This window comes from Osmerus mordax, chromosome 3 (genome assembly GCF_038355195.1).
Source record: "Osmerus mordax isolate fOsmMor3 chromosome 3, fOsmMor3.pri, whole genome shotgun sequence".
NCBI lineage: Eukaryota > Metazoa > Chordata > Actinopteri > Osmeriformes > Osmeridae > Osmerus > Osmerus mordax.
In genome coordinates this window covers 10,521,407-10,586,921 of record NC_090052.1, presented here as the reverse complement: position 1 = coordinate 10,586,921, position 65,515 = coordinate 10,521,407, and the positions used below count along the sequence as shown (strand labels likewise).

At 41.3% G+C, this 65,515-nt stretch overlaps 1 long non-coding RNA gene across 1 annotated transcript; it reads left to right on the top strand.

Moving 5' to 3' along the window:
- The first annotated feature begins 27,113 nt into the window (after window positions 1-27,113).
- On the top strand, window positions 27,114-44,751 carry LOC136941022 (uncharacterized). Its single transcript, XR_010876432.1, has 2 exons — window positions 27,114-27,297; window positions 44,319-44,751. It is a non-coding gene; the product is annotated as an uncharacterized lncRNA (long non-coding RNA).
- The last annotated feature ends 20,764 nt before the right edge of the window (window positions 44,752-65,515 follow it).

Below are 65,515 nucleotides of genomic sequence, written 5' to 3'. Positions count from 1 at the left end.
TCTCTCTCTCCCTCTCTTTTCTGTCTCTTTCTTTTTAATTTTAGACCTCTGTTCCCTTTGTTCTGCTTTGGACACTTTCCTGGCTTTACTCACAATTTGCTGCTTTGCTGTGTCAACAACCTTTATACAAAACACTCAGTCCTTGTTTGAAACATTCCTACTCTGCATAAATTGTTCATGTAATGCATTTAATACGACGGCATAACGTCTCTGCTGTATCAAAGATACCCTTCATACTTCTCCCAGAAACAAGGCCATTTCTAACAGAGAGGTGTTTGCAAAGCTCTGGTAAGTAGTGTGGACTTGGCATGAGACCAAAGTTGTAACTTTCGGTGACGAGTCACATGCTCATAAAGATATGGCCTAGGTTCAAATCCAGCCTCGGCCCTTTGCTGCATGTCTTCCCTTCTCTCTCTGCCTTTCCTGTCACACTTCAATTCATAAACTGTCCAATACAGCATGTCAAAAACGAAATATATGGCTAAAGTGAAAGCTACACTGTCTGGTCAGCTGGCAGCCACGTAGACCATAGGCCTCTCAGCAAACCCCAACTGAACATTGTTGAGCAATAGGACACCTCCAAGGCCTGCTGGGTATAAACACTCCTCCACCCCTCCTTCTGACTGGTCAGATTGGTCTCAGAGGCCCCACCCATTTCAGAGCTAACTGCTGAGGAGACCGGTGTGACTGGCAAACAAACTGGGATTATATAGATTTTGCAATTAGCTCTGATCTAGAGTCAGATCGTTTAATCCCTCTAATGATTATGAATCAGATTGGGAGAGACATAATCTGATATGAGGACAGGAGTAATCTGAACTAATTCAAAATACATTACATAAAACATATCAAACCAATGCAGAGAAAACTGCCTGACTGGCTACAGTTACAGGCTTACTTCAGACATCAGACCCGGTATTGGTTATGTTTTCTAGATTTAGTGATTAGAAGTTACTAGTGTGTGCAGTGTCCACGGTGAGTGTTAGTGTGCCCAGCATAGTATGTCCCCAAGCAAGGGACAGTGACACAAGCATGGTTGGAGTGACAGTAACCTGTTCTGCAAAATTGGCACTTGACATTAAACATGAAAAAACCATGACAGCTAACTAAATATAATCAGACATTAGTCTGTGATCTTAGTTTGTCTGACTAACCCACCTTTGTACGCTCTCTCATTCTGACTCTGTCTCTGTCCGCTCTCTGTAATCACATGTCATTTCCCTCTTTTTTTTCTCCTCTATCTCCTTTTCTTTCTCTTTTTTCTCTCTTATTCTCATTCCCACCATTCTGCTGTTGCCATATGCCCTTCCATCAACAGATGAGCATGTCAACAAAACCTTTGTCCTGACATCACAACACACACAGATGCACACAGTCCTGGAGGGAGAGAGGAAGTGTGGATCAGTAGGCTTAGTGTGACGGTTCCAGATTTCCTGAATGTTATCACACATGCTAAATTCATGCGTCAGGTGGCTGAGCGGTTAGGGAATCGGGCTAGTAATCATAAGGTTGCCAGTTCGATTACATTTACATTTAGTCATTTAGCAGACGCTCTTATCCAGAGCGACTTACAGTAAGTACAGGGACATTCCCCCGAGGCAAGTAGGGTGAAGTGCCTTGCCCAAGGACACACCGTCAGTTGGCATGACCGGGAATCGAACTGGCAACCTTCGGATTACTAGCCCGACTCCCTCACCGCTCAGCCAACTGACTCCCTGCTGTGCCAAATTACGTTGTGTCCTTGGGCAAGGAACTTCACCCTACTTGCCTCAGGGGGAATGTCCCTGTACTTACTGTAAGTCGCTCTGGATAAGAGCGTCTGCTAAATGACTAAATGTAAATGCTCTGTTTCCATATTACATCACTATCCACCCAGAGTGCTAATCTTCCTGGTTCCAACTTGGAGTTAGTGTTGTTTTTGGCGGCCTGTTTTAATTTTAGTTTTAGTCTAGTCTTTGTGTCAAGTTGTCATTTTAGTTTTTATTAGTTTTAGTCACGTTGATACTCTTTTTAGTCTAGTCAAGTTTCAGTCGACAAAGTCTGAGCATTTTAGTCTTATTTTTGTCAGACTTATCCATGACTATTTTCTTCTAGTTTTAGTCGACAAAAACTGATGACATTTAGTGTAGTTTAAGTTAATGAAAATTGTATTTTAGTCTCTTTTTAATCAAAACAGAAGTAGTCTAAGCAGTAATCTCGGGAGGCAAGTTAATTCCAAAACCATTTGTTGAAATGTATGTATTGGTCTAGATTAAGGTATTCAAAGTCATGTTGTTGAAGCCAAATTCAGTTCAGTGTGATTGCTATGTGAATGACAAAACTAGCTACAGTACTTGGCCAACAAGGGATGCTTAGCACACATGGTAGGATCTAAGAACCCACTTTACACTCTTATACAAACAAATACACAAACACGCTAGTCACACACGTTTGTCTCAGTTGTTTTCAGCTCCAGTGGCTAACGTTGAAAGCTAACATCAAAAGCTAACGTTAAAATGAGACACATTAACCACAGCCTCATGAGTTGGCTAATAATAATAACTCGACTAAACAAGAAAAAAAAAAAACGTTAACATTTCGTCTCATTTTTATTTTGTAAACCATATTTCGTCTCGTTTTTATTCGTCAACAATATTGCATTATACATTTAAATATAGTCATCGTCACATGACAAACTTACTTTCCTGATAATATCCTTCCTGATAATATCATTACATCATATAAAAATTAATTAAATGCAGTCTCCTCTTGTTTATGCAAAAACCCTTAGTTCTAAATGGAGGATCTAATATAATTGTAAACAGTAACAGTAGGCCTAATTGTTAACTGTTGTGAAGCACTGAGACAGACTCGCGAGAGAGAAGGTAAGCCCTAGAGTGTTTAATAGCACCTTTTTGGTGTAAAACAAATACAATAATAAGGAAACTGAAAAAGCTAAGTCTCTTAGCCTCTGGCCCTCCTGGCTATGTACAAGGATATGTGGAGCAGCCTTTCGAACCCCGCCCTCAGCGACACGAATGTGGATCAGCTCCTCTGTTATCTGGCCAAGCCTGGCCATCAGGTGGGTTGTGGCACGCTGCTGCTCTACCGTCACCTGTAACAGGTGAGTGAGGACCGCTGTTGGGTTGGTGGGGTCTGGGATATACCCGTCCCTCCCGGAACCGTCTTCGGGAGAGGCATTGGGTGTTTCACTGGTGCTCGTTGCTGCCCGCATTCTCCACCACTTTGTGAAGCACTGAGACAGACTCACGAGAGGGAAGGTAAGCCAGGTTTCTGCCAGACATACACTTTCGAAGTAGGTTTTAACTTAAAGATCCTGTAAAGTAAATTCCATGTTTTGCTTCTAAGTACATTATATACGTGTGAAATGAGTTCCTGAAAACATGTGCAAAGCGCTAAAACTTTGTCGCACTGAAATGTGGAGTTAGACCGAAGAACAGTTTCTCTTCCGTTTTCAGATCAGGTTTTAATGGGCGGAGCCAAAAAACTACCTATCTACGTCATTTCGACCTATTTACGTCAGATCACTGAATGGCTCCTCCTGCTGTACTGTTATTGTAGCCTACATCAGCTAGCTAGCTAGCTTTAGGATGTCTCCCACCACCCGCAACTGCATCTTCCCTAATGCAAGAACTCCAGCTGCGCTGCAACGCCATTTAAGTTCCCTATTGATAATGAAAGGAAAAATAGGTGGATAGATTTTGTGAAGAGCCACGCTCATGGAAAGCTTCGGATAAACAACAGCCGCCTCTGCACTGACCATTTCACGGCGGACAGTTTTAACATGGACCAGAGACAGACGGGGTTCACCAACACACGGCTTCTCTTGCAGCGCGGAGCCGTACCGAGTAGTTAATAACACATTATTCTGTGGTGTGGTGAACCTGAAACTCGTTTTTAATTCCACTTTACAGGATTTTAAGGCCTCTGAGTCACTTACAGTAGGGCTTTCCATGCTCCGATGTAATATAGTAGCCTCTGGGGGTAAGTTTGCATACTGTGATGGTGGTTAAGTCCATATCCATGGTAGAGATAAACGGCTGATTAGTGAGTATGCATGGGCTACTTTAAAGTCGGTGCCCTGAACAAGCATACGATTTTTACCTACGTCCGAGTTTCATGTCATTCGACTGATTAGCGCTCGAGGTTACAGGTAATGTACTTTTCTTAATTGGAGTCAGATATTAACGAGCCAATCTCCCTGCCATCAAATCGAATTGTTTCACAGCCGGGGACAAACACAAGCGTCTCCGGCCTTACAAAAGCACTTTAGCTAGTTCCCTGTCCAGCATTCTCCACTACAGTACAAATCATTAAACCTAAGCAGGATATAAGATAGACGAAGATACAGACCTGTTTGGCTCAAATATTTGTCAAACAGGGCATGGAAGTTAATCCATTTTCAAATATTGTCTGTGGCAAAACATGTGTTTGGACTAGTCGGGAGTACTTACATTTACATTTAGTCATTTAGCAGACGATCTTATCCAGAGCGACTTACAGTAAGTACAGGGACATTCCCCCGAGGCAAGTAGGGTGAAGTGCCTTGCCCAAGGACACAACGTCAGTTGGCATGACCGGGAATCGAACTGGCAACCTTCGGATTACTAGCCCGATTCCCTCACCGCCCGATTCCCTCACCGCTCAGCCACCTGACTCCCTTTTAGACCCTTTGTCTAAAACCCTCTAGAATTCATTAGATATTCATGTCCAGTTTGTGTTGTGTACTTTCCCCTGTGTCGTACAAAGTTGTATAGCTGACGGCAGTCCTTCATTTAGTTACATTTAGTAATTTAGCAGACACTCTTATCCAGAGCGACTTAGTAAGTACAGGGAAATTCCCCCAAGGCAAGTAGGGTGAAGTGCCTTGCCCAAGGACACAACGTCATTTTCGCGTGGCCGGGAATCGAACCGGCAACCTTCTGATTAATAGCCCGATTCCCTAACCGCTCAGCCATTTGACTCCCTACTAGTTGTGGTACCAACATTGAAGTCTGCCGCAGTACACGTCCCTACATTGGCTACCACATTCTAACCCCCACCACACAGCTTCTTTTTGTTTGTCTCTGTGTATAATGTCAGTGTGGTAAAGGACGAGATGTAAATGGAAGCTGCTTCCCTGCTTATGTGTGTTGAATCTCCTCGATGTGTCTGGTTCCAAAAGGCATGCAGCCTGGCACAGGCCAGTGCTCTTTACCTCCCACTCAACACATACACACTGACAAAAATCTTCTCGGGTTAAAATATAAAAAAGGGGAGGAGCCATACCACCAGGAGGCTGGCGTTCTTCTCCTTTGTAGAACATATTGTATGAACTCTACCAAGATGGCAGAGTTTAACCATGAACCCAACCTTAACTAGATGCCAGTCCCTGTGAGGAGAATGAAAGGTAGTGATGATAACTAGACACCAGGACCATGGTGTCTACGCTGGGGTCTCAGCAGTGGAGGATGGGACCAGAGCAGCCAGGGGCCGACCCTCTTCCCTCTGTGTTTGTCCTGGGCAGGCACCAGTGGGAACTGTCAGCATGGCTATCTGATGTCCTTCCAGCGATTACAACTGATCCCTAACAGAAAAAGGAAAAGCAGGGCAGGGGGTTGAGGTGGGGTTGGGGGGGGGGGCAAAAGGGGGGCTTGGGGGGACAAAGAGAGGGGTGGTTAAGAGGGAGGCTGACGCCAATGGAAAGCTAAAAAGACAAATTCATGGGAGCTCCACATCTTGTGTTTTCTGCCAGACTGTGACCAGACAGTCCAGCGGCCAATTTGAAGGTCAAAGACCAGGAAAAATTCAACCTTATTTTCTTTGCCAGCTTTTCTGAAAGGTCAATTCTATCTTATCACAGGGCAGAGCAGGTTTCTCTGGGGTGGACTGCAGGATCAGCCAGTGGCTAACCTCCCTCCCTCCATCTCTCTCCCACCTGGCATGGCACGGCTCCCGCCCCTCCATCTGCTCTCGTTCACAGGCCGAGGAGAGATAGAAGGATGGAAAAACCAGGGGAAGGAAAAACAAACATGAATGGGTTAGCCATGAATATGAGGAATAATTTTATTTGCTCTGTAGGAAAAAGCCAGACTGAGCACCACACGATAGCAGCCTGTCTGATAGCGATACAAAACAGAAATTATTGACCAAAGATTATTTTCTGTGTAAGCAAGAAAACACTTGTTATACAAGCTTTCTTCAAATGTCCTGTCAAAGGACAGACCTACAGTTCAACCAGGAGAGACCACCAGTGAATGAGTAAAGTTGCAATTGCTAAGAGGAGATTTAGACAAACATAGTGTCTGACGACCCAGCTAGACAACAAGCCTAAGAGACAGACAGGAGACGAAATCTGGAAGACCAGTCGGTGATGGGGAGGTGGAGAGTCTTGTACAATGGTAGCATGGACAAACTAAGGCAGGGGCATATTTAAAGGCATGGCAGCAGTACGATAGGCTAACGGAGAAGGCTGTGCTATCAGATATAAGTGAGCGGCTGATCGAACAGCTGAACCCCGATGACGGTCCAGGCATTGAGGGGGAATGTTTATTGAGACAGCACGGTTATTTAAATCAGGAGAGACCTGGGATGAGTAAAGAGATGTTTATTTACAGAGATGCTAAATGTACTACAAGTGTTTGGAGCTTAGACCCCATGGGGAATTAAATGATCAAAGGGCTTCTGCCCAGCATCCGAAGAGGAATCCCCCACGGAGTCCAGACACTGGTGGCTGTGGCGGCAGCCGACGACCCAGCCAAGGAGCAGGAAACGAAGGGACCGGATGGCGACGGGGAGGTGGAGGGTCGCGCACTTTGGTAGCATGGACAAACTACACAGAGAGAAACGTATTTAAAAGGCACGGCGTCCTTATGATAGGCTGGCAGCTACGGGGAAGGTTTGTCACCGCTAATTGCTAGAAGAGAACGGCTAATTGAATTCTGAAACCCAGATGACAGCCCGGCATGGAAAAGAGGAAAAGGAGAGAGCGTTCGTAGCGGGGGGAGTGAATAGTGGAACATTATCGTGTATGCCCGAGTGCAGAGTTCGGACTTGCCTGACTGAACTTGCGCTAAGCTTCATACAGGCCGAGCGTCCAGAGTTTGGTCTTCCTGACCGAACTTGCGCTAACCTTCATTTGTGTGACTTTGCCGTCTTCACATCCTAATGAGATGAAGCTGAGTCTGAGACAGTCAATAATATCACAAGATTCTTCTCCCCTCACATACAGTAGAAATTACCAGGAAACTCACCCAGCTGTCCAATCAGAGCTAAACTGCATATTGATCGACCATAGCCCTCCTATTGATTTAGATTAAAGCACTTCTCTTGGCTGATGCTGATCAATCATTTGCATGATTGGGTGGAGTGACTTCTCATTTTGATATGTAGGGGTCATGACCCCTGTGATGGCATTCTCCACTGTAATGAAGGGGCCTTGATAAAGACCAGAGCCAGAAGCGCACTAGTGTAATTGGATATCAGATAAATGTATTTCACACAGCACATGTAATCAGGGTGCCATGCTGTCGGACAAAGAGAACATAATCAATGAGGCCTTTTGTATGTGGATAATGTGGGGTACAATACTGAGACAGGACGTAATGACAATTGCAAGGACGCGACCCAGGAACTGTTTGTGAGGCCTAAACTGATTTCATTACATGAAGGATGTGTGTTTTTTTGGCAGATAGGAGTTTTACGAACTCAAACATGTTCTGAGGGCAGAAAGGAAAATGATTGGTTTACAGATTCAACCAATGAAATTTAAGGAGAGGCGGGCTCAAGACGTTTGAATTGTGTAGGGGAATCGGACATTTGAATTGTGGAGGAAATCGTCAAGACGTTTGGAATTAAGTGAATATTTTATTAAAATTCAACAAACTCTGACGTTTACAAAGATAATTGGCAAACAGTAATTCACAGAACTAATAATCATCTTATCATGCATTTTGATTTGACTCCTTCATTAATCCATTTGCCTCTGGAGCGTGTAGCCGTTAAGACGTTAGCGAGGCACAGTGCACCGGCCAGAGGAAGAAATTTAGAAATTGCGTTGGGTTGTGCTGGGTTGATCCTTGCCGCCGCTGAGGTCGACAGTTCCCTGCCATCCAGAGACTGCTCTAGAGTTCCAGCGACCGAGGGCGAACTAAAGAGAAGGTTTGAGGTTAAGTAACCTGATTTTGTGTTATTTACCAGCAAGCTGAGGGAGTCAGGTGGCTGAGCGGTTAGGGAACCGGGCTAGTAATCTGAAGGTTTTAAGGTTCAAAGTACATTATATACATGTGAAATGAGTTCCTGAAAGCATGTGCAAAGCGCTAAAACTTTGTCACACTGAAATGTGGAGTTAAACCGAAGAACAGTTTCTCTTCCGTTTTCAGATCAGGTTTTAATGGGCGGAGCCAAAAAATTCCCTATCTACGTCATTTCGCCCTATCTACGTCAGATCACTGAATGGCTCCTCCTGCTGTACTGTTATTGTAGCCTACATCAGCTAGCAAGCTAGCTTCAGGATGTCTCCCACCACCCGCAACTGCATCTTCCCTGGATGCAAGAACTACAGCTGCACTGCAACGCCATTTAAGTTCACTATTGCTAATGAAAGGAAAAATAGGTGGATAGATTTTGTGAAGAGACACGCTCATGGAAAGCTTCGGATAAACTCCAACAGCCGCCTCTGCACTGACCATTTCACAGCGGACAGTTTTAACATGGACCAGAGACAGATGGGGTTCACCAACACACGGCTTCTCTTGCAGCGCAGAGCCGTACCGAGCATCGCCCCTCCGGCCGTTCATCCTCCGGTCGCACCTGGACCATCCACCGCCGCCAGCAGTTCATCACTCAGTTCTGTATGCTTGTTATAATTATACTAGATAACTTTTCCAGAGGTATCTCTGCTATGAGTTAGTGCAAACCGCTAAATTGATATTAGGCTACTCGGTGTAGAATGATGGTATTTTGGTGAAATGGTAGCTAATGTGTTAGAAGTAGCCTAGTTGGAGAGCTCACTGTCTGCTGTCTCTGGTGTCCATTTTTACTGTTACAGCTCAGGGGAACATTTCATTTATATGCATCTGTATGTTTCACTCATTGAACAAATAAATACTAATTCTATACGGTTTTGTTCGGCTTGAAATAGCGTCCATTATCTGGGTCGGAGGTAGGCACTAGGCAGCGAGGGACGTAGCTTCTAGTGATGTGTCGTTCGTGAACGATTCGTTCATTTTGAACGAATCCTTACAAGGACTCGAGAGTAACGAGTCTTCTCAAAGAGTGATTCGTTCATTTTCTCGTGGCCGCGCATCGGGACTGTTGCATAGGCTCGTCCAAGTTAACATTAATGATTCGTTCATTTCCCGACTCGGTCTTCGGGTACGAGTATTTGGATCATTTTTCACGTGACCTGCATAGGCTCTGTAGTGGTAGCTAGAGGAAACGCTAGAGGGAACAATTCGTTCATTTCCTGACTCGGTCTTTCTACTTATCCTCTTCCAAGATGGCGCTGATGATGGCTGCCTCTGTCGTTAGGTGCGCTCTTTTTTGTCTTGTTTTGTCTGTTAATTCAGTGTTCTGCCAAGATTTCCGGGGTTCTCTAACAAGAGAAGTACTTCTAAACATCAGGACTACAACTCCTATGGATTTATTTCCCACTTTTCTGCTTCCAGCGGCAGAATTAGTAGGAATTATAGTCAAAGCCACACTCGGCTTTGTCCTAGCAGCGAAGCGTCGTAGGAGGGGCAAACGAGCCGGTGCTCTGGTGCGACTCCGTCGGCGTGGGGCACGCACAGCGTTACCGGGGATATTTCTCTCCAACGTGTGTTCACTGAGCAACAAACTGGATGAACTTCAGCTACTGGTGTGGAAAAACAGAGACTTTCATTCATCTTCCGTTTTGTGCTTTACGGAGACATGGCTGAGTGAACTGATCCCAGACTCTGCGCTACAGCTAGCAGGTTTCAAACTGCTGAGAGCGGATCGTGACCCTGTGCTCTCTGGCAAAACGAAAGGCGGTGGTATTTATTTTTACATTAACAGTGGCTGGTGTGAAGATGTGACAGTGATTCTGCAGCACTGTTCTCCTGATCTGGAATCATTTTTTATTAACTGTAGATCTTTTTACTCGCCACGAGAGTTTGCATCATTCATTCTGGTTGGTGTCTACATGCCTCCGCAGGCTAGCGTCAACGAGGCTCAACGTGTGCTCGCCAGCCAGATACTGAGTGTGGAGCATGAAAATCCAGATTCCTTGGTTATTGTGCTAGGCGACTTTAACAAAGGCAATCTCACTCAAGAATTCCCAAAATATAGACAATTCATCAAATGCCCTACCAGAGAAGGAAACACCTTGGATCACTGCTACTCTACAATCAGCAAAGCATACCATGCCGTCCCCCGAGCAGCACTGGGTCACTCTGACCACGCCATGGTCCACCTGATTCCTGCATACAGGCAGAAGTTAAAGCGCTGTAAGCCTGCTGTGAGGACATCAAAACAGTGGACCATTGAAGCTATGGAGGATTGACGTGGGAAAATTCTAGTGGCACTGTGTAGATCTGAATAGTCAAGATGGCGGTTTCAATATGATTTATTTAGTTTGTACAATTTAAGAGTTAACAGAGTACTCTGGACCGGTCATAGCGAAAGACATGCAGATGTAACCTACAGGTCGTCCGAGAGAGTGGTGAAGAACAACCCTAAAACCCTGCCTTATATAAACTTAGAACAAATGGTTCTTCTGATGGTCAATCCATCAATATAGCGGTCTCTGTGATTGGCCAGCACTACTCAGTGACAGTTTGACTCCACATCAAGTGTCCCACAGTTCTTTGATGCCCCAGCTCCCTCTCTAAATGAGGAGATGGTTAATGATACACAAACAGGACACAATCTCCTTGGCCAAAAGGTTAGGTCAGCTCGCTCAACTGAGATAACAATCTCCCCCAACCCCCAGACCTAACTAAGACCCTCTGGCTCTTAGTTAGATATCATAAAACAACACCATAAATACCTTAAGACAATCTGAGTGTACATTCTACAGAGTAAACCACACCACAGAGCCTCAGTTTCTAACATTCGTCTGTCTATAACAAAGGAACTTACTTTTTACCGCTTAAAGAAACATAGATATTGTAATTATGTCAAAAACTGCCATAACATTTTTTTAAACAACATAAACCCAAAAAGTCCATTAAGAAAAATAAGACTCAAACCTCAACAAAAGTAGCAAACACATTAATACCTTCATCTGTAAATCTGATTTCATACTATCATTCACATTAACATCTTCTTCCTGAAACCCAGTCAGAATTCTCTAAAGGACTATAGTTCACCATCTGAATTGAAAAGCTCTTAGCCATTGTTCTCTAACCCAGAAATCGTATCCACCATGTAATTAATAAAACGTTGCTGATTATAATATGTATAACTAGAGAGGGTACAATTTCTGGGGAAATTGTAGGGTGTGCTTGCTTGTGTCGGTTGCACAGGGATCCGTTTTTGAATGTCATTTTTACAACTGATATTTCTGTATATTTTATATAAAAATGCATACTTATTATTTATAAAGATTACATAGATTTTAAAGCATTTTTTTTGCTGCTCATTTACAACTCAAAATACGAGTGAAGTGTAGAATGAAATAGATGTCTTCTCATTTCCCCTGCAAGAGGCAGCCTCATCGTTGAATAAAAACTAATAAATTTGGCAGACCGGTGTAAAAATTGACCTAATCTCTATGACTTAAACGTCATTTTAAGTTTTTCCCTTCTCATGATATTTTCAGGCATTTAGCCTACCCATTGCATTCATTCATTAATAAAGAACCCCCTTTGGAGATTATTCTACGACGTTACCCGGCAGTAGAAGATGGAATCGCGATTCAAACAGGTGTCAGGTGGCTGAGCGGTGAGGGAATCGGGCTAGTAATCCGAAGGTTGCCAGTTCGCTTCCCGGTCATGCCAACTGATGTTGTGTCCTTGGGCAAGGCACTTCACCCTACTTGCCTCGGGGGAATGTCCCTGTACCCTCTGTAAGTCGCTCTGGATAAGAGCGTCTGCTAAATGACTAAATGTAAATGTAAATGTAAACAGTACCATCTGCTAACTGAAAATATGCCCCCCAAAACGTAAATAAGCTTGACATTTATTTAGTGGAAAATCGCTCATTCATAAAAAGCTCACTGGTAGCGATCATTGTCAGTAACAACGCAAAATGCGATATAGCCCTGTGTGGAGAAGCTGCCCCGGTAAATTGTACTACTACGGTAAAGTACTAGACTACTGTTCGTCTTGGTAGCGATTGCGTTGGTTGAATTGGATTTAACGTTCCGTTGTACGGTTTAAGCTGAAATTAATTATTTTCATGAACAGATTGACAACGTTTAGACTGTGGCAATGAAGTTCAGGTTAGTAGTTAGATAGACTTTTGATTTAAGTAAGGGGAGTGCCGAACATGTTCTGTCGCCGTTTGACTTCCTAAACAGCTGTGTACTGTAGATGTTTTTGTAGTGTGTCTCGCGTAAGCTACAGCGTACTTCCTTAATAATATCAGCTTATACTGTACATTACACATCACAATTGTGTGTCATATCACAAAGTAAAATGAGTAAATAGTTATCACCCTGGCCTCTTTTCTTGTGGCGTTTCTGCAGCTGCCTTGCAGTAAAGCTATAGTTAGCCTAGCTATCCCCCAAGTTAACAGATGCGAAACGAATGTTCTGCCAAAGGTAGTCACACGTGTTTTCGTGACGTTAGTGACGCAGTGACGTTAGTAACGTCAGTGACTGTGGCTAGCAAATTAGCCACCGTTAGCTTCACTTTTCGCCACAAAAACTTCACTTAAGCCTAAACCATGCAACGGAACGTAAATTCCAATAGAAGCAACTCAATCGCTACCAAGACGAAACTTTTGACACCTACGTTGTCTATGTAGGCCAAATATTGACTGAGTTTTAGGGGGGCAAAAAGAAATTAAAAAATAAATTATAATAATATATATGTGAGAGAACAAAGGTTGTGCCCTTGCCGAAGGCAAAGCACACCCAATAATATGTGAGAGAACAAAGGTTGTGCTCTTGCCGAAGGCAAAGCACACCCAATTAATACAATCCACATTTTGCTAGCCGTACGCAAAAACATTATTCTAATCTTGCAGCTACCTGATTTCTAGCTTTAAACTTCGTAGGCACATCTCTTTTTTTTTTTTTGTAAATATGTTTATTGGTTAAATTTTTTTTAGCACACAACCATACTTCAAACAAACACACACATCACAAACACAACACACAGATACAACAACATCAGCTCAGCTACACACATACAATAAAAATGATGAATAAAGAAAGAAAACAGATACACAGCAAAGTATTCTCTCTTACGACTTTTCAAAAAATCCCTGTAACATAATGTCAGAAACGTTGGGGTCTAAATAATTCAGATAAGGTTCCCAAACTTTATAAAATTGTTTAGATTTGGAATGTATCACACATGTCAGGTACTCTAGAGGTACTAAATCAAACAAAACATTATGCCAGCCCTTAACAGTTGGCTGTCTATCGCTTATCCACTGTAATAATATATTCTTCCTAGCTGCATATGTAAGAATACAGAAGAGCCTCTGGTTTTTTAACACTACATATCTAGAAGGGAGACCTAGAATAAGAGACATTGGATCCATCTGTAAGTTTTGCCCAAGTATCTTTTCAATTTCTGTCAAAACATTAGCCCAGTATCTTTGCAGTTTATGGCATGACCAAAGGCAATGGGTTAGAGTACCAATCTCTGTTTTACATTTAAGACACATTGGCGACAAAGTTGGATTAAAATGATGTCTGCGGTTGGGGGGATATATGCATTCTATGAAAAAAATTTTAGCTGTATAGATTTGGCTCGATTACAGACTGAAATTGATTTAGCGTAGACCCAAATATCGTCCCACTCATTGTCATTGATTGTAACAGAAAGTTCGCTCTCCCACTTTTCTTTAAGCTCTTGCAAAGCCACAGTTGCCAGAGTACGCATAGCTCCGTAGAGTAGACTGATAGACAATCTCCAAGGTGTTGCAAACAGTACTTTCTCAAGATGAGATGCACCAGGGTTATCAATTAGGGTTGTACTGTGCAATATATAATGTCTTATCTGTAAATAACGAAAGAAGCTCTGTCTGGGGATATTATATTTCTCAACCACTTGGTTAAATGACATTAATGTATTATCAGAAATTAGGTCTTTCAACACATAAATGCCACAATCCTGCCACTGTCTGAAGCCAGCATCAAGAAGTCCTGGTTGGAAATCGGGGTTGTTCAAAATAGGAGTGAAAACTGATGTTAGTTTTGACCTCCCCTCAAGTCTACGTGTTAGTCGCCAGGCCTTAATTGTATTGAGAGTAACAATATTGTCACAGCATGACCTAACAGTTTTAAAACTCTTAACAAACAACAGGTTCTTCAGTGGGTATTTTGATAGGGAGGTTTCCACATCCAGCCAGACAGAGGCTGTCTCATTTACGATCCAATCATATATATATCGCAAATGAGCACAGAGCTGGTACTTTCTCAAATTTGGTAAATCTAATCCACCTTCAGAGCTTGGCAGTTGTAAGGTAGCCATCTTTAGCTTTGGTCTACGTTTGCTCCATATAAATGCACTAAGCCAACCATTTAGTTTTTTTAAGACTCCATTTGAAAATAAAACTGGGATCATTTGGATAGGGTAAAGCAATCTAGGCAATATGTTCATCTTAATAAGAGCTATACGACCTAGCCAGGAGACTGGCAAAGAGTTCCACCGCTCCAAATCTAGCCTCACCTTCTCAAACAATGGAACAAAGTTAGCCTTATACATTTGCTCAAATGTAGGGGTTATGAATATACCTAAATAGATAAAGCCCCCTGGGGACCACTTAAAGGGGAAAAAAGGCAGTGTTGTAGGTATTGAGCTTAGGCTCCCTAGCGGCATGGCCTCTGATTTTGTCAAATTAATTTTATATCCAGAAAATTAGCTAAATAAACCAACAACATCAAGTAACACAGGTATTGATGTTTCTGGACTTGAAATATAAATTAAGACATCGTCGGCATAAAGGCTTATCTTATGATGTACATTGTCTATTTGTAAGCCCTGGATGGAGGGTATTGTCCTTATGGCCTCTGCCAATGGTTCAATAACCATGGCAAACAACAGGGGGGACAATGGGCAGCCCTGCCTTGTTCCTCTATGCACAGGGAAACCGTCAGACCTCAGTCCATTAGCAAGAATGGCTGCTTGAGGATTATCGTACAAGACCTTGACCCATCTAATAAAATTATCCCCTAAACCAAATTTCTCCAAGCAGTAAAATAAATATGACCATTCAACTCGGTCAAAGGCCTTCTCTGCATCCAGAGAAAGCACTAAACCATCAACTTGTCTACGTTGGAAGACCTGAATGATATTAAGAAGACGCCTAACATTGTTATAAGAGTTTCTCCCCTTTATGAAACCAGTTTGATCCTCTTTTATAATTTTAGGTAGGAGACCTTCAAGGCGTATAGCCAACATTTTTGCCAAGATCTTCCTGTCTACATTTAGAAGGGATATGGGCCTATAAGAGGCACAGGACTCAGGACATTTCCCCTTTTTCAGTATGAGTGAGATATTTGCTTCTTTCAAGGTCGGGGGTAACTCTTTATTTGAGAAAGCATCATTAAACATGCTGACTAAAGGGTCTACTAATATGCCTGAAAACTCTTTGTAAAATTCACTGCTGTACCCATCCGGTCCACCAGCTTTCCCATTCTGAAGAGTTCCTATGGCATTAAACACCTCTTCTCTGGAAATGGGTGAATTAAGAGCAAGTTTATGTTCTGATGGTATAGTGGGCAAGTTTAGCTGGTCAAAGAACTTATCCATCAGAACAGACGCATCCCTTGGCTGCTCAGAACTATAGAGATTATGATAAAATATCTTAAAGGTGTCATTTATAAGCTTATTATCATATATACGGCTGCCTTGAGCATCACAAAGGGCTGCAATGGTTTGTGACTCTGCTCTTTTTTTTGTGAGATATGCTAGGTATTTCCCAGGTTTATCCCCATGTTCATAAAACTTTTGTCTAATAAATCTGACTTTGACTTCCTCATCTTGTGTTAAAAGGTTGTCTACGGTTGTTCTAATTGCAGATATTTCTGTAAAAATAGTGGGAGATGGGCACTCAACATAAGCATTTTCTTTAGTTTTAAGTTCAGCCATTAACAGATTCTGCTTTTCTCTTTTTTGCCTTTTTTTACTTGCTGAAAAGGAAATAATCAACCCCCTAGCATATGCTTTAGCAGTTTCCCATAATAAGGCCGGGTTGTCTGTGGATCGAGCGTTAATGGAGATAAAATACTGAAATTCAGTGGTAAAATGAGTAACAAATGTATGATCTTTCAAGATTGATGTGTTCAGTCTCCAAAACTTCACTCCACTATTTACACCCTTGATGGAGAGGTCCAAAATTACCTTGGCATGATCAGAAATCAAAATACTACCAATAGAGCAAGACAAAACCCTGTGCATCGCGAGACCTGACATGAAAAAGTAGTCAATCCTACTGTGAGAGCCATGAGGTGCAGAAAAGAAAGTATACGCTTTATCAGAAGTGTGAATTGTTCTCCAAACATCAACAAATCCTAAATCCTCACAAATAGAACAGAGTGCCTTAGCCTGTGGTGAAAGAGACATAGCTTTAGAAGGTAATTTATCAATAAGTGGGTTTAGTATGCAGTTAAAATCTCCACCTACAATGGCAATATCTGACTGAATCTCAGAAAAGTCCAAGAATACCTTAGTTATAAAGTCAGAGGGGTGAGCAGGAGGGTAGTACACGTTCAGTATAGATATAACTGTATCTTGCAAGATGCCCTTTACAATAACATATCGGCCACTTTTATCTTTAATACAGTCCAGCAATGAAAACTGAAGGTTCCTTCTCACTAATATAGCCACTCCTCTACTTCTTGAGGTGAATGAGGAAAAAAACACCTGATTAAAACCTTCCTTCTGCAATTTGAGATGCTCTTCATCATCCAAGTGTGTTTCTTGCAGGAGAGCAATATCAATATGCCCTTTTTTCAAAAAACGCAGTACTTTTCTTCTTTTAACAGGACTATGAACCCCTTTTATGTTCCATGTACATAGACGTAACGTATTACTCGCCATATAGGCCAATTTTATTCGTTATGTAGAGAAAGTATGCTGAGAACATGAATCCTAAAACATATAAAACGACATGTGCAGTCACTGAGCCAAGCGAAGAAAAACAAAAAAAGTAATGTGAACAAGAACTACTATACAAAAATAAACAAATTAAACTTAAATGTTCAAGGGGGTTGTCCCTGCTACCTAACCTGCAGGGAGTTCCAAACATCGCCCACGGCAAGACTAAAGAGCTTGCCACCCAATCTTCATTCCTCACCACCATCGTCACAAAAAAAAACAACAACACGTCAGCCTACTCACAGTGGCTATACTTGGCAGATAAAATATAAAGTCTATGTATAGATAAACTCAAACAGGAGGTAACATACCACATTAATCTTCAAAAATCAGTGTCTGAGTCCAGTCTTCAGTCTGGCATACCTTTGCGTCCTTCTTCTAATGACTGTGCGAGTAAAGCGGCATCTTTCGGAGAGTCGAATCTCTTCTGCTTACCATCGACTGTCACCCTTAAAGTAGCCGGATAGAGCAATGCATAGATCACGTTCATTTTCCTTAGTCGGGTCTTCGTGTCATCAAATGCCTTCCGCCGCCGAACCACTTCTGCCGAGTAGTCATTGAAGAAGGAAACTTTGGGCTTTCTGGCCGTAGCATCATCTTGACTTCGAGATCCGAGCCGCCGTGCCGCATCCATTACCCGCTGTTTGTCTTGAAAGTTGTGAAACTTCAGTATAAATGGTCTTGGACGCTGGTTATGACTGGGTTTCGGTGCCAATGATCTGTGAGCCCTGTCAAGCTTTAAACGACCATCTTTCACAGTCATTTGAAGGTGTTCTGGTATCCACGTTTCTAAAAATTCCACTGGATTTGTCCCTTCGGAGCCTTCTGGTATGCCAACCACACGCACATTGCATCTACGACCTCGGTTGTCAAGATCATCGATGTGCTCAAACATGTCGCGCACTTGTTTTTCAAGGGATGCTATCCTAGCTTCTGAGGCTATAGTTGTGTCCTCGATATCAGAAATTCTTTTTTCAGCCTCCCCTACGCGTGCTGCAATTGCTTGCAACTGTGCTGTCTGATCTTTAATGGCCTCTAAGACTGTGGAAACTTTTGTGTCGATCACCATAGTGAGTTTGTCAGTGATGTTGTCCAAAGCTTGAATAATATTTGGCTCCATCACTGGGCTAGCAACCGCTAGTTCACCGCTATAAACTCTGATAAATGCCACTAGAGCTGGCTTACAATGCTGTTCACTCTACAGCGCCATCTTGTTCCCCCCTTAACGTTACTTATTAATGCCTTGTGCGTTTTATGCTAGGCATACATCATTAAGAAAACTGTAATTAACAGAAAAAGATCAACAACAACCAGACTTCCACTGATAAATCAGATTTTACGCAGGCCAGGGAGCCCTTTCAACTTCTGTATGCAAAACGTGCAGCCGGCACATCTCTTTTTAACAGCTGCATCATTACTGGTGAAACAATTGAAACTTGGAAACACAATAAGAAATGCCATTCCCAAGACAAAACCCATTGTACCCCTTATACCACAAAGTCCAGGTTGTTGGAACGGATGCCATCTTCAGTTGGCTGTAGATAATCTTCTTTCAAGCAGGATAGCCTAATTGAACCAATTGCAAACAACGATCAAATTGCTTCAGGGCAACTTTCAAAGAACTGCACTATGCGCACAGACTCTGAACTTTCCTTGGTACTACGCAGAATGCGTATCCTCTCCTTCCGTCTCCAGGCAGGGCGCACGCTTACAATGGTTAGCACGTATCCACGTTGTTCTTCCCTCCGGTCTTAACCGCCGGATTAGTCGTCAGGAGAATCTGGTATGGCCCCGTCCACCTTGGGTTTTACCAGGCGTTTCAGGTCCTTCACCACGATCCAGTCCTCTGGTATGAAATCATGCAGCGGTCCAGTCATAGGAATCTCACACAAAGTAGACTCCAAAAGGTTGCACAGTGATAAACAAGCACATTCTCACAGAGGTCAGTTAAAGGTAACTGACTTCTTGTCGTCTGACTTAGTCTTCAACGTTCTGTTCTCTCATTCAACTGAAGTGATTAACACAATGTTGACTCCTATCAACACCAGAATAACTTCCTTAAACAAGTGTGACCCATTATCATTACATACCCTCAAAGAAAAATCCCATCGAAGAATAATCTAAATTAACAAAACTTGACCACTGAGCCCCTGAGAAGTCTAAAACTTCTTCCCATCCAACAACCATCAACAATCATTAAACAGTATCACCTCTCCAAAAATGTAACTCTACAAAATCCATCTATCAATACTCAAATGGTTTCTCTAACCTTAACTGTGAAGCTTATCGTGTTTAAATTCCTTTTCTCATAATACTTGTCCCACATATGAAGTACTGACAAAATGACTATGCATCCATTACAAATCCTCTTGTATGCTAAAATAATGGAAATATGATGCATACATGATATCATGCAAACTTTAGAGGCATGATCTTTCCACGTGTTAACTGAGCAAAATCTCAATATAAATGTTTTATGCAGACCATACAACCTCAATTTTTTTTATTCTCATATCCTTCCTTTTTCCAAAACGCATTTTCTTGTGGATTAGTCCAAGTTCGAATCTCCATTCCACCATTCCTTTCTCCATCTGTCCGCTGTATTATGTAATTCTTGTAAAATATACTCAAACAAAGCAAAATTCTCACTCTGTGTTAAATACAGTCCAATATTTTCAACTCAGCAGTATCATATTAGACCCTCACAGTCCTACCACAAATCCAAACTACTGAAGCTAAATTCATAAAACCATAAAACCCCCATAGTCACTCTGTTTGGTCAGTCATCATAAATTCCTAAACGTCATCTCTTCCTCTCTAAGAAGCCTGCGCTTCCCTTACAGAATCTGTAACAAATGTTGTATCAAGGTCACACAACAATCTTCCTCAAAAGAGTCCTGTAAGCCCAAATTTCTCATGTTAGGCTCATCCGGACATAGCAACATCATCTCATCACTTCCTGTAAACATATCAACATCAAAAACATATTCTAGTTAGTTCATCAATGCATGCAGGCAGTCTAGAAACTACTCCAGCTAGTATCAGCACTAGCATTTTCCATGTGGAATAATCATCATTGTTAGAGTGAGCCCCACATTTGCATAGAGCAAGTTGTGTCCCAGATCAAACTAAGAAACTTCCCATGTTTCCATCTTTCCCAAAATCATATGTAACACCAATGACGTATTTTACAGTCAGTAAATATTTTAACTCTTTTCCCTTTTATGAATTAACAAGCTTACACTGAATCAACCAACCTTTGAACCAATTTGTATAGAATAAAACTATTTTAGAAAACAACCAAATTACGAATAACCTCAATTTTTAGTCTCTTATCTTTTCTTCAAAAAACCTTTAGGAAAATTTCAAATGAATACCTTTATATTTCAGATTCCCTTTTATTTGATTTTTTTGGTATTTAAATTCACCAAATCAAATCTCTCTTTTTTCCAAGACATGAGGAAAACTAACATCACTACCCTAAACCAGAATTTAATCTGTATGATTCCAAAATGAAACATAGACCATAAAATATTCTTAATGTAACCATTAGCCAAACTTATACCCCATTTATATTTCTATATAGGTTAGATAGGTAGAACTTCATAACTTGCTTTGGCTGCAGTCCAGAACAAGCTACTTAGTTCCAACCATCACAACCACAATCTATCAGACTTAATGAGTCTTCCCAAATTATTTCAAAACCACAAGTTATAATAACCCTCTTTATGAACCAATACCATAATAAAACAACCTCATCACAGCCTAACTGTTTATCCCAAAACATTGTACCATGCCCTGATAAAACTCTCAAAGAAAACTTAAAATCAAATTACAGTCAAACTCCAAACAAAGTACATTGTAATTATTTTCTCTTCCTCATTTCATAACCACATTGCATCTAATACCTTTATCAAAACCTCTAGATTTGACTATTTTGCCCATATACCTCTTCAAAGCATATGCATAGTTCCCTTTTCAGAACATCAAAGTGTTTAAACCAATCATCTCTTCACATCCACAAAACGTTCTCTTGTTTCATTAAATCCATGTTCGCACCCTTAAAACTGCTCTTAGAATAAGTAATTCATGCTAGAATTACGCTACGACTCGCAATCACGTCAATCCAACAATGCCCTTAAGACAAAAGAAAAAATAATTTCCCTTTTTTTTTTTTTACCTTTAAATTCACAATTCAACAAGAGTAACATAAACCCGTAAAACAAAACCTTATTCTTTAACTCCTCAAAAGTCTTATCAAAGCATGTAATGTATACACCTTTGAATATTGCCATATTTACCAGCCATCTCAATTACTCTTTGTTAGTACTCAATGAATCAACTCAAATAAACAATGTCTATCAGCGCGCATTTCAAACTCGAATCAAACAGACAGCACGCTCTGGAACAAAGAAAAACTCTCAACCTCTTTTTTCTCTTTAAACAACACAGATGGTTGGCGTTTACCATCTATTCATTTAATTTTGCTAAAGTTTAACTTTTCCAATTCAATTAGAACTAATTTATGAACCAGGGGTTTAATTTCTGCATTTTACTGAGTACCATCAGACGTCACAGATTTTCCGCTCGTAAATACAAGTTCTGGTCTGAAAGGCTTTAAAACCTCCCTGTTTGGCTAGGAATTAGAAAAAAAAAATTATTACACATTTGTTAACCACCAAACTTCGAATTCATCTAAACGGACACATCTTTCACCATTAATACTCACATAATTATGCAGAATTACACCCTCTGGGATCACCTTTGTAAAACTCAACGTAACGGGAGTCTTTTTTAGCCCCCACCTTTCCTCTGAATTTCTGAAACTCATTTAAAATGTCCTCAAACAAACAAAAACCTTGTTAGCAAATGTATCAAAATACTCATCACCCAACATATTTCGAAAATAACCAAATTAATATGTAAAATTCGCTCCAAATGTATCTATTTCTCTAAATTTGCGTCTTAGTCAATTTCTCAATTTCCATCTGCGCATGCGTCATGCGGTTACTCATCCTGGATCTCAAATGTCAAGCTGCAATTCCTTTACTAGCCTGTTACCCGCCGCCATCGCTGTTGAGTCTGTCTGTAAGTTTTTTAGCTACAAATATCGTTGCCATAGTTGCAAATTCAACTTCCTGGACTCTCCTTTGTCTCAGGACAGAGCAGAATGCACTTCATCCACGTTTTCACCATTAGCCATTAGCCAACAAAGTCACAGGCTGGATTTTTCCTCAGATCCCAGCAATCCTAGCAATTTGTAAAAGACTTGGTTCAACAGACAGCGGACGGGCAAATTCGCTAGAATCATGTCAGCCTTCGGATTTCTTTCTAGGGACAATTCTACCCTCTTACAACATGTAAACCAATTACCCATAGTTATATTTACAACAGAACCTTTACAATTCTATCAACCATTAGTACTATTTTAATTTCAACATAAAAATTAGGCTCTGAAATCTACATATGCACCTAATATCACTCGTCAGAGAATGACAGTTTACACATGTATTAGCATTCTGGTTGGACAAGGCTTCAACTTTAAAGGCTTATATATGCTTCTGCGTTTTTCGAAAAACGGACACATGGGAACGCCCTCTTCTCCGAGGAACGCCCTCTACGAGCTCTCCGTCAGCCCTCGGAGAGCCCCGGAGAGCTCAACGTGCACCTCCTGAATTTTCTAACTATCCGTCGTGAGCGACGGAGAGCTACGGAGACCCCCTTGGCTGTGATTGGTCAGTATTAAGAATCGCTTGCGTCAAGGGCGGGGGCGGGGTTGCCGGGATAAACAGGAGGAACAGAATCCTTTGACCGCCATTGCTGTAAGTCTTCACAATTCATATTTCAGCTAAACAGTACATGTAAATCAGCATCTGAATTAAAATGTGACGAGAAATGGGCAGTGTAGTTGCTGAAAATGTGCGTATTTTATTGATGAAACGGCTAATTTGTAAATTTGCTCCGACTTCTCGATAACCTAGGTAAATAAACACTCCACGACGATTTACAAAAAGCCGTTGCGCCACCTACTCTTCTGGCGGTGAATTGTTTTCAGCACCCACAGCCTACGGAGAACCATAAACGCAGTCTATCCGTCCGTATCCGTGCGCCCGCCCATCCGTAAACGGAGACGCCGAAGCATATTGCGGCCTTTAGTCCATTTAAATAGGTAAATATGAATACCACCAAACCCAACACATTTCAACAAATCATCTCAGCAGCAATAAACACACATATGTAGCACCTTTGCCCTTAACAACAATCACAATTCAGTCTCTCGAACTAGTTCCCCTTGTATACACTTCAGTCCCTCGGACTGGCTCAATCTTTCTAATCACTTCTTCAGAACCCTTTACATATTTCTTTAAACAACAGTAACATCTGTGAACTCCCACAAAATAAAAATAAAAACCATCGAACATTTCCAGATAAATTCAATACATAAACAAAAAATATTCCTTAAACAACATAAAATTTCCGTTTGAACACATAACTTTCTATAAAAGTTGCAATAAACCCCGGGATTGTAATTCTTCAAATGAATATCGCTTTTGTTGCCAAAACTGGCCTTTACCAATTATCCTACCCAAAAAACTAAATTTCCAGCTAATTATTCAACATCGAATCAAGCTCATAATATAGAAAATCGGTCTGTACATAATTTCCAAATCAAGAGTATGGCAACTCACAATATTTTCTCAAGTTTGACAAAGAAACAGACACACATATCTGTTTTCCAACGTCAAATTCAAACCACTTTTACATTTCTCTTTTCAACGTCAAATTCTCTTTAAAATGATATTATTATGTTATTTTTAATTTTTTTTGCACTCGTGACGGGTGTGGGACACTGCACGCAGAATGAGCTTCAATGAAAGAATCAACTTCCGCTATTGCGCCTCTTTTCAAGTGGAGAATTCAGTCAAAGAATTAACATTAGCATTTTCAAAACAGAATGTCTCCGTCTTTAAAAACAAATGCCTTCTGGCGGTAATCAGACCGATGTAAAGTCTAACATCAAATATATAACGGTTAACACAATTTTGTAAAACAATATAACAAGTCAATCGTCTCTCCTCTACCAACAGTGTCATAACCGATAAACATTGTACGTCACCAGTTCGGAACTCAACTTCCGGTCACGAACCCCTCTGATTTGCGAGAGTTCACCCCCAATTTACAGAAAACTTTCAACAGTGATGACACATCTCCGGACATTCACGTACATTTTGCTCAAATTCCCAAACACGCATTTTGGATTGACCATTCCTAGCAATTCGTGTTTGCCTACATGTTTTCCAACAGCATGTCAACTCGCTCTGCATTAGCTTTGGAATGGCAAATGTCCCGCAAAACCTCATGCGCCTGCGCATCCTGCCGCAAAACCCCTGGCTGCGGATGAACCACGGCGAAATTTGTTTGTGGAACAGCCAGAAAATAAAGACACAATTACCCCTTTTCTTGTCTAAAAACTTTCAAATTCCGACTTCACAACTTTTCAATGAAAATATACCCCAACTGCACAATCGTAAATTACAAATATTCAAACCAAAAAATAGATTTTTGTAATTTGTATATAGCTTGAATAGTAGACACCATTAGTTACCCTTACTTCTTTTAATCTCAAAAAACATAACTTTCAATTAACAAAAATAAACGTGAACACGCGTGTAAAAACTCAAACCTTTGTTTTGAAAATCCCTCAGGATTCGTCCTAACTTTTTCTTGGTTTTTGTTCTTCACCTTCAGGGACTCAAACCCTTTGTAAACACTCAGCTGATTATCTCACTAGTATACTTTTACTCTCGGGACTTATAATCACGTTTAGGCCACGTTAATAAATAAGAACTGTTACAACCACCAAAGCCTACAATTTCTCAAACTATCACGAACCCAACATATTCTAATCCTATAGGGTCTCAAAAAGACACATAACACAATATAACATGTGAATTTATCTCCCTCTGTGTGTTCGTCAACACACTACCTCTATGTGTGTTCGTCAACACACTTCTGCAGACTTTTTTTTACGACTCCCACGTAAAAGATAGGTTCATCAACCTTACCTCCTCCATGACCGTCTGGTACGCTGCTGCCACTGCCAAGGACAAGAGCAGGCTGCAGTGTATCATCTGCACTGCTGAGAAGGTGATTGGCTGCAATATGCCTACCCTCGAGGACCTGCACACCTCGAGGACCCTGAGAGCGAGGAAGATTGTGGCCGACTCCTCCCACCCTGGACACTCCCTGTTTCAGTCACTCCCCTCCGGCAGAAGGCTGCGGTCCATCAGGACCAATACCTCACGCCACAAAAACAGTTTCTTCCCTTCCGCTGTTGGCCTCTTCAACAAGGACAAGGGACCACACTGACTCTAAGGACTTCCTGCTTAAAACACACTGCTTTTTGCACTGCATTACAAAATTGTATCTTGTACATTTGTATTTTTTGTAATATTTGTATTTTTGTATTTTTATATTGTAATTTACGGCAACTTATATTTTATTTTATTGTATATTTAATTCAATTCTAATCCCACTTAGTACTGCTAGTTTATGTACCCTTTGTATAGATAGTCCACATATTTAAATTTTAGGTCACTATATGTTTATTGTATGCACCTTCCTGCCAAAGCAAATTCCTTGTCTGTGCAAACTTTCATGGCGAATAAATCCCATTCTGATTCTGAGTCTTTGGATCATTTTTCACGTGACCTGCATAGGCTCTGTAGTGGTAGCTAGAGGAAACGAACGATTCGTCCATTTCCCGACTCAGTCTTTCTATGAGTCTTTGGATCATTTTTCACGTGACCTGCATAGGCTCTGTAGTGGGAGCTAGAGGAAACAAACGATTCGTCCATTTCCCGACTCGGTCTTTCTACGAGTCTTTGGATCATTTTTCACGTGACCTGCATAGGCTCTGTAGTGGTAGCTAGAGGAAACGAACGATTCGTTCATTTCCCGACTCGGTCTTTTTACGAGTCTTTGGATCCTTTTTTCACGTGACCCGCATTGTATTTTTTAGTAGATGAAACAGTTTCCTCATTCCCTTTCGTGTGGCCGCTGTTTTAGTAAGACGTGAATGATATTCGCTCCAGTCATCATACTGACTGGTTTTGTTATTTTCACTTTACATTTACACTTACAGTTTAGTGCAGTGTAATTGTTTGCCATGATAATTAAATGCTAGTGTGATAATAAATGACCAAATCATACAAACTGTCATGATACATTATTGTAATGCAGCAATTTCTTTCAAAATAGTATCTGCTGGTGCACATGTCATGCACTAACCTACATGAGAATATGATACGTGTTTGCAGTGGACAGATAGAACAGATAGAAAAAAACATTGTGTTGACGTTTCTAGCTAGCTAGCTAGCATCGGCTGCTGTGTACTTAGCAAGCATTAGCAGCATTTCTATCGGTGTACATAGTAAAGAATATATTGTGCTTAGTAAAGTTATGCATTGTGCTTATTAAAGTTCTGTCTTATGAACTTAGAAGTGTGCTCAGGCTTAAACATTGGGTCTCACACTGAGTGTGGGAAGCAGGCTGTTCTTTGTGTCTCTATCTCTGCATTTTCAGAAACAACCTTGAAACCGGGTGGAGATGGCACCCGAGCAGGTGGGACGCGTAGGCAAGAACAACTCCCTGATGCACGAGAGAACAAGCTCAACCCTTTTTTGATACTTGTGTTTCAATTGCATTGTATATGATATGCTGGGCCAGGGAAAGATAGCCAGTTGGACTTCGTGAACCAACCCAAACTCTGTTGCAGGTAGGAAAACGTAGACAACCCCAGAGCTCTGTACTTGTTGATTTCCAACTGCTGCATTAAAGCTGATATTATCGGATCTCTGTGACTCCAGACCACTCTTTTTAAAACACAGATTTGTGTCATTGAATACCATCATTACATATTGGAATAGACACAAATAATTTGAGTTCTTCAAATGGTGACCCCGACGCTGAAAAGAGGGAGTCCAGAGGGTTCCGGCCCGACCGACAGATCGGGAGAGAGACCCATACACCGGTACGAGGAGACAGACATAATCGTCAGGCGCCAACATAAGAACAGGTAAGCAGACACCTGTTAATACAAAGTACTGCTATTCGGAACTGAGAACCAAATTTAGACGATTACTATGTTTCATCGTACCTAGTCAAATCAACAGTAGTGGGAAATCAACCGTTTTTATGATTCAAAATAGTTAGGTAGAGGTTAAGTGTCCTCAAAATTGTTAAATTCCCTGAGGTTAAGTGTCCTCAAAAGGGTTACAGTCCCTGATAAGTGTCCTCAAAGAGGTTAAGTGTCCTCAAAAGGGTTACAGTCCCTGAGGTTGTGTCCTCAAAACTGTTAAAGTCCCTGAGGTTGTGTCCTCAAAATAGGTAAATTCCCTGAGGTTAAGTGTCCTCAAAATTGTTAAAGTCCCTGAGGTTAAGTGTCCTCAAAATTGTTAAAGTCCCTGAGGTTAAGTGTCCTCAAAATTGTTAAATTCCCTGAGGTTAAGTATCCTCAAAATAGTTAGAGTCTATAGACAAGTAATGTTTGTGTGGAGTCAGATTGTGTTGAATAAAAATAGAGAGGAGTGTGGTGTGTCTTTACTTTTCTTTGTCCTGTCCGGTACAAGAGGGTTACAGTCCCTGAACGAGTCATATTTGTGTGGAGTCAGATTGTGTTGAATAAAAATAGAGAGGAGTGTGGTTTTGTTTTCTTTGACCAAGAAGTTACAGAAATCCAGAGGAGAGATGGAGAAAGGTGGGGGCTAAAAGAGTCCCGTTACGTTGAGATCTTACAAAGGTTATCCCAGAGGGTATACCCCTGGTTTATAAATTGGTTCTAATACAATTGGAAGAGTTATACTAGAGCAAAATTAAGTGAATAGACGGTAAACGCTAACCAGCTGTGTTGGTCAAAGAATGGTTTGAGGAAATGTATGTGAAAAATAATGAGAAAGCGATTAGAAAGTTACATAAAAGATTGGTTTAGAGAGGATTATGGAAGGTTATGAAATGAAACGAGAACGTTTTGTGGATGTGAAGAGGTGATTGGTTTAAACACTGAAGTTTTGAAGAGGATACTATGAATATACTTTGAAAGTATATGGGATAACATTTTAAGTCAAAATAGTAAAATCTACGGTTTTTAAGAGTTTTGATAAAGGTATTAGATGTAATTTGGCTAAAAATGAGCAAGAGAAAAAAAACTAAATGTATTTTTATTTGGAGTTTAATTGTAATTTGGTTTTAAGTTTTATTTGAGAGTTTTATCAGAGCCTGGCATACTGTTTGGGATAAACAGTTAGGCTGTGATAATGTATTAATAAATGGTATTAGTGCATGAAGAGGGTTATTATAACATTCAGTTCTGAAATAATTTGGGAAGACTCATCAAGTCTGATAAATTGTGGTTATGATGGTTTGAGCTAATTGGCTCGTTTTGAACTGCAGCAAAACGAGTTATGAAGTTCTACCTATCTGACCTTTATAGAAAATATAGTTGGGAAAAAGGTTTGGTTAATAGCTACATTAAGAACATTATTTGGTCTCTATTTCATTTAAGAAGCATACGGATTCTGGTTTGGCATAATGAAAATTGCTTTTATCATATCTTTGATAAAAAGAGGTGTGATTTGGTAAAATAGAGAATCTAAAACAATATTGGTCTTAAACTTAACTGTTTTAAAAGACAGAAAAGGTTTTTTGGAGTGAAAGAAATTAGACTAACAGTTGATTTTCTAAAGAAGGGAACAAAGAAACAGATTGTCATTTCTAGGCATGTCTAATAGGAGTTGAATATCAAATGATGATGTATTGTCTTATTAGATGCTGTTAAGGGTCAATACTGCCTGGTAATTATAGATATGTTGAAGTCTTTCCCAGTCCTGTACCAGATGCATTAACAACATTTGAATTGAATTATGGAAGATCATAATTCCACAACTTAAACCTAATGCTCAAGAGAAAAGAGATGTCTTCTGCTAAATTCTGTTCCAGGTGAAGCAGTAAACCAGAGTGGAAGAGTCAAACGAGGAGATTGGGTATTGATTAAAGTTATCAATGAAAGGAGGGATCTTATGAAAACTTTAAAATATCCTGTCTAATTTCTGGTTTTTCTATTTGTTTCGAATTTATTTTATTTTATTACAATTCTAAAAGCTTGGCTAAAGTTGTATCTATGTGATGAAAGGGGCTTGTGAGCATGTCCAGGTCTGCCGTGGATACATGGATGTCGAATGTCCACTCTGGAGTGACGGACGAGTCAGACCGGCGGGTCTGACTACCTTTGGATATACAACCCCTGTTCTAAGGCCCCTTTCCCCTGGAGACCCTGTCCCCCCCCTTTCTCACTGGATGATCTACCCCTTCCCCTTGGAGACCCTGCCCCTATGCCTCATCAGACCTAGGAGTGGTCTGCCCTCCCCCCCTTCCCCTTGGAGACCCTGCCCCACCTGCCCCAATACATCATCAGATGTTCGGGGAAGCCTGTTGTACATTTATGGATAGGACCATTCAAGGTAATCGAGAGAACCTTGCACGCCCTAAGGGTGCTGGGGAAAGGAAGTACGTGGTACCACTGGAGCATGTGTTGTGCTGCTCCAGAATCCCGTTGTACGTTGCAGGAGTTGGTGGAGAAGGGCCAGGAGGGCCAGTGAACCTTTTGCTATTGCTACGAATGTGAGAGTCCGGAAAAGAGGGTTACGACTAGGTCAAGAGTGATACTGCTTGACCACACTAGAATTGTACTGGACTAAGAAGGTTTCCGTTATTTTACTTAAGAGTGTGCTATATCAATATCAACATGATTGTTGCTGTATCCCGTGTATCAGGTCCCTGTGCAACCGAATCATTGTCTCGGCTGTGGAGAACCCAAAGACGGTGTTCCAAATGCCGTTGCTGGGGCTGGCTGACCAGGACGAGGAGGCGGTGGTTGGTCCGGGCTATGTTGATTGATCTCTGGTGTTTTCAGAGATCAAAAGAGGGATTAAAGAATATATTGTGCTTAGTAAAGTTATGCATTGTGCTTATTAAAGTTCTGTCTTATGAACTTAGAAGTGTGCTCAGGCTTAAACATTGGGTCTCACACTGAGTGTGGGAAGCAGGCTGTTCTTTGTGTCTCTGCATTTTCAGAAACAACCTTGAAACCGGGTGTTGATGGCACCCGAGAAGGTGGGACGCGTAGGCAAGAACAACTCCCTGATGCACGAGAGAACATTAAAGCTGATATTATCGGACCTCTGCGACTCCAGAACACTCTTTCTAGAACACAGACTTGTGTCATTGAATACCATCATTACATATTGGAATAGACACAAAAAATGTCAGTCCTTCAATAGGTCTAGTTAAATATCAGCTCATATTCAACTGTAAAGTAGGCTATACCTTTTAATCGGATTGGCCGTTCTCACGCCAAACCTTGTACTTCTCACGTTAAGAAGGCAAAGCCAACCAAGTAGTCCTGCTAATGTTGTAAATAGTAATGGACGAGGCACAGGCACAAGGAGTGAAGCAACATAGACGCGCGAACACCCGTGAAAGCTTGTCTCGGGGCTATGTTTTTAGATACAGCATAAATTTAGCTAGCTTGCGAATACTGAGGATAGCCTACCGAAGTACAGTTAGCCAATGTCGTAGCGATGCTAGCTAATTGGGTGTGCTCAAGCCTTCGGCGAGAGCACAACCTTTGTTCTCTCACATATATATTATTATTATTATTTATTTTTTTTTATTTTTTTTTGCCCCCCTAAAACTCAGTCAATATTTGGCCTACATAGACAACGTAGGTGTCAAAAGTTTCGTCTTGGTAGCGATTGAGTTGCTTCTATTGGAATTTACGTTCCGTTGCATGGTTTAGGCTGAAGTTAAGTTTTTGTGGCGAAAAGTGAAGCTAACGGTGGCTAATTTGCTAGCCACAGTCACTGACGTTACTAACGTCACTAACGTCACGAAAACCCGCGTGACTACCTTTGGCAGAACATTCGTTTCGCATCTGTTAACTTGGGGGATAGCTAGGCTAACTATAGCTTTACTGCAAGGCAGCTGCAGAAACGCCACAAGCAAAGAGGCCAGGGTGATAACTATTTACTCATTTTACTTTGTGATATGACACACAATTGTGATGTGTAATGTACAATATAAGCTGATATTATTAAGGAAGTACATCTACTTTCGGAAACAGTAGTCTACTATTTCACTGAAGTATTAGCATCATGACATTAGCCTGTGTTGCCCGGGCAACACATACTACAGTGGTCTATGATGTAGCGTTATCTGTTATCAATCGTTAAAATAAACATTCCTCCCATATACATTTTCGTTGTAGGATTTATTCTGACATTAGTAAACGATTTGTTGGTGAAATTACCATTACCTGTCGTTTCAAACCAGTGTAGCTCACTGCAACGCTGTAGCTTACGCGAGACACACTACAAAAACATCTACACTACACAGCTGTTTAGAAAGTCAAACAGCGACAGAACATGTTCGGCACTCTCCTTAAATCAAAAGTCTATCTAACTACTAACCTGAACTTCATTGCCACAGCCTAAACATTGTCAATCCCTACATGAAAATAATTAATTTCAGCCTAAACCGTACAACGGAACGTTAAATCCAATTCAACCAACGCAATCGCTACCAAGACGAACACAGCAGTAGTGTAGTACTGTACCGTAGTAGTACAATTTACAGGGGCAGCTTCTCCACACAGGGCTATATCTCATTTTGCGTTGTTACTGACAATGGTCGCTACCAGTGAGCTTTTTATGAATGAGTGATTTTCCACTAAATAAATGTCAAGCTTATTTACGTTTTGGGGGGCATATATTCAGTTAGCAGATGGTACTGTTTGAATCGCGATTCAATCTTCTACTGCCGGTAACGTCGTAGAATAATGTTCAAAGGGGGTTCTTTATTCATGAATGAATGCAATATGAGTAGGCTAAATGCTTGAAAATATCACGAGAAGGGAAAAACTTAAAAGGACGTTTAAGTCATAGAGATTAGGTAAATTTTTACACCGGTCTGCCAAATTTATTCGTTTTGATTCAACGATGAGGCTGCCTCTTGCAGGGGAAATGAGAAGACATCTATTTCATTATACACTTCACTCGTATTTTCAGTTGTAAATGAGCAGCAAAAAAAATATGCTTTTAAATCTATGTAATCTTTATAAATAATAAGTATGCATTTTTATATAACATATACAGAAATATCAGTTGTAAAAATGTCATTCAAAAACGGAACCCTGTGCAACCGACGCAAGCAAGCACACCCTACAATTTCCCCAGAAATTGTACCCTCTCTAGTGTTAGTTTGTTATCTGTAAAATATTTCACTGGGTCTTACAGCGCTGCTTGATTTACTGGAATTATTATGAAATGTTATGTTCTACTAACCATTTGCTTACTTGAGCAAGTCACAGTATTTCAAAGCCCTGATAGTGTAACTGAAGACGACACAGTAGCTAAATAATTCCTCTCTCAAGTATTAAGCCCCCGTTCAAGTGTTGAGCATGATATTAGATGCATGGTCTGTAGAGATATTGGGACGAAGCCACTTTTGTGTTTTGCTAATGCAGAATTCGGTCAAATAAAATCGGTCAAATAGACATAATGAATGGAACATAACGTGAAGTAACATGGCATTTTATTTTGTTTTTAGTTTTAACTTGTCCAGTGGGGCAAGTAAATGTATTTTCTACTTGCCCTACAAAAAAATCCACTTGTCCCGGACAAGCCTTAATGTCGAGCCCTGCATGCAAAGCGCCTCTTCAGAACTCCATTTAAGCGCTCAATGGTGCATATTGTTTTGCAATGAGCAGTGTTGAAGCGTGCCTGCTCAGGCGTGTTTGCAGCCAGAAAAGGGGTTATCAGCCATGGTAGAAGAGGGTAGGCACTGTCTCCTAATATGATACCATTTGGTTGGTTTGGAGCTCTCTATATAGAGCGCTCTCCCTCAGGATGCGCGCATCATGGACAGACCCAGGCCACTTCACAACGCAGTTTGTGATGGAGATCAACGTTACCCACAAGTTGAACGTTGATGCTGTGTCTCCCCTTTCGGTTTACAAACTCCCACTCATTCTCATGAGGTGCTTGTATGTGCACATGGGTGCAGTCGATTGCTCCAATAGTATTGGGCATATTCCCCAAAAGAACTAATTCTGCTTGGCCTGGATGATCTGGTCATCCTTCAGAAATGAAACAAATTCATTAATCAGGCTGGCCAATGCAGTTGACACACTTTTCAGAACATCACAAACAGTAGATTTTTCCACACCCATGTAATCACCCACAACTTGGTAGAAAGTCCCACACGAATAGAAGCGAAGAGCAATGAGGACCTGTTCCTCCACAGACAGACCATGACTCCTTTGGGTTCTGCGTTGGAGGTTGGGCCTGAGAAGGTCCACAATATACTGAATATCAGGTCTTCCGAAGCGAAACCGAGCATACAGCTCCTCCTTGGTATATTTCTGCAGTGGATCTATACGCTCAACATACACCCTTTGACGGTATCTTCTCCAGTGGTGGAGATGGACAACACCTGCCATGTCACTGCCTCTCTGTGACCTTCTCTCTGAGTCCTCTGAGAAAGGCTGGATATACATATGGCTGTGTAAATTGGTCTTCCCAAACACAGCTGTTAGCTTAATTGCTTTGGCTTGTGTTCAATTAATGGAATCATACCCAAGGCCTATAAAATGATGCTTGCTACATCAAAGCGGTGGAACCATGGACTCAAAAAGCCCAAATTTCTCTGCTGCTGAAACCCACACCCTACTGGAGGGTGTTAGGTGCCATTATAGGTCATTGGTAGGATATTTTAGTTCTGCCAAGGGTGGTGAAGTGAGCAGTAAAATGAAGAAGGACTGGAATCACACAACATGTGAATGCCATGGGGTTTGGCCAGAAGAGGACAACAGAGCAACTAAGATTTCGGTGGAAGAATCTTAAGGCCAGGGCAACAAAAGACCACGCTGAAGCCAAGAACAGCCAAACAGGCAACAACCCATATAAGAGGGGTGAATACACAGACATAGTCCTTGATGTTATTGGAGGTGAAAAGTCGGAAGCTCTGCATGGGATCCAAGATGTTGCAGAGGATGGTGAGCCTGTGATGACAGCAGAAAGTGAGCCTTCAGAAAAATGTATTCTGAATCTCAGCCCTGTAATCGAGAGAGAAGGTCAATCACAGGTGGAGCCAGAAGGCCTAGTTCCCACAGGACCCCCAGAGAGAGGCTCAAAGCACCCAAAGAAAGATGACGTCTATAAGGTACTTCTGCAAAAAGAGACTGAAAGGGCAGAAGTACAGATCCATCTAGCAGAGGAACAGCTTGTTCTTGCCCGACTGCAGCAAACCAAGGCCAGACTTGAGATCCGCCTCCTAAAGGCCAAGCTTGGACAAGCTGGTCTCTCCACAGCAGACGATGATGATGATGATGATGATGATGATGATGATGATGATGATGATGATGATGATGATGATGATGATGATGATGATGATGATGATGATGATGATGAAGGAGAACTCATATGAGGGAGTCAGTTGGCTGAGCGGTGAGGGAGTTGGGCTAGTAATCCGAAGGTTGCCAGTTCGATTCCCGGTCAGGCCAACTGACGTTGTGTCCTTGGGCAAGGCACTTCACCCTACTTGCCTCGGGGGAATGTCCCTGTACTTACTGTAAGTCGCTCTGGATAAGAGCGTCTGCTAAATGACTAAATGTAAATGTAAATAAGAAGAACTACTCATAACAAGAACTAAGAAGTAATTTATTTTGTTAAGTATTGGACATTTAAGCCTTTGTTTTGTTTGAAACCTGTTCGAAACATCCATAATGTATTTGTGAGTAAAGTATGTATTTATTTATTTATTTATTTGTTGTAGGGCTCAGATGAGTGGACTGCCTGTTCCCAAGAAATGGACAATGGAGGGGGATGTTTATATTGTTTGTTTGCTGTTCCGTTCAGTCCTATTTTCTGTTCAAATAAAGCATATTGGAGTGACCCCACACTATTCTACCTGTTGTTCTTTACATAGCTAAATTGTGATAGTCCCATTTAGACCACACGTAATCCAGATTTGGTAATCCTGAAAAGTTTGAATCTGGATCAGAGTAATCCAATCCCACATTGCTTTGAAAAACCAGCATAAAAATAAAATGGATTGTGATCCTGGATAGCAGAAAAAGAGATTTACAAATCTGGATCAGTTTGATCCAGATTAAAACTTTTGATAAATCGGCCCCTGGGGTTTAGGGACCCAGATCCTTTATTCTCCAGCCTTTCAGGGAGGAGTTATTTACCCCTACTAAGCGGACGTAGGTCCCGTTCGCTACACATTTGTAAAACGTAATACAATCAAGGCAGGCAATTGCAGATTATCAAGTCCTTTCTCCTTGTTCTCATTCAGCTCAGGTAAATCAGCGATTTGCTGATGTTCCCTTTTGTGCTCGTCCCCTGCTTGTATCCGCGAGCACGTTTCCAGGCAACTTTTCTTGACGTAAGCAAATAAATGGGGTGCTAGTTTATCCATTTCTTATTGGTTTCAAACTTAGCAAAAATCAGGAAAAATTCTTCTATTAAAAAGCTAGTAGTATGAGCCAGGTTTGAGAATCGAACACAAATTATTGGGGGAGATAGTTTTAGGTATGTTGACTGGAGTTAATAGAATAAAAACGACCTGACGAGTCGGGTAGCAAATTGGAAATGTACGGTGGCCCTGAAGTGCAAATCACACCCACTAACATGAGTGCATCCCCCAAATACGAGTCAACTCCCCCCAAATAGGATGACTTGCTCACCTCCCCCCAATACAAAGACACGCTCCCCCAAATGGGAAACGACATTACATTAACTCAAAAACACATTACATTAACTCAAAACGGAAAGGGTAGGTACAACACTTCGTCACTGAATGGATGCAGTAACTAACAAGAAATTGATCGACACAAGTACAAAATGCAATAGCCTGACAGAGTTACGTGCACCAGGACATTTGTTTGGCTATCGAAGCAGGTAGCAAATAGTAGGTTACTTATGCAAAAGTATATATTGCATGTTAAACGTAAAAATCGATAGCCAAACAATTATCCTGGTCCACGGTACTCTGTCATTGTGGCATTTCGTTCTTCTGTTGTGGACTATTCGTTTTTTCTTCTGAAAAGTCCTGCTTCCTTCAACTGTGTTTTTAGCGTGCGCATAGGCTGCTTATTTTAATGTTGTGAAACGTTAACAGCATATCTAAGATTATTTCATAGGAATGTCCCTGATTAAAATAAAGAGTTCTGCAAGTCATGACTCTGAATTGTTAACACAAATGTTTTTTGTTTTTTTTGTTTTACCAAAACGATCAACTTCATGGTAATGAAAGAGTTATGTGGACCAGGATGGTTGTTTTGCTATCGATTTTGACGTTTAACATGCAATTTATACTTTTGCATAAGTAGCCTACTACTTGCTACGTTCTTCGATAGCCAAACAAATGTCCTGGTGCACGTAACTCTGTCAGGCTATTGCATTTTGTACTTCTGTCGATCAATTTCTTATTTCTTGTTAGTTAGCCTACTGTATCCAATCAGCGACGAAGTGTAGTACCAACCCTTTCCGTTTTGTGTTAATGTAATGTGTTTTTGAGTTAATGTAATGTCGTTTCCCATTTGGGGGAGCGTGTCTTTGTATTAGGGGGAGGTGAGCACATCATCCTATTTGGGGGAAGTTGATTCGTATTTGGGGGGAGTGTTTTAATTTGGGGGATGCACTCATATGAGTGGGTGTGATTTGCACTTCAGGGCCACCGTAGAAATGCAATACCACCTACATCCACCGGGGCCGTTGCCTCAAGCCGAGGGGTGGGGGCCTGGCTCATCTCAGGGCAGGACTGCACAAGGTTTGTTTTCTTTCGTTCCTTTACTTTAACTTTCGCCTTATCCCTTCAAGCCAAATATTATTTGTTAATCTGGAAAAGTAAAAGTTTAAATTTAAAACAAAATGTAAAAAAATTAAGGTACAAAATTCAAGTTATACATACAAACATACATGTCCTTAATACTTTGTACAGAAGATAAACCTATTGCGCACTCCTGCCCTGAGAGCAGCATAGTTCGAACCTATGGCGCACTCCTGCCCTGAGAGCAGCGCATAGTTCGAACCTATGGCACATTCCTGCCCTGAGAGCAGCATAGTTCGAACTCATGGCGCACTCCTGTCCTGAGAGCAGCGCATAGTTTGAACCTATGGCGCATCCTGCCCTGAGAGCAGCATAGTTCGAACCTATGGCACACTCCTGCCCTGAGAGCAGCGCATAGTTCGAACCTATGGCACATTCCTGCCCTGAGAGCAGCATAGTTCGAACTCATGGCGCACTCCTGTCCTGAGAGCAGCGCATAGTTCGAACCTATGGCGCATCCTGCCCTGAGAGCAGCATAGTTCGAACCCATGGCGCACTCCTGCCCTGAGAGCAGCGCATAGTTCGAACCTATGGCACATTCCTGCCCTGAGAGCAGCATAGTTCGAACTCATGGCGCACTCCTGTCCTGAGAGCAGCGCATAGTTCGAACTCATGGCGCACTCCTGTCCTGAGAGCAGCGCATAGTTCGAACCTATGGCGCATCCTGCCCTGAGAGCAGCATAGTTCGAACCCATGGCGCACTCCTGCCCTGAGAGCAGCGCATAGTTCGAACCTATGGCGCATTCCTGCCCTGAGAGCAGCATAGTTCGAACCCATGGCACACTCCTGCCCTGAGAGCAGCGCTAGTTGACTAAAAATAGCACAGCGCTATCTTGCAGCGCTAGAGCAGGAGATGAATAAGTTGTATAAATGTATCTATGAATAAATGAAATGTCACGAAGATCTGAAGCAATTATGTTGTTGCATAATGGCTTTATAGAAAGCAGGCCAACAAAGCACGTTTTACCCTATTTAACGTTAAACCATGAGCAGCTTTGGTGTGATTGATGAAGAAGTCAAATCAAAATGCATACGATAAGATGATTATTAGTTCTGTGAATTAATGTTTGCCAATTATCTTTGTAATCATCAGAGTTTGTTGAATTTTAATAAAATATTCACTTAAACACAATTCCAAACGTCTTGACGATTTCCTCCACAATTCAAATGTCCGATTCCACTACACAATTCAAACGTCTTGAGCCCACCTCTCCTTTAATTTCATTGGTTGAATCTGTAAACCAATAATTTTCCTTTCTACCCTCAGAAAATTTTTGAGTTCTTAAAACTCTTATCTGCGTTTTTTTGTGGGGGAAGTCAGATGTGTGTTGGTATGTACAAGTCTTTGTGAGTGTGTGTTTGATTGTCCTGCCGTCACCTTAGAGAATCAGGATCTGAAGGTGTGTGACTGTTATCCCACACAAACACAATCTTGCTGGTTAATGTCTCAATTACTATGCAGAACTCAATTGATCTTTATAGAAACACCGCAGCTGGTTCTACGTTCTGCTCATTTGAATAACCTCCAGCAGCTTTCACCAGAGAAATGTAAATCGTGCTTGGTGCTAAACACACTTGCGCAAACTCCTAAACAGGACATTTACATTTCTGTCTTTTAATGTACATTCAATCAGGGCCGCATTTGTGCAATGGGCAGGAGGGGCTGCTGCCCCGGGCCCCGGCCACTAGGGGGCCCCGGCACGGGAGATAAAAATGAAATAATAATAATAACACATATTTTTGATGCATTTACCCGTAGTGAAGTCCACGTCAGAGAATGTCTAATATAGAACATATATATATATAAACAGGCTCTGTCCACGTTCTCTAAGCGTCACGTGTCGTTGTCGGTATCAAAGCATGCAAGACAACAATGGCTTCGCATGAAGGTGATGTCAAACGAGTTTGACCTGCTTCGCCAAATTGACTTCAACGATTTGATTCGTGACTTTGCCTTCAAAAAAGTAAACGAGTGGACTTAAACTAGTCCCACACTGATTATCTAGCCTATGTTCTTTTTAGTAGGCGGCCACAGCCTGATAATTAAATTGTTCAATCGAGTTGTTTGTAGGCCTATATGTGTTCGCTGGGCTGTGTGTGTGCACGCTAGACTGCATGTTCCAATTTATTTGACATTGTGGCTGGCTAGGGGTGCGTGTTTACAATGTATTACAATCAGTGGCGATTTCTGCTGCAAGGGAAGCTCAGCGTCCACTAAAATTTCAAAAAAATAATGGTCAAATATTTACTATTGTGTTAACATTTTAAATGCGTTAGAACACGTTCATATCGAAGACGAGTTCTTTCAGAATCAGCTACATATATAAGCAGGTCCATAGACATGTATATATGTCTATGAGCAGGTCGACTGACTGATTTCCTTCTCATACATTCCCGTAGCGTCACAGCATTTCCCTGTTGAAGCTCAGCTTCCATGGACTTCAATGGGGCTGCTTTTAACAGTTTTTTCAGTGCTTCGAAACTGTACGGTCATTGGATGAATGCTGAGATTATGTCCCGCCTCTGACGCTCAGCGTCTCTGGGGGTGAATGGAGGAGTGGGCTGGCCTGGACGCTGGGCTTTCGCGTGATGATTGAAGGGTCTGTCGAAAGACTGCATCTCCTTTTGATTGACAGTAATTTTGTACTACAAAAAGCCACCGAAGCTATTCAAGCTAGTGATGGGAAGTTCGGATAATTTTACTGATTCGGTTCTTTGAATCTCGTTCAGTAAAATGAAAGAATATTTTTTCGAGTCATTCGTTCATTTCAACGGGGGGGTGGGGGGGCTATCCGTCCACTGCAAACACGTATCATATTCTCATGTAGGTTAGTGCATGACATGTGCACAAGCAGATACTATTTTAAAAGAAATTCCTGCATGCAAATAATGTATCATGACAGTTTGTATGATTTGGTCATTTATTATCACACTAGCATTTAATTATCACGGCAAACAATTACACTGCACTAAACTGTAAGTGTAAATGTGAAGTGAAAATAACAAAACCAGTCAGTATTATGACTTGAGCGAATATCATTCACGTCTTACTAAAACAGCGGCCACGCAAAAGGGAATGAGGAAACTATTTCCTCTACTATAAAATACAATGCGGGTCACGTAAAAAAAGGATCCAAAGACTCGTAGAAAGACCGAGTCGGGAAATGAACGAATCGTTCGTTTCCTCTAGCTACCAGTACAGAGCCTATACAGGTCATGTGAAAAATGATCCAAAGACTCGTAGAAAGACCGAGTCGGGAAATGAACGAATCGTTCGTTTCCTCTAGCTACCACTACAGAGCCTATGCAGGTAACGTGAAAAATTATCAAAAGACTCGGACCCGAAGACCGAGTCGGGAAATGAACGAATCATTTCTGTTTACTTGGACGAGCCTATGCAACAGTCCTGATGCGCGGCCACGAGAAAATGAACGAATCACTCTTTGAGAGGACTCGTTACTCCCGAGTCCTTGTAAGGATTCGTTCAAAATGAACGAATCGTTCACGAACGACACATCACTAATTCAAGATCAGTCCCATCGCGGATTTTGCAACTGTAGTTGAAAGACAAACTGCAGCAACCTATTTCTTGGTATTTGCTTGGTGAAATTGCTAACCAATTTTCATCATACATTTCATACAATTATACACCACGTTCCTTGTTTCAGTTTAACCAAATTACCACATTTCCTCCTTGATTAATATTGTTTTGTTAGATCGTTCGTTCATTCATTCAGTAGGCTAGGCTAGTGTCGTAGGGGTGAACTAGCCAGTGAACTAGCCAAATAAAGCAGCCGCCACTGATTACAATGTATCACATACTGATATTTTTGTCTGTCATAATTTAATTACCAATCCCTCTCTCTCTCTCTAATATATATTGATAAAAATCATAGTAATAATAATATATATATATATTTAAAAATATTTTGCATGGGGGGGGGGGGGGGCTCGGGGAGGCTTCTGCCCCGGGCCCCAGGTGACCTTAACCTGGCCCTGCATTCAGTGATTCAATTTTCTGTTGCCGTCAGTGAAAAGAAGAGAAACAAGCTGGAGAGATTAAAAGAGGGGCTTTAACTTGTTTTTTAATAAACTGTCTGTATTTTTATTTCAACTGTCTCTCCAGTGCTTCAGGACTGAATTAGGGGAGTGGACGTGTAGGCCTAGGGTTGAACAGGTGTGGAGGGTTCAAAATAAAACATGAACTCATACTGTAGCAGAGACAACTCACACACGCACACCTGATACATGATCTCAGACAAGTACACATCACGCACATTAACAAAAATACATATGGCAACACATGGCAAAAAACATACATATGCACACACGTGCGTAAACAGATAACAAGAGTTTGACCCACACACAAACACACACATCAATAAAAAGCTGAAAGGGATCACACATTCACTTTTGCTGTTATGACTGTGGGCCACAAGAACACCTGTGACTTTCTATCATCAAGTCTCCACAACAACTGCCCTCACAGCCCCTCAGACACCTGCTGTGTCATGTGGAGCATTCACTACCTTTTTAACACTGCTCTATACGTTCAATGACCAGTGGCTGGATAAAAAAATAAAATGCATAAAGAGGGACGGCTGTCCCTGATTTAGATGTGTGTGTGTGTGTGTATGTATGTAGGTGTGTTTGTGTGTGGCAGCAGCAGGCTTCAATACATTTCCACAGACAACTCTTGTCAGGGGTGAAAGACTACACATGCATCCATAAACAAAGCTATTGAGCATTGAGCAGTGTTACTGTTATGAGGAGTAAATGAAGAGTATAGAACATGTCAGTAGAATGAGGGAGAGAGATAAAAACTGCAGGGCCATCTATTAGAGATACAGTATCGAGCGAGAGGACCCCCTGGTAGCAAATAGCAGGTCACAAGCAGTGCTCTCCTGTTTCTCCTCATCTTATGTAAGTGTCACCCCATATCTCCCAGGCAGATTTCCAGCTAAGGCTTCTCAGTCCGGCAATGTTTTTGTTCTTTATATTTGTGGTTTGTTCCAATAATAGATGGGAAGAAGAGATAAGCTGATGGAATACAGGGGGGAAAGAGACAGTAAGAGAAAACAAGAATGAGAGAGCAGACCAGAAAGAAAGAGAGACAGGCACGGAGGACCCAGAAGGGATAGGAAAGGAGAAAGAGCACGAAAGAGGCAGAGGGTAAAACTAAAATAGAACCCTCAGATACAGTCTCTTATCCTGTATGAAGTCAAAACACTGAGCCTCAGGAGAATATCCTCGTCATTTTTCTTGTCCTTTCTCACAAAGCGAACCAGTTGATAACCTGCCACTATGATGCTGTGGTACAGGGCCGGATCCAGGGGTGGGGGCTGGGGTGGGCTGCGCCCCCCCAGATTTCTGCCGAGCCCCCCCCAAGCTCCTTCTGACTTCAGCCAAAATGGTTACATGTTGAAGCTATGAAAAAGTCTGTTAGTGCTTTCAGTAATATGCTTTTTTTCAACCAATCTTTTTAAAAGATTCCCCAGTGATTGTCTGGTTGATATTGGGCAATGTAGGTTAGAGCTCCGCATCCACGTTTACCGATAAAAGTGAAACCAACCTCGAATCTCTTGCCACTCACTCACTTGTTCTCGAAGTTATTGTATATCGGTCTTTTGTGGAGGGCTTTTGACGAATAGTAAAGTGTAGCATTGGTGTTTAATGTTAGACCCTGGAATTTCATACTTCTGTTTCAGTTGTAATTAGAGTTCCTCCGGTAGGAGGGAACCTATTGTTTTTATTAGTATTCTTATTATTATATTTCTCCGCTAAATGGCCCAATAGCTCAAAAAGTCCTTAACCCGAGTTTTCCAAATTTGGCTCAATGATACACCAGGTCACTCACTACTCCCAGACCGCTAATGACCCATGTACGCCCATAGGTGGCGCTATAAGCCACGCCCAAAGTCTACGTGATTTCCCCAGCGCCCCATTATTCCAAAATACCTGAAAATTGGTATACATGCCTTATTTCTCATGGGGAACAAAAAAGCCTCAAGAACCCATAAGGTCCGCCATGATAGATGTTGCTGTACTGTCCAAATTTGGTACAACCTTCAAAACCCTTCTCCTCATGAACCATAGATCCAATCGACTTGAAAATTGTTACAGATTTGTAGAATACATGTCTTTCTATAGGGTGAATAAGGAATGCAATACAAAATGGCTGAAAGAAATGTATTTATGTAAATGTCCACATTGCCACAATATCTTTGTGTTAATAAATCAAATACAATTTTGACTGATGGTTTTTCAAAACTTTGTGCCTTCAAGATCACATAATTCTGAAGTACCATACGCAATTTCCTTGATATGTCAATATATGATTGATTCAATTGAATTGCTCCACAGCGCGCGTGCTCCAAATTCTTAGACTCATCCTGCCCCTTGACACTAGGGTGACCACCTGTCGCGCTTTGCGTTGTGTCGCACAGCATTTTCACCCCTTGTCCCGCACGTCCCATATTGAAAATGCTGTGCGATACAGCGCAAAGCGGGACAGGTGGTCACCCTACTTGACACACACGTAAGCTTGGCGAGACGCACACACATCCTTTCTGGAAATTGTGTGCTGACCAAGCCCCCACCTAGCCTCAAATGTGGTAATTTGGTTAGCCTCAGAGTCAGACTCGGCTCGCCCACTTGCAGTGTGTAAGCAATTTTGTATTTCACTCAATTCTACTCCAAAAACGTCAGGGGGGACTGCTTTTTGTAGACAAGGGCCTGCTAAAGATAGCCAGTATATCTGATTTTTCAAGGCAAGCCTGTTTCATTCGTCATATGCCCTGAGAAAGTGACCTACGTTAGCCAGGCTAGTTTTGCCAATTTCAGTAAGTCAGGCTATTTAAAGGTCTCTGACAGTCAGAATCACTGTTTACAGGCAAAGGTCTAGCTCGTCTTTTGTCAGATGTGTATATATTGACCAGTTTGGAGCTAAATACTCTTGCCAGAGCCTGGAATCGAACCCGTGTTTTGAGTGACTTTGCATGGGTCTCCATCAGGTCAACACATTTGGATTCAAGCTCAAGTAATGCCACTGCATTTCACAGTCAAAACTGTAGTTTATGTCAAGTGTAGATGGAAAAAGCTTAATTTTTAACAACTGAACTGACATGGATCCTTTCTTCACTTTTACAGGTCTGTAGGGTCATGCAGAGGCCTGCTCAACAGAGTTCAATAGAGGATGCAGAGATTTACAACAGAGAATGCTGAGAGCATCACAGACCCCTTGCTGGACTATCCCTCTGTAGCTGGACAGCTTCATTCAGCTGGCCTGCCCTGCCTGTCTGCCTGCAGGCCCTGCTTGCCCCTGCCTGCCAGCCCTCCAGAGACAGACAGTCACCCCACAGACACAGTAGCTCTGCAGCCTGCTTTTTTGAGGACATTGATGAAAAAGGACAAACCAGCATTTTTTACTTTGATGAAAGTCTAAATGTTTAATCCTTTCCATGTCCCAGTATGCCAAGCTGCTGACTTTGAGTGTCTTAAAGTGATGAAACCAGTTCATGTGATTGACCTTTTGACCTGAATCCAATGATTATTCATCTGAATAAAAAACCACCCAAGAGAAGTACTGCTTCTTTATTAATAGTATTTATGTATATATAATTGCGCAGCTCCCTCTGTCAATGATCTAGCACCTCCTCAGCACCTGTATTAAAAATTCTCATCATTCTCATTCTATCTGCCCAGGGTTGATTGTAACTGGTGTTGGAAAACACATGTAGTAGGGAAGAATAGAGGGACTGGGCAAAGGGTGCTGGTGTGGAAAGTCCCCAAAAACTGTGCAGAATGGGCAGAAAATATTAGATGACATTGTATCGAGGCCCAATTGGAGAAGAAGCCATAGGATATTTACAATTGTAGTAGGCCATTAGATCTGTTTTAAAAGTTCAGGGGTGTCATTTGTTGGATATGAAGCCCCCACCCTCCACTCCAGAGACAGTTGGTGACAGAGAGGTGCAGACATTAAGTTAAACATAGTCATGTGTTAAGAGTAGAGTAAAAAATACAGATCCCCCCCTTTCTGAATAAAGTTCGACTAATTTGATTTGATTTCTGTTGCTATGAAAACCAGTTTAGCCAAGCTAACTAACATTGGTTTTAGCTAGCTTGCATTACCATTCAATAGCTAACAAAACATTAGTAAAAATAGCTTGCTAATCGAGCAGAACTTGTTAATGCAGGAGACTCAGAGACCTTAGCGCGTCACTAGCATCTCGTCATATCACGCAGTCGGAGCACAGCTAGATAATCAACTGTCAGCGCTCTTGAGTACCCAGCATGCAGTGCGGCATGTCGGCCCTCCCTCATGCAGGATTGACAGGAACAGAATGTGAGGATGATCGTGTGCGCCTTTAAGCCTACAAGTATTTTTTTGTTGTTCTTTGAATTAGTCAATTATTTTAAATACAATTAAAATTCATTATTTCATAATCATTTAGTTTTTATAGGCTGTATTAATCTATTAAAAATAGAGTCGGCTCTTCAGATATGCGAGCCAGCTCCCGACGTTCACCTTCAAGAGCCGGCTCTTAGAGCCGGAACGTTCGCGAACGACCCATCACTAGTCGGCTATTTTACTATCAGAGGCTACACTCGCAAGGAGCTGGACATGGGCTGTACCCTAGCCAGTTGCCTATGAGGCTATTCTTGAGATCTACTCAAGAAGAAAGTGAATATCTGTGGTTTTCAAGCCATCTTTGAGAAAGTTTGAAAACAATGTTGCGGTTGATATGTATTGATTGTGGGAGGTAGTTTTTGGACTACATCAAAACCTCATGCGGCTGCTGCAGCCTTTCTGCTTCGGCATGACCTGCGCTGGGAGAGAGGGAAACAGCATGGATGGGGATAGTGTGCGGGCAGATGTGTCTTTATACAGGGTGAAATGGAATGAGAAATACAATACAAAATGTATGAAAGGGGTGTATTTATGTAAGTGTCCACATTGGTTGAAATGTCAACCGTTTCTTAACCTTTGTCCCAAAGCTGACCAAAGCTCATACTCTGCCCTTTCTACTCATACAATCTCAACAGTTGGTGTGGCAGAGAGGATAGAGAGACTGACTTGTGACCTTATGCTCATGAGTTCAAATCCCCATTCAGCCTATTGTTGTTGGCCAAACATGAAGTAGTTTTGCTCTCTTGTTGTCCAACTCTCCATCTTCAACAGTGTACATGTTTATAATATTTTGCCATTTTGCGGAGGAACCCGCATCGCTGCTTGCATATTGCTATATTCTTTATTTGTTTTCATAGAAGATACACGGGTTAAAGACGTTAACAGTAGTCTTTTAGCTTCGTTAGCCATCGATTGTTCTTTGCGTGCGTGTTTGTACTTACTGTAGCGGGGTTTGCTCGTTTAAGATTAGCAATACTTAATTTATAATTAAGTATGTAGTTCTTAGGGGCACCACCTCTTATTTGTTAAAGGGACAGAGGAAACCTTATTGAATAATAGCCTTCGTAATAATCAGTCTAATCTTAAGTGGTGAATTTCTATGAAAGTAGAGCAGATCAGATAACGTGAGGGATAACGCGAGTATTATAAACAATGATTTATTTAAGGAAATGTAATTATAATGAACAAATACCAGAGAAGTTATAGGTTAGTTGAAAGTGAGTTGAGTTGAACTGTATACAGTAGGTCCTAAACTATGATGAGGGTTGGTACAAGATGGTAGGTTGAGAGCGCGTGGGGAGGGGGAAGGGAGAGAGAGAGAGAGATAGGCTTCTGGAGAACAATGGGAGAGTATGTTAACTAATCCTAACGAAAGTTAGGTTAAATCATTTGCAAACAAAAATCAAACGTAACAAATTAAATCACAATATGCCAATGTTCACAAGTAAGAAATGTAGCAATATCGCAGTTGCTGTTGTCAGTTTGAAGAAGAAGAGTCAAAGTTTCGTTCGTCGTTGTCAAACGGTTAGAGCAAAGGAATCTTTCGTTCAAGTTCCTAGTGGTCCAGTGAGTTGCTGATTGAGAAGGATAGGTCAGATGTGTCGCGAACACTTCCGGTGAATCCTTGCGAAAAAGCCAGGATTGCTTGTGCGTCGAGGTTTTATAATCCTTGCGAAAGGGGTATCCTTTTGGAGGTGAACTCTTTGATTGGTCAGTTACTCCCACCTGGGCGTCCATCCTGAGATTGACGTATGGGTGTGAAGTGGTTGATAACTTTTCAGTTCAGCTATTTCAAATGTCCATGTTTTGCTTATACTTCAAAATATAACAATACAACATTAATAAATGGTTTAGTTTGTAGATTTGAATCATTTTGATATCAAGATTGACTGATTTATCATAACAGGAAAGGAAGTTACATTAAAACATCAAATTATATCAACACAGCATTAAAGGGAAAGCATACATTATAACACATCATCTACTGTCATTGAAATAGTGTCCATGAGCCATGTAGTCCTTGAGAATATGTTTGTAAATCCAGAAAAGTTAGTTCTTCCTTAAAATCCTTTGTCTCCATACTGTAAGGCCATTTTGGTCTACCTTCTGACCCCATGCTGGGCCAGAAGCTTTGAAGCTCCTGCTCTGGAGATAAAGACAAGGGGGAAAACCCCCTTTCTCCTTGTCGGGGGTAGGGGAAAGGTGTTATGGTACGTGGTTTGTCTGTTGGATCTGCTACATTACAAAGAAAAACCTTTTATCATGCATCGATTTCTGATCCCCAAACCATCTACTACTGCCCCTGCGATAAGGGATATTAAACTCATACTCCAGAGCAGGCAGAGCATGCTGGTCCTAGTGGAAGCACTTCCCTGTCTCTCGGTACCAACATTACCGCTGCTGCCTGTGGGTGAAGGCGAGCATGGTTTGAATGACAGCAATGCAATCCAATGCAGCCTGTTCTGCAAATGTACCCCATGCGCATTTTCAGCCAAGGTCCTAGGGCATCGCTCTCAAACTTGGTTAGAGTACTCAGCCAAGCTACATGCATGTTTCTGCTTCCCCTGTCGACAATTTGGAGACAGAAATTATATACATCACCTTCACCAGACAAGGTTTTTACCAATTGGAAAACGGCGGCGGTTTATTTTACATAGAGCTCAAAAAACAATTTTGCGCTCAAATGAATGCCCAAAAATTTCACTTGTGTGCTACGCACGCTCACACTGTGGAGGATCCTATCCAGCTTCACATCAAACTCAGGATATGTCATGGGTTTGGGTTAAGCCCCGAATGTGTATAACGTCTGGCTCCGTGCCTGACTAACACTCGGATCGTTAAGCAGACTCAAAAATGATAACATAATGGTTATATAAAAAATTATACGACCCCCTTCCGTAATCATGATGCCCCCCCAGAAATGTTCACTGCCCCCCCTGTCAAAGCAGGCTGCATCCGGCCCTGCTGTGGTAGCTGGTGCTGTTGGACTGATACCTGCTGAAAGAACCCCTGTTACAAATCCAGCTGGTGACTTATGGGTAGTCAGTCACACTCTAGAGGTGTAGTCTTCCTGGAAGAGCAAGGCAGGGTAAGGATTGCTCAGGGTATTTGCATACAAGGGGTAATTGAGAAGGGTTCTCGTTGACCTGTGGATGACTCTGAACCGATACTGATGAAATCAACAATATTGAGGAGACCTTTCCACCTCAACTAACATTTCACACTTTCAGGATGTTTCCATGGCCTGCCCCTGAAAATGTGATTAGTGTCTTGCTAGTTAGTGGTGATGTTATTTTGCAAACACATAGTAAACTGATCAACTTAAATGATACATTTGACTTCAGACTCAGGTCTACAGTGATCTGACTTAGAATACTCAACTTTTTCTGTATGATGTACAGTATAGGATGTACTTTTGGATGATGTAATTACCAATCTTCGTCCAGTAAAACCAGAGTACTGAACAGTATGGATCTTCTAATAAGAATAATGCCAGTTAAAATACACAGGAGCTTAGTGACTTCAGTGGCAGAAAATGAAATAAAGGCTCGCCTAAAATACCAACTTTGCAGTCCATCATACGTATGGACAGACCAATAAAAGCAAGAACCTATAGCTAGTGCGGAGCAATGTGCTGTTGATGTGTGAAAGTGGACAGACTGTTCCTGAGCCCTCATGCTGATTCATATTACTCCCATAAAGCACTGGGGCCAGGGTGCATTCAGCCAAAGAGTCATAAATCCACCACAGCACACTGCTGAACCGATGAAAATAAAACGGGTTGAATAACCAGGCATTCACAATATTCTAATCCTGGAGAAGCGCACCACATTAATGACAGTCTTTATTCCACTTCAACAGGGACAGGTGGTGTTTTAATTCATGTTTAACCCTTGTGTTATCTTCGGGTCATTCTGACCCATCAGTCATTGTGACCCACCGTCGTATTGCGACAACTTTACCGCATACAAAAACAAAGTGAAGCCTTTTCTTTTAACCGTTGGGCTATCTCAGACCCCCCACATTGCGAAGGTTAAAATAAAAGTATTTTTATTTGTTTTTGTATTGGGTAAAATTGGGTAAACACAACGATGGTTTGTTATGAACCTTTGGGTCATGTGACCCGAAGGCAGCATAAGGGTTAATCAGAAGGGACGGCCTTGTAATGGTTTACATTTGCTGCAGTACTGTGGTCTGAGTTGGAGGTATACAAGCCTAATTTTCAGTGACACAAAAGGATGGTGGTGACCTTCAAGGTGTGTTAAGGCGTAGCGGCAGATGTGCACACTCCACCATAAAACAATCTCTGACAACCTAGCAAAACTGGGGGTGAAGGGAGAATTATAAGATATAGTCAAGTAGGATATGAAGATGGGTATCAGTGTGTGTGTATGTGTGTGGGTGTTTATTATAAGTTCATTACACAAGATACGCTGTGTTATGGGATCTGGGAACAAACACTCCTGTAGTGAGAAACATAACGGGCTATTATAGTATTTTTAGACAATACATCCACTTCTCGATCTTTAAAGCATAAATCAAGATAATTGTGTTTTCCCTTTCCAGACATTCAGCAAATGTTTACTTTAGTTCAGTCAATCAAATTTTAAACCGTTTGCTAATGTTTGCACAGCTTACAGTGACATTGGCTCCTTTATATAAAACTTATTTGAATTCTGATTAGAAAAGGCCATATCAGCAAGTGCAGTAGAAATTGACAAGCACACACTACTCAGGGATGACTGACTGGCCATGACTAAGCCAACAGTCAGCCATTCTGAAAGTTCATTTTGGACGTTTCATTTCTGTTGGGATGGTATTTACCCTCAAGACAAATTTGTTGCGTTACAATGTTGGCAGCATAAACCTTTCATCACTTTCTCATTCGTTTTCATTCGCTTCACGAGCAGTCGCGTGTAATGGCAGAATTCAAGTGGCACTGTGTAGATATGAATAGTCAAAAGATGCAGTTACAATACAATTTATTTAGTTTGTACAACTTAAGAATGAACAGAGTACTCTGTGATCAGTCATGACCGAAGGACGTGCTACAGGTTGTTCGGTAGAGTGATGGAGAACAACCATAAAGCCCTGCCTTATATAAACTTAGACTATAGAAACAGATGTCCTAATAAATGATCAATACATCAATGCAGTGGTCTCTGTGATTGGCTAGCACTGGTCAGTGACAGTTAAGACAATATAACCCCCCAGGCCAAGTGTCCAAAGTCCTTTGATGTCCGGCTCCCTCTCTAAATGAGGATAGTAAAGATACCCTTAATGAAACACAAACAGGACACAGGACACAAAAGGTCAGCTCCCTTTAGGCCATGGGAACTCAAGAATCCCCCAACCTTCATGCTTCTGGCTTCTTAGTTAGGCATCATAAATACCTTAAGACCAACTGCTAAACCCATCCTGCTTATCAAACACATGCATTGTAACGATATTCCTTTAAGTCCTAAAATTCCACCACACGCGCTCCCTGTGTACAGTTATAAAACTGCTTGATAAAGCAGTAAGCTACCAAGAGGCGGAAATATTGTAACATAAATATGTCAAAGCAAGAGCTTTATTGTAATATCATAGAGTACAGCCCTACAGTGCTCTGTCTGAGTGCCTCAGGTGAAGCATCTTCTATTTTCTTTATACCATTCACAAGCCATTTTGTCCACCTCGGTGCCTGGGAAAGCAGCCTGTTGGGCTGTGGGGAGCAGGTTGTCACTAGGGGCAGAAAAGGTTTAAGGGTTATTTTGGATCCATGCTGGAGTTTCTTAAGGTTGGCCTAATCACAGCTAATGTGATGGAATTAGGAGCATTGCCTGGTCATGGCATTTCGCCTGTTTTCTCACACTGTTTGCAGTGTCCACATACAGTACAACAATCCACTTTAAGGCCAAAACAAGGCCCCAGAGACTAAAGGGTCAACTGGACTTCCTCAAAAGGTTTCATGTAGGCTACTTTTGTGAAATATACATAATTTTAAGAACTTTTCAAGTGTATTTCGGATGCTTTCGTGTTAGGTTTGACCATCAGTGCTTGGCAACTCTAGAGCCTGCAAGTGCTCTTCTATCAGGTTGCAGTCCAACGTTGGCTGTGTCAGTAGGCTCAATGGAGGCTTTTAGGCTAAACTGAGAATAGGAGACAGAGAAAAAAAGACGGTGTGTGAGAAAAATGGTGCAGCCTGTTTCTCAGTTGGAGTTTGTCCCTTCCTCTTTGGCATTTCAGAAGGACATGAATATTTCATGTCTAGGCTTACCTGCCTAGACATGAAAATGTGTATAGTGTGTGAAGGAGAGATGGAGGGTGAGAAAGACTGTCACATACGGAAAGAAAAAACAAACACTTTCTCCCGAGGTGATTATTTCACAAGCCTTTCACTAGCGTTGCTAATCTGAGGCGGCCAGGGTTTAGCTAGTGACTAGCTCTGCTGACGATTCTAGTTTGTGCCCTTGACATGTCATGCAGCGTAGTCGGTGGGTCCAACAGTTAGACAACAAGCTTTCCAAACATCACTGTGATCAATTAGATATACTTTTCCCTGGTATGGTATTAATCAGGGGCGTCGTTAGATCCTTTTTACTGGGGCACATGCCCCAGTATAAATCTGCTGTGCCCCAGTAAAATGTTAAGTTTGAGTTGTAACAATTTACTTGCCAAATAGCCACTGCAGCACGCACACACAAGTCCAGGTGTCGGACTCTGCACACAAGTCAGAATTGAGGTAGGCTAAGAAAACATTACAAAACAAAAGAAAGTTTCTAAATGATAGGCCTACCGATCATTGTATTTTGACTTAAACAATATTACATGAAACTCCAAAAACATTATTTGTGCTCAAATGATAGCGAAAAAAATGTGCGCGCACGCATTAACTATTGATGTCCCTGCCAAAGCTAATATCAAACTTGCGTCCCTGAACTGTTGTATAGTGGGTTAAGCAAGGGGAGTTCCTATAGCCTAGTAGTGCATTGTGCGCAGCAAGCTAAAAAAGGGATATGAATAGGGGCCTGTGCCCCAGTAGAGTTGTATGTCTATCAATGCCTCTGGTATTAATTCAACACTAGTACTGTACAGTAGCCTACCTCCTCAAATGTTTCAAAACGTCAAAAAAGCCGGTTGAGGCGGATTTTGATGTGTTGGCAGCGTAAAAATGGTTGCACTAAACTGCTCAGTTTAGGTGTACAGTAGTGTGCCTGCTGTCAGTAGAGCCAGCTAGCTACTCTAACTTTTCGAGGCTGGTTGCCATGTTTTTAAGTGATGACGGTGTGAAGGCCTAACGCTGCGTTCACACTGCAGCGTTTTTTAACGCTCTGCATCGCTTGCCTTCCCACAGTACACCACGCTCGGGGGCGTGTTAGACAAGTTAATACAGAGTTGTAGTTCTCTAAGGTCACTGTTGTAGTCATGGCCAAGCGTGCAGATTTGGGTTCATGTACTCACAATATCGATCAAAATACCACTTTTACACAACATTTATGTAAGTGCAAGATTTTACTAGTGCAAGTTTACAGTAGAATACATGTTACGCCACCGGTCACTCAACCAGTCGTTTGTAGGCTGGGCTAGCGAGCTAGCAGTGGCACAGAACAGTCACGTAATGTGACGAGACTGAATTTAAAAGTAGGCTATAAATCACACTAGGAACAATGACGACATCGGCAACCATGCACCATGCATTATTAGTTTAATGTAATCTTTAAATTCAGGCTTGTCACATTAGTAACTTTGTTCTGAACAGAACTGGGTGTGCAGACACATACGAACGTTTCTCCTCCATCTTGAAATTGTGAAACCTAGAAATGTTTATCATGAACAACGGTTGCTACGTTACAAGAAACAAGAAACCAATCCGATTGGCCAACACTAGCATGTTCACGCTCCTCATTTACATAAAGTTGAGAAAATCCAACTTGCAACGCTCCGCTCGCCTTCCCACAATGCTCTACGCGAGCGTCAACGCCTGGTTTCATTGAAAATGAATTGGAAGCCAACGCCGCGCGCCGCCCGCTCCGCTGCAGTGTGAACGCACTGTAAAGGGTGCTGTGAGAGCTGGAATAGTAAATGTATCTGCTGCCGATGGTAAATTGAACAGGAATCGATGTTCCCGTCGCACACTCACTGGTATGAAAACAACCACGAATAGAAGCAATAGTAATCAGGCTGGTTTTAACATCCATCATATCAGACGGCCACATCCCTGAGCCGTTGATCACAACTATTTTTCAGGCCTCTATTATGATTGTCATTGTCACATATTTTTGTAGGCTATATCAAATTAAACGTCGATGAGCTAGCCTCCTTGATTTGGAGCAAGTCATTCAGGCTTTCAGAGTTGTTATTGAATATCTTAGCCACCTACGTATGGAAGGAAATCGTTACCAAAATTCTAATGCAAATGCATTTCCAGAAATGCATTTGCATTTTAAGAATGTGGCTGCATTATTTGACTCATAAATGAAATTAGTAATCAATCATCCTATTTGCATTTTAATTTTCTTCTTCAAGAGTGCTCAATCTTTCACTTAATTAAAATGAAAAAGAAATAGACATTTGAGATTTAATTTTCAAAACATGCCCCAGCAAATATATACCAAAATTCAATTTGAAATGTAAAATTTGAAAATTCAAATGCATTTCCAGAAATGCATTTTCATATTAAGAACGTGGCTGCAAAATTGTGACCACAATTGAAATTCAAATGCATTTCCAGAAATGCATTTTCATTTTAAGAACGTGGCTGCAAAATCGTGACCACAATTCAAATGCATTTCCAGAAATGCATTTTCATTTTAAGAATGTGGCTGCAAAATCGTGATCACAATTCAAATTCAAATGCATTTGCAGAAATGCAAAATGAACGAAAAAGCATTCTGAGCGGCGCAGCAGAGTGACGTCAGTAGCTATGAGGGGCCGTGAGGGACATTATTCAGAATACCCTCTCACACACACAACTGAAATGCTCTCACACACACAACTGAAAAGCTCTCACACACACTACTGAAAAGCTATATGCTCACACACACTACTGAAAAGCTATACGCTCACACACACCACTGAAATGCTCTCACACACACATATGAAAAGCTCTCACACACACATATGAAAAGCTATACGCTCACACACACTACTGAGAAGCTCTCACACACACTACTGAAATGCTCTCCCACACGCTACTGAAAAGCTCTCACACACACTACTGAAATGCTCTCACACACACTACTGAAAAGCTCTCACACACACATGAAAAGCTCTCACACACACTACTGAAATGCTCTCACACACACTACTGAAAAGCTCTCACACATACTAGTGAAATGTGCTCATATACACAACTGAAATGCTCTTGCATAATATTGTGGAATATAACAGTTCAGTGGTGAATACGAGCATTACAATTACAGTTTTTCTCGATTGGTTACACACATTTTCTGAATGCATACCTCATACTCTCAGAACTCTACACACAAATCAAAAAAACACACACACAATGGGCAAAACCCCTCACTTCTCCTGCAAAATTAAACTTAACATTCAAAACAAAAATGGTATTGGTACCAAAATGGTATTTTGTTTTCAAATGACAAACACAAACCATCATATGAATAGACATTTATAAGAACCATTTGAACACTGATGTGCTCAATGTAAAACACTATGATGAATGGAAAACACTTCTTCTTCATTCATCATAGTGAGTTAGGCCTTTTTTTGTTCAGTGTTACATTTACTACAGACAGTACATACATAAGTGTGTTGTAAAATATTTGAGAATATAGTTTTTATACTCAGAACACAGAAATACACGGTAACAAACATATTTTACGTATTTTTCCCAGAAAAACAATGTACACAGTGTACATCCCAACCAACACAAAGTTGCACATACAGTGGTCTACATACAAAACAACAGAATAATTTACTGTATAGTGTATACAGTTACATTACAGTTTTTTTCAATTGTTTACACACAAATACTGGTACTTGAGACACAATGACCACAACATGTAACTCATGCACCAACCCCATGAACCAATTCTGCTAAACTACAAGCACAATTCCTGCTTTACACTCAAATTGCAGTTCTAAAACACACTTTTTTCAAAACACTACACACAATTCTCTGCATTTGGCACAATTTTCATGAAGAAAATCTTTTGTTTTCACAAGGAACACACTGCCATTCAAATACGCACACTGACTCATCGCATGGACAAACACCTGTCACACAGTTTTACAATTAGCAATCAGAGCTTTAGCATAAAAGGGCAACAGGTGACCTCTTCTGTTTTTGAGCAATGGATGCCAACATTGGAAACAGAGGCAGAGGAGTGAGAGTAAGAGGAGGAGGACAGGGAGGACGAGGATGAGGAAGGCCAAGGACCATAATCTCTGAGGAGATCCGAGCCGCTTTGGTTGACCATGTAGTCAACCATGGTCTAACAATGAAGGAGGCTGGGCAAAGAGTACAGCCAAATATGAGCAGGTACACTGTAGCATCCATCATCCGGACTTTCCGAAATGAGAATAGGTAAGAAATCTACTCTTACTACAAAATTGCAGTAGGCCTACTGCATATCAATACAGTACTCAATGAATACAGTAGTACAGTATTGCCTGTGGACTGTTCTGTAGGACTGTAAAAATAAAGTATGTTTCAAGTATTTGGAAAATGTATTCCTACTTTGTATTCCTACACAGTATTTACAGTATTTTACTATTTGTTTGGCAGAACTGAAAGATTACCAACACAAGGTGGTCGGGAACGTCTTCTGTCTCCTGAACAGGAAACACACATTTTCTGAATGCAAATTATTATTATTATTTTTATTCTTTATGCCCCCCTAAAACTCAGTAAATATTTGGCCTACATAGACAACGTAGGTGTCAAAAGTTTCGTCTTGGTAGCGATTGAGTTGCTTCTATTGGAATTTACGTTCCGTTGCATGGTTTGGGCTTCAGTTAAGTTTTTGTGGCGAAAAGTGAAGCTAACGGTGGCTAATTTGCTAGCCACAGTCACTGACGTTACTAACGTCACTACGTCACTAACGTCACGAAAACACGCGTGACTACCTTTGGCAGAACATTCGTTTCGCATCTGTTAACTTGGGGGATAGCTAGGCTAACTATAGCTTTACTGCAAGGCAGCTGCAGAAACGCCACAAGCAAAGAGGCCAGGGTGATAAATATTTACTCATTTTACTTTGTGATATGACACACAATTGTGATGTGTAATGTACAATATAAGCTGATATTATTAAGGAAGTACATCTACTTTCGGAAACAGTAGTCTACTATTTCACTGACATATTAGCATCATGACATTAGCCTGTGTTGCCCGGGCAACACATACTACAGTGGTCTATGATGTATCTGTTTTCAATCGTTAAAATAAACATTCCTCACATATACATTTTCGTTGTAGGATTTATTCTGACATTAGTAAACGATTTGTTGGTGAAATTACCATTACCTGTGGTTTCAAACGAGTGTAGCTCACTGCAACGCTGTAGCCTACTGTACCCGAGACACTAGTGTGAGTAGCTAACAAAAACTCCTCAGCTGTTTAAGTCAAACGGCAACAGAACATGTTCGGCACTCCCCTTACTCAAAAGTCTTTCAGTAGGGAAACTATCTGACTACTAACCTGAACTTCATTGCCACAGCCTAAACTTTGTCAATCTGTTCATGAAAATAATTAATTTCAGCCTAAACCGTACAACGGAACGTTTAATCGAATTCAACCAACGCAATCGCTATCAAGACGAACACAGCAGTAGTCTAGTACTGTACTGTAGTAGTAGAATTTACCGGGGCAGCTTCTCCACACAGGGCTATATCGCATTTTGAGTTGTTACTGACAATGATCGCTACCAGTGAGCTTTTTATGAATGAGCTATTTTCCACTAAATAAATGTCAAGCTTATTTACGTTTTTGGGGGCATATTTTCAGTTAGCAGATGGTACTGTTTGAATCGCGATTCTATCTTCTGCCGGTAAAGTCGTAGAATAATCTTCAAAGGGGGTTCTTTATTAATGAATGAATGCAATATGAGTAGGCTAAATGCCTGAAAATATCACGAGAAGGGACAACTTAAAAGGACGTTTAAGTCATAGAGATTAGGTCCATTTGTACACCGGTCTGCCAAATGTATTCGTTTTGATTCAGCCTGTCAGCTGCCTCTTGCAGGGGAAATGAGAAGACATCATATTTCATTCTACACTTCACTCGTATTTTGAGTTGTAAATGAGCGAAAAAAAAAGATGCTTTTTAATCTATGTAATCTTTATAAATAATAAGTAGGCCCAATGCATTTTTATATAAAATATACAGACCCCTGTGCAACCGACGCAAGCAAGCACACCCTACAATTTCCCCAGAAATTGTATCCTCTCTAGTTGGGTGTGCTTTGCCTTCGGCAAGGGCACTACCTTTGTTCTCTCACATATATATTATTATTTTTATAATTTTTTTTATTTCTTTTTGCCCCCCTAAAACTCAGTCATTATTTGGCCTACATAGACAACCTAGGTGTCAAAAGTTTCGTCTTGGTAGCGATTGAGTTGCTTGTATTTTTATTTACACTCCTTTGCACAGTTTAGGAGGTTACAACGTTTTTGTTGCAAAAAGTGTCTTCTGTCGGCGAAGGGTAGCAGTGCTAGTCTACGTCACTACGTCAGCACACGTTAGCAACGACGCATGGATACAACGTGATAGAGACGTTCTAGCACGCAAATTGGAGCTTGGATTATGAGTGAAAAATGCCAACCCCCAAAATTACCAACCATTGGGTTTTGTTGAGAAAGCAATTTCGAGTGGAACTGCAATCTAGGATTTTTTATTTAGGTCGTGAAAGTCTTTGTAATTTGAGCGAGTGCGGTTCGCCCGTGAGACTGCCTAGGCGGCAGCCATGCAAGCGTCATCGTAGTTTAGTATTTTCGTAATTTTATAGTTCGGTCAATTCTACACCAAAAAACAGAAGGAGGGCAATGTTATGACGATATGACTATTGTGAAGACAGCCAGATGGTGAGATTTTAATGTAGGTTGCTGTAAAAACTTTGATTGGTTTGCTACGTGAGAGCCCCGTCAGCCTCCGTTGACGATTGCGTCAGCTGTTGTCGATCTCTGATGAGTATTTTCTTAATTTCGTACCAGGGTCAATTCTACATAAAAAAATCAGAAGGAGGGCAGTGTTTTAAAGATAAGACGATTGCGAAGATAGCCAGCGGGTCAGCATATTTTTGTGATTTGTGTAAAACTTGGAATTTGAGTGACACCGCGGCTTGTTTTGACGTTAGCCTCAGTCAGACTCGGCTCGTCCACTGGCAGTGTGTAGTAGTACTGTCTTCAATGCCACAGCTAAACTCTATGTCAAAAGAAACTTTCTCATTACCGGCGCATTCAAACAATCAGTGAACTGTGGAGCAACAGCAGCTAGCTTGCCTCTAGCAAACTTATTTTGAAGTAGCCATTTCCCCCTACATTCATGTCAAACTTATTTATGTTTTGGGGGGCCGGCATATTTTCAGTAAGCAGACGGTACAGTACTGTTTGAATCGCGATTCCATACTGCCAGTGACAACGTTGTTACAGTAGCTTGTTTCAAAGGGGGTTCGCAGCTGTTTCAAAGGGTGTTCTTAATGAAATATGCAATATGAGTAGGCTAAATGCTTGAAAATATCACTACAAGGGAAAAACTTGCAACACCTGCAACCCACGCAAGCAAGCACACCCTACAATTTCCCCAGAAATTGTACCCTCTCTAGTTTATTTATTTATTATTATTATTTCTTTTCGCCCCCCTAAGGATCAGTCAATATTTGGACTACATACACAACGGCGGTGTCAAAAGGTTCGTCTTGGTAGCGATTGCGTTGGTTGTATTTTTATTTACGTTCCGTTGCATGGTTTAAGTAGAAATTGCGTTTTTGTGGTGAAAAGTGAAGCTAACGGTGGCTAATTTGCTAGCCACAGTCACTGACGTTACTAACGTCACGAAAACACGCGTGACTACCTGTAGCAGAACATTCGTTTCACATCTGTTAACTTGGGGGATAGCTAGGCTAACTATAGCTTTACTGCAAGGCAGCTGCAGGAACGCCACAAGCAAAGAGGCCAGGGTGATAACTATTTACTCATTTTACTTTGTGATGTGAAACACAATTATGAAATGTAATGTACAATATTAGCTGATATTATTAAGGAAGTAGGCCCACATCTACTTTTGGAAACGGTAGTCTACTATTTCACTGAAGCATTAGCATCATGACATTAGCCTCTGTTGCCCGGGCAACACATACTACAGTGGTCTATGATGCATCTGTTTTCAATCTTTAAAATAAACATTCCTCACAAATACATTTTCGTTGTAGGATTTATTATGACATTACATTACAAGTAAACGATTTGTGGGTGAAATTATCATTACCTGTGGTTTCAAACCAGTGTTGCTCACTGCAATGCTGTAGCCTACGCGAGACACTACAAAAACATCTACACAGCTGTAGGAAGTCAAACGGCGACAGAACATGTTCAGCACTCCCCTTACTTAATCAAAAGTCTATCTAACTACTAACCTGAACTTCATTGCCACAGCCTAAACGTTGCCAATCTGTTCATGAAAATAATTAATTTCAGCCTAAACGGTACAACGGAACGTTAAATCCAATTCAACCAATGCAATCGCTACCAAGACGAACACAGCAGTAGTCTACTAGTACTGTACCATAGTAGTACAATTTACCGGGGCAGCTTCTCCACACAGGGCTATATCGCATTTTGCGTTGTTACTGACAATGATCGCTACCAGTGAGCTTTTTATGAATGAGCGATTTTCCTCTAAATAAATGTCAAGCTTATTTACGTTTTGGGGGGCATATTTTCAGTTAGCAGATGTGACTGTCTGAATCGCGATTCCATCTTCTACTGCCGGGTAACGTCGTAGAATAATCTTCAAAGGGGGTTCTTTATTAATGAATGAATGCAATGAGTAGGCTACATGCCTGAAAATATCACGAGAAGGGAAAAACTTAAAATGACGTTTAAGTCATAGAGATTAGGTCCATTTTTACACCGGTCTGCCAAATTTATTCGTTTTGATTCAACGATGAGGCTGCCTCTTGCAGGGGAAATGAGAAGACATCTATTTCATTCTACACTTCACTCGTATTTTCAGTTGTAAATGAGCAGCAAAAAAAAATTCCGTTAAATCTATTTAATCTTTATAAATAATAAGTATGCATTTTCATATAAAATATACATAAATCATTTGTAAAAATGTCATTCAAAAACGGACCCCTGTGCAACCGACGCAAGCAAGCACACCCTACAATTTCCCCAGAAATTGTACCCTCTCTAGTTTATATTACTTTGGAGGCCTACGTACCCTAGCCACTTTACCAATATTCACCCTTTATTAAACCTAACTACACAATGTTGGTAACAAACAGCCTTTACATGTGGTTACCCTGATGAAAACGAATGAAAATAAACGGATTGATCTGTTGAGCTGGCATGCCCGTAGTTGTTTTGTTTATTTGAGAGAAACGAGTTGTCACGCGTTGCACACAACACACACGCGTTCAGACACAGCCTACCGATAGAGAACCCCCCAGTCGATTTCTAAAATCAGCGAGAAGTTAAAGGAGATGGACGACATCAAATTAATTCTCGAAGTTGAAAAGCACAGGGAGTTGTATGACCCCCAGCAACAATTTTACAAGGACAACGTAGGCTAGATAAGGATCAATGCTGGGATATAGCCAATGCCATGTTTATGTACCATGTCAGCGTAAAGGAAAGCTCAGAGTAGCTGAAAAGCTTGGTGACCGGCGTGGAGAAATGCGCGCTGGTGTGAACAGCTTTTGCTCAGTCGTAGCCAATCGTGGCGCTTCCAAGCGCTTCGCAGCCAGTGTGTCCCAGGCGTTAGACAGTGTTCTGATTGTCTCCGCTGAGGCCAATATGTTGAGTAACGCCGTTGCTTCGGCTAAATTGCTTGAAGGCTGTTGAGCACATGGTTGAGCTGACATCCTTGTGCACCTTCCGTTTCATCTGAGACACCTTCCGTTTCACCTGAAAGACCTTCCGTTTTCACTGAAACACCTTCCGTTTCAACTGAAACACCTTCCGTTTTAAATGAAATTTTCATGTGTGTATGAGAGCTTTTCATATGTGTGTGTGAGAGCTTTTCATGTGTGTATGAGAGCTTTTCATATGTGTGTGAGAGCTCTTCAGTAATGTGTGTGAGAGCATTTCAGTAGTGTGTGTGAGAGCATTTCAGTAGTGTGTGTGAGAGCATTTCAGTAGTGTGTGTGGGAAACACTGAAAATGAATGGGGTTGAATGTTGGAAATATACAACGTTTGGAACTGTAGGTCGCACATGACACGCTTTACTTCCGCATTCTTCTATTACAATGGAAGTCTATGGAAGTGTCGCAACTCTCTTTTTAAAATAGTTAAATAAATAAAATGTAATGGTTTTTCTAGGCTATTCTCAGACAACAGCCCCCAAGTCTATTCAGAACAGCATTGCACAGTACATTTCAGAATTTGCCTTTTCGCTCCACACAGCAGATCTCTCTCTCTCTCTCAGTTTGACACAGACAGCTAATACAAACCAGGAGATCATCCATTTTGAATCTGCAATAACTGTCAGTTAATGACAAATGACAAAATACTAAATAATAATAGTAATATTCAATAGTGAGAGCCAGAAGGCTACACACAACTAAACAGACAAGCAAATACAAGGGGTTCTTTTGGTATAGCATCCCTCTGCTTACTTAAGAATGCTATGTTTCATCTTCTAGTAGTAGATGTTCTTCCAGTAGATCCACGTAAGGATCCTGTGGCCAGACCTTTATAACCTGTCAAAACAAGCAGCTCATCACTTATCTATAGAGATGAAGCAACCGTTCTGTAGCTGTATACCTGCTTTGTTCATTTTGCAAGACTGGAATGGGTGAGTGGTATTTTAATCAACTTCCCATGACTTGGCCAAAGATACCCTGGCAGCTCAACAAAATTGAGTGGAGCATGTGTGCAAACTGACAACCTTTTAAAAAAAATATTGGTTAGCATTAGGTGCTGTGGGAATGAGACTTTCAGTCCCACCTCGGCAGTAAACTATTAAGACACAGGTTGCGGCCCTCTGCTAACACATACAACCCTGCCCTAGATAGGACTGATACACTGAGATTCAAGGGACATAGGAAAATTCTGCTACAAACTGAACACTGAAAATGAGCTTACATTAAACCATAATGAAAAGGTAAACCACCTGAAAAGGCTATGTGTCTTTACCATTTTACTGTTACGATGATGCAGTCAACTCTGTTGAGTTTATAGGTAAACAAAAAGCTCAGGCGTGTTCATTGGGGTGTGTCCCAATATAACCAGCATCACTGATCTGAGGAACACAAAGCTGAAGTGTGGGTTGTGTTTGCAGTGTTCCCTATACCTTGATGCCCATTGCGGGGCACGCTATCTGGTATTTCCACCAGTTTGCCTTCACTAAAAGTGTATTAGCATTAGTCACGGTGCAAACAGGAAACTGCAGGGTTGGTTGAGTGGAACTTTACATTAAGGGGAGTAGGAGGGGACAAAATGTGTAAACACCTCCACTTCTGCAAAGTAAGCAGAAAGACAATTTATTTTGGTTACAAGAACTATATTAGACTACAAGAAATGTAGCTGAGCTAGCACAGTGCAGTTCAGGTTTCACGACAGCCTGATAAGATTAGGAGGAGAGCAGGTTTTGTTGAGAAGTGTCGACATGGAGATGCCATTAGGTTTTACAAATGAGCCTCCATGGAATGAGACCAGGTCAGATTGATGCTACATTTGGTGTGATATCACATACTGCCCCAGGATTCATGTCTCTGCTGCAAAATGCTGGTCCAGTTTTTTTTTGTATGACACGCATTCACGCCCACAGACACATGTACACACAGATAGACACACACCAGAGACACACACTCCCAAAGGCATTTTGGGGGTTGGTGGAAATGTGATTACATCATCCACTCCTCTTCATCATTATTGTTTAGCACCTCGTTCTCAATGTTCACATCGTTATTGCTTGGTGTCGTTGTGGTGTGGTATCACCACCTCTAATCACATTCTCCATTAGTCATTCTGGATAACCTGTGGTGATTGCATTTGCTTTTCAAACTACATTCAGTACAAACAGGATCTCTAAACTCACAGAGTGCCAGTGTGTAGCCTTGGGCCTCAAGCCAAATTCTGTTCTGTCATATAGAATAATTGATTTCAGGTCTATCCCATTTTAGCAGTGATTTACATCCCTAAGACCCAGCCACTCAAGGACTGAGGTGAACACCAACCTGCATGCTCTTATGAGTAGCTTTACACCACCCCTTCCCCTAACCAAGCAACCCAACCCACAATGCATCACCCCTTCCTTTGACGCCAACAGAATGAGCGATGTTCACCTTGGTCTAACTCAGATGTGAGTGACTGAGATGGTCGACCCACCAGATACAGTAGTAAATTTGATTCCTGCCGTATGTCTTTCCATTCGTTACAGTGTCAGAGTCAAGAACTGCAACTGCACAACTTCTGTTGTAGGCGCATTTGTTTTGTATGTCTGTGCCAAACACTTCAGCCACGACTGTTTCCTCAACTTGAGCTAATACAAAACTGGCCTTGCTGAAATTAAATTCTGGATCAGTACTAACTCTCCTTCGTCCAGCTACTAACCTCGGACAAGTAAGTTAACTAACGCTATATCATTTTGTAGCTTTACTGTATATGGTTACCTAGCTTGCTACCCTTAGAATGTGGCTGTAACATTAGCTCTGCATCTAAAAGCTGAGTTACTGTCGCTAATGTAAAGGTAGATAGCATCAAGTATGTGTGTGAATACACATGCTGTAACGTGAGTGTTGTACACTTCTTTGTTATTTGTTAACCGTTCTGCTGTTGGTGTTATGGCGCGCACGATATCCCCCTTTCCCCTCATTGAAATGACTCAGTGTGTACCTCTGCAAACCAGGGTTATCAGATGAGAATGGGCAAATTCGAGGCATCTTACAGCAACGGGGCTACAGCCATTGCGATACATCCATTGTAAACATTAGCGCATGGTGCCACCCCTCCGCTCCTCATTAGCATTTAAAGCTACAGACAACAAAACAGCGCGTTCTGAGGAAAGCTCCTTGTGGGACTGCTAGTAGTGGCTGTAATTCTGCACCAAGGCTGAATTTCGGCAAAGAGACTTCTGATACAGTATTAGGGGACCACTAAGGCCTATACAAAAGCATCCAAAAACAGCATGTCATGTCACCTTTAAGGTGGCTTATTTTAGTTCTAGCTACGTAACCAAGGTAACTTATACTTCGGAACTAGCCTGATCCGTGTCAGGCTAAAAGTCAAGCTAAACTAAAATGTGTTGCAAATAATTTCAAACAGGCGGAAACAGAATCTCAAAAGACGTTCCGTAGAGTAAATTCCTGTGCGCACAGCACTTTAGTCCGTGTTCGGAAACGTAAATTCAGACTTTTTGAAGTGCAGATATGAATGATTTACATGTTTACTTAATCTCCCAAAAATATATAAATTTAAATAAACAAGTTAAGAAATAATGTCACATTAACTGTTTTCAAAAGCCATTGGTTGATTGACATAAAATAAGGCCTTAGAAACTAAGCAGAGCGTCTAGATAAATTACAATCAATTATGGCGTATCCTTCTTTGACAACCCTGTGGTGGATGAAGGTGCTCAGATTATACAAAGACCATTTATCCCACCAGCCCTAAGGGTCTTCAGAGACAGAAGTAATGCTTCCCTGACCAGTATCTGTGGAAGAAGTATAGGTTCAGCAGGCCCAGCATAGTTTATCTAGATAGATTTAATTGTCATTCTTAAAAAAAAAAAAAACATAAATATATATATATATATATATATGA